This window comes from Pelophylax lessonae (genome assembly GCF_965119305.1).
Source record: "Pelophylax lessonae genome assembly, chromosome: 12".
Lineage (NCBI taxonomy): Eukaryota > Metazoa > Chordata > Amphibia > Anura > Ranidae > Pelophylax > Pelophylax lessonae.
In genome coordinates, this window is record NC_138779.1 from 223,485,018 (window position 1) to 223,557,106 (window position 72,089).

Consider the following 72,089-nt stretch of genomic DNA (forward strand, 5'->3'; position numbering starts at 1 on the left):
GTGTGTAATATCAGCCAGTATTTTAATTTCATATCTCGTCCACACCACTGGATTGTCATAGCTGTAGAAATGGGGAAGAGTTGGGTTTATCCATAGAGGAGTATGTGGAGTGGGGGGGGGGGGCGGCCCCCCAAAATCAACACCATGAGCTATTTGCCAGGCTTGAAGCACAGATCTCAGAGACCGTCTACGTGTGAGGGGATCTACTGCCTCTATGTACCAGATAGGCCAGGGCCTCATAAGAGCCCCCTACTGCAGCTTCTAGGGCAGGGGTGGGGAACCTTTTTTTTTCTGCCAAGGGCCATTTGGGTATTTATAAAATCATTTGGGGGCCGTACAAAATTATCAACTGAAAAATTTGCCTGTTGTTATATATGGTCAAACATTTAATTAACTCACCCCCAATGTGATGGCTGCAACTGCTTCTCTTTGGTGAGGTGTGTGATGTTAGCTGGTATTGATGATGTTACTACTCGCAACTGGTTTTCCAGGTTTGCTTCGGTCAGTCTGGAGCGCAGTCGACTTTTTCTGGTGGTAAGTTTTGAAAAGAACTGCTGGTGGGTACAGCTGGCTGGTACTGCTGTGGGTACTGCTGGCTCTGACTGGTACTGCTGGCTTGTACTGTGCTGTGGGTACTGCTGGTTCGGGCTGGTACTGCTGTGGGTATTACTGGCTATGGCTGGTACTGCTGTGGGTACTGCTGGTTCTTGCTGGTACTGCTGTGGGTACTGCTGGTTCTGGCTGCTACTGCTGTGTGTGCTGCTGGAGGGAAATGCTGGCTAGGAAAAGTGTAGCAGCGCAACGCTGGAGGAAGAGGCGATGTTTCTTGTATTGGTCACAGGCGGAGTGCATTTAATATCACTCCGCCTGTGACTCACTTAGACTGTCATAACGGAGCCAGAACTATACAGGAAGCATCGGCTCCGTTCTGACAGATCAGCTGAGAGAGACAGACTCAGCTGCACAGGGGGCTGGACCAAATGACTTTGCGGGCCGCATACGGCGCCCAAACCATAGGTTCCCCACCCCTGTTCTAGGGCTACCCCTGCATCATCTGATGGACCAGTTAGCCCCCTGTGTGCGAAAACGAGTTGGCCAGCTATACAATATTTATAAAAATTGGGGACTGTCAGGCCCCCTTCCTTCCAAGGCTATTGCAATATCATTAATTTAATCCTGGGGTTACCGCCCTGCCATAAAATATCTGACATTACACTATGTAAGGCAGGGGTATCAAACTATGGCCCTCCAGTTGTTCAGGAACTACAATTCCCATCATGCTTAGACTTGTCTGTGAATTTCAGAGTTTTACAATGCCTCATAAGGGATGTGTAGTTCCGCAACAGCTGGGAGGGTCGTAGTTTGAGGATCCCTGACGTAAGGAGTTAACCACTTGCCGACTGCGCACAGTATATTTACTGCGGCAGTCAGCCCCGGCCAGGCAGAGTGACGTAGGTCTACGTCGCTACTTACCGCCGGTCCTGTGCTCGCTCCCGCGAAAACCCCCCCCCCCCGCCGACACCGATGGCTCGATTGGGTTCAGAACCGATCAGTCATCAGGTCCAGGCCAATGATTTTTGGCCTGGACCTGTAGATCGGTCCTGCCCAATCAGATCCTGTTCTGAGTCTGTGAAATGTAAACACAGACTCAGAAAAGACGTGCCCTCCTCTCCCATGATCCTTTTTGGATTCATCTCGAGAGGACAGCACTTCTAACTGTAAGTACTGCACCAAACACAGTCACACACAGCTAGATAGGCACATTTACCCCCCGATCGCCCCCCCCCCCCGATTAATCCCTACATCCCCTGACACAACACACACTGTATACAGCATATAGCATTTACCTATATACCTGTATAAGTGTGATTTGTGGTCAGGTGTAGAGGTGTACCGAACTGTTCGCCGGCGGACAGTTCCCGGCGAACTTAGCATGTTCGCGTTCGCCGCTGCGGGCGAACATATGTTCGGTCCGCCCCCTATAATACATCATTGAGGCAAACTTTGACCCTGAACTTCACAGTCAGCAGGCACATTTCCAGCCAATCAGCATACCTCCCTCCCACACCCTCCCACCTCCTATAAATAAGCAAGGGCAGCATCCATCTTAGATCATTCTGAAGCAGTGTGCGTTAGTGAGAGCAGGGAGAGAGCTGCTGCTGCTGCTGCTGTTAAGCTAGGGACAGTTGTTAGTCATTGTTCCTGGTCTTGCTAGTCAGTGTTCTTGGTCCACTACTGCTGTAAGGACAGCATCCTGACAGCACCCCAAAAAGCCCTTCTAAGGGCTGGTATTTGTGATTTGTGTATTTTTTTATATATATATATATATATATATATATATATATATATATATATATATATATATCTAGTGTCCCCAAAAGCCCTTTTAAGGGCTGGTAATTGAGGCTTTTTTTTTTATATATATATCTAGTGTCCCCAAAAGCCCTTTTAAAGGCTGGTAATTGAGTTTTTTCTTCTTAGATATATATATATATATATCTATCTAGTGTCCCCAAAAGCCCTTTTAAGGGCTGGTAATTGAGTTTTTTCTTCTTAGATATATATATATATATCTATCTAGTGTCCCCAAAAGCCCTTTTAAGGGCTGGTAATTGAGGATTTTTTATATATATATATATCTATCTATCTATCTATCTAGTGTCCCCAAAAGCCCTTTTAAGGGCTGGTAATTGAGGATTTTTTTAAAATATATATATATATATATCTAGTGTCCCCAAAAGCCCTTTTAAGGGCTGGTAATTGAGTTTTTTCTTCTTAGATATATATATATATATATATATCTATCTATCTAGTGTCCCCAAAAGCCCTTTTAAGGGCTGGTAATTGAGGATTTTTTTTTTATATATCTATCTATCTATCTATCTATCTATCTATCTAGTGTCCCCAAAAGCCCTTTTAAGGGCTGGTAATTGAGGATTTTTTTTTTATAATATATATATATCTATCTAGTGTCCCCAAAAGCCCTTTTAAGGGCTGGTAATTGAGGATTTTTTTTTTATATATATATATATAGATCTATCTAGTGTCCCCAAAAGCCCTTTTAAGGGCTGGTAATTGAGGCTTTTTTTTTATATATATATATATCTAGTGTCCCCAAAAGCCCTTTTAAGGGCTGGTAATTGAGTTTTTTCTTCTTAGATAGATATATATATATATATCTATCTAGTGTCCCCAAAAGCCCTTTTAAGGGCTGGTAATTGAGGATTTTTTTTTTATATATATATCTATCTATCTATCTATCTAGTGTCCCCAAAAGCCCTTTTAAGGGCTGGTAATTGAGGATTTTTTTTTAATATATATATATCTAGTGTCCCCAAAAGCCCTTTTAAGGGCTGGTAATTGAGGCTTTTTTTTTATATATATATCTATCTAGTGTCCCCAAAAGCCCTTTTAAGGGCTGGTAATTGAGTTTTTTCTTCTTAGATATATATATATATATCTATCTAGTGTCCCCAAAAGCCCTTTTAAGGGCTGGTAATTGAGGATTTTTTTATATATATATATATATATATATATATATATATATATATATATATATCTAGTGTCCCCAAAAGCCCTTTTAAGGGCTGGTAATTGAGGATTTTTTTTTATAATATATATATATCTAGTGTCCCCAAAAGCCCTTTTAAGGGCTGGTAATTGAGGATTTTTTTTTATCTATCTATCTATCTATCTATCTATCTATCTATCTATCTATCTATCTATCTATCTATCTATCTATCTATCTATCTATCTATCTATCTATCTATCTATCTATCTATCTATCTTTCCTGTCTGTCTCCATGGCAGCCTACGTGTGGGTTAACCCCGCCTCCACTCCAAGGGTATAGGACCCCCCTCCCATAAATTTCAGCTCTCAGGTACAGCAGGTGTTCATTTTTTGTCCTCCTCCAAGGACCTACACTTCTGATGTCTTACTACGTCCAGCTTACCTTAGGATACTTTGGATGGTGTCTGCATGTCCAGAGCCCAGCCACGGGCGGGTGAGTGACATTTAAAATCCCCTGCTCTCTGCGGTCGACTGAAGCTTGATTGGCATTCTCTGACATGGGTCTGAAGATTCGCATTGCTTCCCTTCATGGCAGCGGTATTTGTTATTTATGTACACTTTGTTTGTCTCTTTTTCTATCACTGTACAATTTGTTTGTTTGGCCCAATGGCGCTGGAACGCTTCCTGCGTTCCAGCAAACCCTTCCTGCGTTCCAACAAACCCTTCCTCTTCCTCCTCTGCTTCTAGCGTCCAATCGGTAGACGCTTCGTGGTCCCGCGCATGCGCAGTGCGCCGCGAGCGAAGTCGAGGCTTGGTTCGCACATGCGCATTAGCGATCGCGGCCGCATCACCGCTGACGTCATTCCGGCGGGAGATTTAAACAGCTGACGATTCCCCTGTACTTTGGGAATGTACTGTGGGCGTTGCGGCAGCTTCCCAGTGTCTCTGGATTCCTTGCTACAGGTATGTGCAATGGAGACTTGACTGCAGAGGGGGGGGGGGGGGCGGAGGGTTGTCACCTCACAATGTATCACTGACATGGTGTCTGATATGTATTACCTTTCTTTATCAGTCTGGTTGTTTGGCCTGAAGTATGGATCCTGCGTCACCGCCCTCCTGTGGCCAGCCCTCTCACAACAGGTGGGTGCTGGCATTTTTTCAGAGGGGGGGGCGGGGAGGGCTTGCTGGTCCCTAGGTCATGGCTAAATCCAGTGTCTCCCCGATTTTCTCTTTTTTCCATCAGCTCTCCCAGGCCTGATTTACCACAAGAAAGAGACCCTGTCAGACCTCGTGGGAGTTCATCCTCCAGATCTAAACGCCGTGAATCTCCATCAGGGAGTAGGCAACAAGGGAGACGCTCCAATTCCTCCCCCAGACACCATACACGATACCAGAGTCACCGCACACACCAGAGAGCCTGTTGGGGTTGTGGGGCGCATGTCCCGGAGGACAAGTCCCTATGTGAGCCATGTTTTGCTCATGCAGCCGGTGAGAGGGGGCAAAAGGATCAAAGATTGGAATCTCTAGTGAAGAGAATAGTACAACAGTCCCTGAAAGAATGGGGTACAGTCCCACCACTTGGTCCCACCACATCCAGTTCTCCAGGGGAAGTGCAGGAAGATCAAGGCCCCTCTCAACCGAGTATTACTTCTGCAAAGTCATCTGACAGTGATTCGGAAGAAGAAGGGGCTGTAGGCGGCTTTGAGTTCGCCCTAGTTTCACCCCTGATCAGAGCCATTAAAGAAGCTCTCAGATGGGAGGATCCTGTGTCTCCTCAGAAAAAGCAGCGGAAGTTCTTCAAGCACCTTGGTAAGGAGCGTATCAACTTCCCTTCCCTCTCTGAATTACAAGAGGTGATTACTGAAGAATGGAGTAAAGGGGATAGTAAGTCTTCCTTATCCTTCAAACTTGGGAAATTATATCCCTTTAAACCTGAAGATGTCGCCCGTCTGGAATCTGCTCCTCTTGTGGATGCGGCAGTTACAAGATTAGCAAAGCATGTCACTTTGCCACTAGATGACGCGGTCTCTTTCAAAGACCCTTTGGATAGGAAGATAGATCTGGACCTAAAGAGGATCTTTGTGACGGCCGGCGCGGCCTGCAAACCTGTGATGGCATTAGCAACAATGTCTAAAGCCATGGAAGTCTGGGTTTCCGATATAGAATCCAAACTTGGAAGTCTCTCGGAAGAAGCCGTAGAAAGTTCCCCTATTCACGAACTCAAGCTGGCTTCAGTGTTTTTAGGAGAAGCATCTATTGATGTTCTGCGTCTTCTGTCCAGATCGATGCTATCCTCAGTAACAGCAAAGAGGGCCTTGTGGCTTCGCCCGTGGATTGCAGATCCAGCTTCTAAACAGGCATGGTGTAAGATCCCTTTTGAGGGTACTTCCCTTTTTGGAAACAAACTAGACAGCGCCATTGCCAAGGCTACTGGCGGAAAGTCAGGTTTCCTCCCGCAAGACAGACGACTATTTGGTCAGAAGAAGCCTCAACCTAGGAGGCAATACACGGAGAGATCAAGAGATGCACGCTCTTACAAGCCTAATAGAGATTTCCGAAGAAACTGGAGAGGTGGTCAATCCTCTACTCGGAGGTCATCAAAAAATCCAGCGCCTGCTGGACAAGATTCCACTAAATCTTTTTGAGATTGGGCCCGTCCAGGCATGTCAGGTGGGGGCACGTCTTCTCCATTTTCAGCATGTCTGGGCGGCCTCAATCACGGACTTTTGGACCGTCAGGACGGTCTCTACAGGCCGCAGATGGTCATTTCTGGCAGATCCAGTTCCAAGATTCATCTCAACTCATTTACCCTGTCTAGAAGAGAGAAGAGAAGTCTTGCTCGCCTATGTAGACGCCTTGGTGGCTCAAGGAGCGGTAGCTCCGGTTCCGGAACAAGAAAAATTTCAAGGGGTTTACTCACCCCTCTTCTTAGTCCAGAAGAAGAACGGGGCCTGGAGACCTGTTATAGATCTCACATACCTGAACAAGTTCATAAAGAACGAAAAATTCAAGATGGAAACACTCTCAACTATTCAAAGGGCAGTACTGCCGGGAGATTGGCTCGCCTCAATAGATTTAAAGGATGCGTATTTTCATGTACCTGTGGCAACCGACTTCCACAAATATCTTTGCTTCTGTGTTCGGAATCAGCATCTGCAATTCATTTGCCTACCCTTCGGCCTGTCTACCTCACCCAGAGTATTCACCAAAGTTCTTCTAGCAGTGGTAGCCTTCATAAGATTGAAAGGTATACGTCTACATCATTACTTAGACGATCTTCTGCTTCTGTCTCAAGAAAAGGATCAGTTATTGGCACACAGAGATCAGGTCATATCGACCCTCAAAGAGTTTGGCTGGCTGCTAAACCTACAAAAGAGTCAGCTGGAGCCTACTCAGCGCCTAGTCTATCTTGGGGCGCAATTCGACACCGTCGAGAATTCAATCTCTCTCCCATTAGAGAAGATACCGGTAGTGAGGGAGAGAATCCTTCCGGCTCTTTCCTCTCCTCGGCTGAAAGCCTCTCAGTGCCTCAAAATCATTGGCACCATGGTGTCCACGGCTCCAATGGTCAAATGGGCTCTCTGGCATATGAGGCCCTTCCAAAAAGGGTTCCTACAACAATGGAACACAGAAGAGAAAGATCAGTACATTCATATCTCCTCCAGCATGAGATACAGTCTTCTTTGGTGGCTGCAACGCAGGAATCTGCTCAACTGTCATTCTCTGGTTCCAGTCTCATGGACTATAATCACAACAGACGCCAGCAACTCAGGTTGGGGGGCTCATTGTCTGACAGAGATGACACAGGGGAGATGGTCTTTTCAGAGACACACTCCAGTCTCCAATATACTGGAACTCCGAGCAGCCTACCAGGGTCTTCGATCTTTCCAACACCTGCTAGAGGGGAAATCTGTAATGATTCGGATGGACAACACCACGGCAGTGTCTTATGTGAAGAGACAAGGTGGGACACGGAGTCTCTCTCTGCTACGAGAATTAGACCCGATCATGTCCTGGGCCCAGACTCACCTAGTAAACATCTCGGCAGTTTACATCCCAGGTTCACAGAATGTTCAAGCGGATTTTCTGTCCAGGGTCCAGTTGAACCACAACGAATGGTCGCTCCATGTGGAGTCGTTCAAATGGATTCTGTCGTTGGGAGTATCTCCCGAAGTCGATCTGTTCGCCTCCCCTTGCAACCACAAGTTGGAGAAGTATGTCACGAGGGGCAAGTGTCCTCAAGCTTACGGGACAGATGCACTAACCGACAGGTGGGAGTTCAGCAGGGCTTATGCCTTTCCTCCAGTACCCATCATTCTCAAATTCCTGCAAAGACTTCAAGCGGAAGGTGTGGAGATAGTGATGGTGGCGCCTTTCTGGCCGAACAGGCCATGGTTTCCGCTACTCCTACAACTGAGCTACCGGGACCCGGTCCCTCTTCCCCTCAGACCAGACTTGCTTCTTCAGGGAACATCAGTGCACCCCTGTCCTGCAATTCTCCGGTTGACGGTCTGGTTCTTGAGAGGGAAAGGTTGGAATCGCTCGGCTGCCCATCTACAGCCATTTCCACCTTGATGAATGCTAGACGACCAAGTACTAATAAAGTATACTGTAGAATCTGGGCAAGATTCATGGAGTCTGCATATCCTGAAGGTATGTCTTCCTCAGTCCCTGGGATTCAAGAAATACTAAGTTTTCTTCAGGCTGGTCTGGATATGCCCCTTTCAGTGGCAACTCTTAGAGTTCAAGTTTCGGCCTTATCAGCCTTCTCCGGGGTCATGTGGGCCCAACACCCACTAATCCAACAATTTTTCAAAGGAGCAATCAGGCTCAATCCTCAGAGAAGACCTAGGTTCCCGAAATGGGATCTACCTCTTGTCCTAAATGCCCTCTCCAAGTCGGGCATAGATTCCTCTTCTTCTATCAAGGACCTGACCATCCGAACTGTCTTCCTGGTAGCCATTACTTCGGCTAAAAGGGTCTCTGAATTAAGTTCTCTCGGATGTAAAGAACCATTCTTGACTTTTTTTCCGGATCGGGTAGTACTGATACCCAGGCTGAATTCAAATCCGAAAGTCACCTCAGTGTTTCACCAGAATCAGGAGATTGTCCTGCCTACTTTCCGTTCATCTAATGAGTCCAATCCTCATCCGTTGGATGTAGGAGAATCCTTAAAAGCCTATCTTCAAGCAACTGCACCATTCAGGCAGTCTGACAACCTCTTTGTCCTGTTCTGGGGAAAGAACAGAGGTAAACCTGCTTCATCTAGGACTATCGCTTCATGGATAGTGGCAGCTATCCAACAGGCCTATAGAGCTGAGGGGCTGGCTCCTCCGGAGGCGGTGACGGCGCACTCTACAAGGAGTATCTCTACTTCCTGGGCGGCTTCGCGGCACGTGGCTCCAGATGTGATTTGCAGAGCGGCTTCGTGGTCATCAGTCAATACTTTTATGACCCACTATTGTGTAGAGCCTGCTTCTCTGTCCTCAGTTAATTTTGGTTTGACTGTTTTGTCTGCAAATAGCATGAATTAAAATTTTCTTTGCTAAAGCATTCCCACCCGTGTGGAGTGAGCTAGTTATTTCCCACACGTAGGCTGCCATGGAGACAGACAGGAAAACGGAAAATTCCTATCATACTTACCGTAATTTTCCTTTCCTGATAGTCTCCATGGCAGCCGGAGTACCCACCCTCTCGTCTTGGATTCGGCTAAGATATGGAACACCTGCTGTACCTGAGAGCTGAAATTTATGGGAGGGGGGTCCTATACCCTTGGAGTGGAGGCGGGGTTAACCCACACGTAGGCTGCCATGGAGACTATCAGGAAAGGAAAATTACGGTAAGTATGATAGGAATTTTCCGTTATCTATCTATCTAGTGTCCCCAAAAGCCCTTTTAAGGGCTGGTAATTGAGGATTTTTTTTATAATATATATATATCTATCTAGTGTCCCCAAAAGCCCTTTTAAGGGCTGGTAATTACGGATTTTTTTTTATATATATATATATATCTATCTAGTGTCCCCAAAAGCCCTTTTAAGGGCTGGTAATTGAGGATTTTTTTTATAATATATATATATATCTAGTGTCCCCAAAAGCCCTTTTAAGGGCTGGTGATTGAGTTTTTTCTTCTTAGAGAGATATATATATATATATATATCTAGTGTCCCCAAAAGCCCTTTTAAGGGCTGGTAATTAAGTTTTTTCTTCATAGATAGATAGATAGATAGATAGATAGATAGATAGATAGATAGATAGATAGATAGATAGATAGATAGATATCTATCTAGTGTCCCCAAAAGCCCTTTTAAGGGCTGGTAATTGAGTTTTTTCTTCTTAGATAGATAGATATATATATCTATCTATCTAGTGTCCCCAAAAGCCCTTTTAAGGAGTGGTAATTGAGGATTTTTTTTTTTTATAATATATATCTATCTAGTGTCCCCAAAAGCCCTTTTAAGGGCTGGTAATTGAGGATTTTTTTTTATAATATATATATATATATCTAGTGTCCCCAAAAGCCCTTTTAAGGGCTGGTAATTGAGTTTTTTCTTTTATATATATATATATATATATATATATATATATATATATATATATATATATATATATATATATATATATTGTACACTGCAGTTGCCTGCCCGCTGTGTGTGAGAGGCCACAGACCCACCACAGACTGTACTGTGTGCACACCACACTCATTTCGGGTGGCACAGGCACAGTACCTTGCATTTTAAAAAATATTTTTTTTTTTCCTCTGTCATAATTGCAGTGAGTGCTGTGTCAGGTCCACAGAGTGCACTGTACCCACTGCAGTGCACTGCCCACCACTGATATATATACGGTGGCACAGCATCTTGTTGCAAATTGAAAAAAAATATATATTTTTTATTATTGCAGTTGCCTGGGCTGCCAGTGACTGTCAGGTCCACAGAGTGTACTGTGCCCACTGTAGTGCCACTGCGTGCCCACCCACCACTGAGATATATATATATATATACGGTGGCACAGCAGCTTGCAAAGTAAAAATATATATATTTTTTTTATAATTGCAGTTGCCTGGGTGCCAGTGACTGTCAGGTCCACAGAGTGTACTGTGCCCATGTAATGTTCTGGTACCTTTGGGTACCCTAATTACTCTTTCATAAGTGTATGCGCCCCACCATTCTCTTTTGGTAAGGTGCGCATACACCTTTAAGACTGATGCTGTCATCACTGAGCGCCGGACTGGATGGCTATTTAGATCGCCGGCTCTCACTCACATGTGTTCGTTCAAACTGCTTTGTGCCTTGATGCTAACCTGTCTTGAAGCTCTCATGCTTGCAAGCATACCTCGCTGTCGGAACCACGCTGCGCTGATCCCTGTATCCCGCTACCGGATCATCCGCTCTTGCCGAACCTCTCCTCTGCTACATTGCTATTAGTGATAAGTACCCCACAGGGGAAACCTCTATAACCTTTATACTAAAGCTTACACTATCTAGCTCTGCATACTAAGGACTATTACTACATCTGCATTATCTAAGATTGCTAGCTCTTGAGCCTACTACCACCTGTTCTTGCACTGGGTTGATCTCTCTTGTATGTCCACCTGCTACTCTGTCATCTACTACCATACATGATTGCTAAACCTATCTGCATCCCATCTGCTACTATCTTACTTTCAAGAACATTTCCTTTCAAGTGTCTGTCATCTACCATCTCTACCCAACCTGTCTCTTCAGCCTATCATCACTGTGTTACTATATACATAAGTCACTCTAGGAAACATCTTATTGAGTGTGTGTATTTACTTGCTGAATTGAGATCATCCACACATGATGAGTCATTGAGAGTTGGGAATGGTGTCTCAGCGTTTCTCTACATGACTACTGAAGTGGAATATTTCTGCAGCTGAAAATCCACATCATACGTAAAACGCAGGAGCGTTACAGTAACACACAGAGTGCAGGGGTCAGGAGTAAGTAACACACAGAGGGCAGGGGTCAGGAGTAGGTAACACACAGAGTGCAGGGGTCGGGAGTATGTAACACACAGAGTGCAAGGGTCGGGAGTATGTAACACACAGAGTGCAGGGGTCGGGAGTAAGTAACACAGAGTGCAGGGGTGGGGAGTATGTAACACACAGAGTGCAGGGTCGGGAGTAAGTAACACACAGAGTGCAGGGGTCGGCAGTAGGTAACACACACAGTGCAGGGGTCGGGAGTAGGTAACACACAGAGTGCAGGGGTCGGGAGTATGTAACACACAGAGTGCAGGGGTCAGGAGTAGGTAACACACAGAGTGCAGGGTCGGGAGTAACACACAGCTGAACCCCCAGAATGAATGAATCGTATTTTGCTGAATGTTGGGGTTCAGGCTGACCTGTAGCACTTGTCACATATCACCCCCGCTGCGTGGAGTGATGCTCTTAATGTATTTATTTTGATCCTCCATATTTTCTTCTTCAGGATTATGGGATTAAAGTAACCAATTCTAAAATGGCCCCGGGCCCCAGAGACCACAGGTGACCCCTGAAGACAGAAGCCCACCTGGAGGAGAGAGACTGACCCCACGTGCTCGGGGACGGCTGTTACATGGACGTGGCAGATGTTCCTCCTATAGCGAGGATCGCTCGCACATACTGTGGCGCGGTATGAGGGGAGGAGACTCGTACATGAACTTGTGATAAGTGGGATACATTTGTATGGCGGAATCTTTGCTCCCCTCGTCATGGAGGATCGTCCGCCCCGTCTACATCCGGGAACAAGGACTCCGTACTGTCACCTCATTTCATTTCTGATATCATAATAAAAGTGTGTGTTATAAATGTGGAACTCATTGCGGATCTACTCCCATCATTTTATCAGAATACCCATCACCCCCATCATCTTATCAGAATACCCATCACTCCCATCATCTTATCAGAATACCCATCACTCCCATCATCTTATCAGAATACCCATCGCTCCCATCATCTTATCAGAATACCCATCGCTCCCATCATCTTATCAGAATACCCATCACTCCCATCATCTTATCAGAATACCCATCACCCCCATCATCTTATCAGAATACCCATCACCCCCATCATCTTATCAGAATACCCATCACTCCCATCATCTTATCAGAATACCCATCACCCCCATCATCTTATCAGAATACCCATCACCCCCATCATCTTATCAGAATACCCATCACTCCCATCATCTTATCAGAATACCCATCACTCCCATCATCTTATCAGAATACCCATCACCCCCATCATCTTATCAGAATACCCATCACTCCCATCATCTTATCAGAATACCCATCACCCCCATCATCTTATCAGAATACCCATCACCCCCATCATCTTATCAGAATACCCATCACCCCAATCATCTTATCAGAATACCCATCACTCCCATCATCTTATCAGAATACCCATCACCCCCATCATCTTATCAGAATACCAATCAGCCCCACCATCTTATCAGAATACCCATCACCCCCACCATCTTATCAGAATACCCATCACCCCATCATCTTATCAGAATACCCATCACCCCATCATCTTATCAGAATACCCATCACTCCCATCATCTTATCAGAATACCCATCACTCCCATCATCTTATCAGAATACCCATCACCCCCATCATCTTATCAGAATACCCATCACTCCCATCATCTTATCAGAATACCCATCACTCCCATCATCTTATCAGAATACCCATCGCTCTCATCATCTTATCAGAATATCCATCACTCTCATCATCCTATCAGAATACCCATCACCCCCATCATCTTATCAGAATACCCATCACTCCCATCATCTTATCAGAATACCCATCACTCCCATCATCTTATCAGTATACCCATCACCCCCATCATCTTATCAGAATACCCATCACCCCCATCATCTTATCAGAATACCCATCACCCCCATCATCTTATCAGAATACCCATCACTCCCATCATCTTATCAGAATACCCATCACTCCCATCATCTTATCAGAATACCCATCGCTCCCATCATCTTATCAGAATACCCATCACTCTCATCATCTTATCAGAATACCCATCGCTCCCATCATCTTATCAGAATACCCATCACTCTCATCATCTTATCAGAATATCCATCACTCTCATCATCCTATCAGAATACCCATCACCCCTCACCCCCATCATCTTATCAGAATACCCATCACCCCCATCACCTTTGGGACAGGGGTCAAGTCCTGGGAACTCAACCAAGATTCCACCCCCCCCCCCACCTCAAAAAAAAAAAGTGTGTGTGTATATATATATATATACAGTATATCACCCCTCACATGTTTGTAAATATTTTATTCTGTCTTTTCATGTGACAACACTGAAGAAATGAGACTTTGCTACAATGTAAAGTAGTGAGTGTACAGCTTGTATAACAGTGTAGATTTACTGTCCCCTCAAAATAACTCAACACACAGCCATTAATGTCTAAACCACTGGCAACAAAAGTCAGTACACCCCTAAGTGACAATCTCCAAATTGGGCCCAAAGTGTCAATATTTTGTGTGGCCGCCATTATTTTCCAGCACTGCCTTAACCCTCTTGGGCATGGAGTTCACCAGAGCTTCACAGGTTGTCACTGGAGTCCTCTTCCCCTCCTCCATGATGACATCACAGAGCTGGTGGATATTAGAGACCTTCCCCTCCTCCACCTTCTGTTTGAGGATCCCCACAGATGCTCAATAGGGTTTAGGTCTGGAGACATGCTTGGCCAGACCATCACCTTTACCCTCAGCTTCTTTAGCAAGGCAGTGGTCATCTTGGAGGTGTTTGGGGTCGTTATGTTGGAATATTGCCCTGCCCCCCAGTCTCTGAAGGGAGGGGATCATGCTCTGCTTCAGTATGTCACAGTACATGTTGGCATTCATGGTTCCCTCAATGATCTGTAGCTCCCCAGTGCCGGCAGCACTCATGCAGCCCCAGACCATGACACTCCCACCACCATGCATGACTGTAGGAAGACACACTTGTCTTTGTACTCCTCACCTGGTTGCCCCCACACACGCCTGACACCATCTGACACCAAATAAGTTTATCTTGGTCTCATCAGAGCACAGGAGATGGTTCCAGTAATCCATGTCCTTAGTCTGCTTGTCTTCAGAAAACTGTCCTGTTAACCACTTCCGGACCGCCCGCCGCAGTTTTACGTTGGTATTTTGACGTATAAAGGACAGGAGAAGTTGTACTGTGCAGAGTCCATACATACAGAATAAGATGATTATAGATGTGCATATGCTGCCCTCTGGTGATGTCTTTCAGTACTACATGTGCACTTTCTTGGGATATCAGGCAGTCATATAGAAGTGATCAGCATTCCTCATATTCCTGTTCCTGGGTCAGAGATCAGAGAAATGACCGGCCGGGTATTACTGAGCTCCATATGTAATGTTACCACCCTCATAATGGGCACAGCGGGGGTACAGACCCAGGAACTCAGCACAGGGATGGTGGGAACCCCTCATAATGGGCACAGCGGGTGTACAGACCCGGGAACTCAGCACAGGGATGGGGGAACCCCTCATAATGGGCACAGCGGGGGTACAGACCCGGGAACTCAGCACAGGGATGGAGGGAACCCCTCATAATGGGCACAGCGGGGGTACAGACCCGGGAACTCAGCACAGGGATGGAGGGAACCCCTCATAATGGGCACAGCGGGTGTACAGACCCGGGAACTCAGCACAGGGATGGGGGAACCCCTCATAATGGGCACAGCGGGGGTACAGACCCGGGAACTCAGCACAGGGATGGTGGGAACCCCTCATAATGGGCACAGCGGGTGTACAGACCCGGGAACTCAGCACAGGGATGGGGGAACCCCTCATAATGGGCACAGCAGGTGTACAGACCCGGGAACTCAGCACAGGGATGGTGGGAACCCCTCATAATGGGCACAGCGGGGGTACAGACCCAGGAACTCAGCACAGGGATGGTGGGAACCCCTCATAATGGGCACAGCGGGTGTACAGACCCAGGAACTCAGCACAGGGATGGTGGAACCCCTCATAATGGGCACAGCGAGGGTACAGACCCAGGAACTCAGCACAGGGATGGAGGGAACCCCTCATAATGGGCACAGCGGGGGTACAGACCCGGGAACTCAGCACAGGGATGGAGGGAACCCCTCATAATGGGCACAGCGGGTGTACAGACCCGGGAACTCAGCACAGGGATGGGGGAACCCCTCATAATGGGCACAGCGGGGGTACAGACCCGGGAACTCAGCACAGGGATGGTGGGAACCCCTCATAATGGGCACAGCGGTAGTACAGACCCGGGAACTCAGCACAGGGATGGGGGAACCCCTCATAATGGGCACAGCAGGTGTACAGACCCGGGAACTCAGCACAGGGATGGTGGGAACCCCTCATAATGGGCACAGCGGGGGTACAGACCCAGGAACACAGCACAGGGATGGGGGGAACCCCTCATAATGGGCACAGCGGGGGTACAGACCCGGGAACTCAGAACAGGGATGGTGGGAAACTGCCATTCCACTCCCTGACAGCGAGGTGTGAGGTTGCTGATTCCTTAGCTCGTGTGCTTCCAGAAGCCAGGGGCTAGAGTTGTTTCTCTGCCCCAGGAGGGATGCTGGATCCTGGGGAGGACCCCGGCGGGGGCCCCCTGGATAGGCCTGAGACTAGGCCTCAGCCTATGGAAGACATGGAGCTCGGCCCAAGGAGGGGTGAATCCCTATCTACCTTTAGACGGAGGATTGTGGACAAGCTGACAAGGATTGAGAAAGAGGAGGAGAAATTGGCAGCTTTAAAAACTGAATTTAAAAAGAAAAAGTTGTATTGTGCCAAACTGTACAGTAAGAAGAGACCGGCTCTGAGGCCTGAATTAAAGGACTTGGAGCAAGCTTTGAGGAAGCAGAAAGAGTTGGTGAGCTCTCTGAAGGAAAGTAGCGGAGCTTTTAAGGAGAAATACAGGAATGAGGAACGTTTCAGCCGTATGAGGAGAGGAGCCGTTTCCAGCATGGAGAGTGACCCAGCCAGTGAAGAGATGCAGGTACCGACAGAGTCAGCAGAGAGTGAGAAAGTGGGCCCGGAGGATGAGCCCAGTTCTTCAACACCTCAGACATCTGCTGAGCCCCCAATGGCGGAGGCCTCTGTCTCCCTCCCTCTGCAGCAGCAATGTGGAACATCTGAGCAGGAGGTTGAGGGGGGTACTGGCATGTTGGAGTTCATCGCTGAGCTGGAAACCCCTCTGGATGGAAGAAAGTTACATTTTTCTGCAGATTCCTCAGATGAGGAGATGGATACCGTTCCTCGCCCTATGAAAGAGAGACCTGTGGAGAGAGGAAAATTCACCATGAAGCCTGCAACAACCAGGAGGAAGTTTGATCCCACCATCAACCATGACACTGCAGAGGTAACAACACAGCAAGCAGGTACAGTGTGTGTGCAAGGTGGTGATGTGAACTTTAATGACAATGTGCTTGCTGAGGGTTGTAGTGCTATGGGCTGTCAGCCCACACCCATAGACAATGTGCAGCATGCAGTGCAACCTGATGCACCTGCTAAAAAAACTTTAAATGCGATTGGTGGGAAAACTGAAAATAACTTTGAGCTTTTGGTTGAAGTGTCTGCAGAGAGGAGCACCATGGACATTGCAAAGGCTTTTCCTGACCCAAATAAAGCTGTTGTTCCTGAAAATGGTGCAGGAGATGCTGGGAGCAGTAGTGCTACAACTGTTGGGGATTCTGCAGTAAAAAAAACTGTGATTGAACCCAGGAAAGCAGCTGAGTGCTTAGAGAAGGGGGAGGGGGTGGGTCTTGTCTCTGCTGCTCCAAAGACTGCAAGGGATGTTTCAGGCTCCTTGTCAGCAGGTGTGGCTGTGTCTAAGGACAATGCTGTAATTACTGGTATGTCTGGGAGGAAAACCTATGCTGGTGCTGCTACAGGATCTGGTAGGGGGGAGCATGGAAATGGTTTATCTTCCTCACTATTTAAAAGGAGGAATGTGGTTCAGCTCAGATGGGAAGGCGAAGGTATTCCCCCATATAGGAGAGCTGTGGTTGATAAGATTCTGCAGATGGGGTTTAGACCCGAAGATATCTTCGCCCTGATCAGTCCGACCGGCTCCTATGAGTATGATTTGTCCTTTATCCGTCCGGAGTCTTTGGACATATTTTGGGAGAAATATGAGCATGTGTGTAGGAGCCTGCCGGACTGGAGAGGGCTCATCCCCAAAGTTGTGTCACGTCAGCCACTTATTAAAATGGTGACGATTCTTGTGCGCAATGAGTCCATACCACAAGGGGATTTATCTGTATGGCTGAGGAGATATGGAGACATCCTGAGCCCCTTACACAAAATTATGGATGACCGAGGAATATGGACGGGGGGATGGTCTGTGCAGCTAAAACTGAGGGTTATTGATAATGTCATCCAGCATCTGCCATCCTCAGCTTTCCTGGGAAGGGACAGGCTGACCATCTTTTATCCAGGCCAGCCAAAACTGTGTAATAAATGTGGGGATAAAGGGCACTTTGCATCCTCCTGTCCAGTGATGAAATGCTCTCTGTGTCAGGATTTAGGGCATTTGGCAAAGGATTGCAACATTATAAGGTGCAACTTGTGCAATTCGGTTGGGCATCCTTATAGCCAGTGTCCCGAGGCAATGCATAACCAGCCTGAGCTCATGAGAGAGTTCTTCCGCCTGGACATGGAGGATGCTCAGAGCTCAGCAGCTAGGGTGCCTGCGATTCCCTCTGAGTCTGTGCCAATGCCCAGTGTGCCTGTGTCTTCCCAGTCTGTGCGTTTGCCTAGTGTGCCTGTGTCTTCCCAGTCTGTGCGTTTGCCCAGTGTGCCTGTGTCTTCCCAGTCTGTGCGTTTGCCCAGTGTGCCTGTGTCTTCCCAGTCTGTGCGTTTGCCCAGTGTGCCTGTGTCTTCCCAGTCTGTGCGTTTGCCTAGTGTGCCTGTGTCTTCCCAGTCTGTGATTTCCCAGTCTGTGCCAATTCCCAGTGTGTCAGTGTCTTCCAAATCTGTGGCGCCCCAGTCTGTGCGTTTGCATGTATCAGTTACCGAGAATGTGTCCAATCCTTCTGTGTCTATGTCCTCCAAAATTGCAGAGGCCGCAAGAGGTGCTGATGCAGGGGCATCAAGTGCAGTGCCAGTCCCACCCCCTCGACATTTCAGGGCTTCTATTGGGGACCAGGGGATGCAGAGGAGTGGGGAAAATGGTGAAGAGGCTGGCCTGGTGGCAGATAAGGTAAGGGAGAGTGGGGGTGAAGGGGAGGCTAAGAGTGGGGAGACTGTAATTTGCAGTTTGTCCAAGGATGATGTGGAATGGTTGGAGGAGAAAAGGAAGAAGGGCAAAAGAAAAAAAAAAAGGTGTTCAGTTGCCCAAAGTCCTAAGGTTTTGCCCTTGAAAAATAAGTTTGGGGTCCTGTCAGATGATGACGATGAATGGGACTCGTTGAGTACAGCGTCTTCTATGGATGATGAGTCCCAGGGTGCATTGAAGCGCACTGGTTCTCCAGGGAGAGAGAGTAGTCAGGCTAAGAAACGGCTGCCTCAATTATCCTAATGGCAGTTCCCACTCCGTTAAAAGTGGCAACCATTAATGTTGCCAGCTTAAAATCAGTGAGTGCTCGTCATATGGCCTTATTTTTGCTCAGCGAGAACTTTCTCAGTCCCTCACTGTCACATGTCGGCATCATACCTTTCCCTTGGATCTTGTATAACCAAGACCAAAAAACTGCAATTAAAATACCATGTAAAATAAATAAAGGAACTCAGCAGCACATTTGGAGAGATCTTCATTTTCAAAAACTGTGTCTTTACATCAATGTGTTATTCATTACCTGGCCCGAGGTTACGATAAGGAGTTAAGGACGCCAGAAAGCTTAACACCCCAAAAGCTGAAAGGACAGGACAGGAAAATACCCGGAGGTCGAAACAGGAGATTGGAATTAGCAAAAGCCTACATGTTACCCGGAGGCTAAGCTTTATATACAGGCGCAATATACACCTTATTGAGGTGAGAATATAGAACACCTAGATGTGACACCTGGTGGAGGCAGCAAGTCACAACACCCTTATTTTTTGCATGAGAGCACATTTACTATTCTTTGAAGCTATTGAAGGGAATTGCACCTGACTTTTGGATTTTTATGAATGGACACCTTGAACAGTGCACTTTATTTATTTATTTCAGAAAGCACAAAGCACCTTTAATTGTTTTTGAAGTTCCATCTATATATTTATACTTTGTTAACGGATTATTTATTCACTGAGTTTTTTATGAAATTGAAGTACTCAGCACTTTTTCGTATAGAAGATATATTGTAATGGTTTATTTACATTTTAATTTATTTGATCACCACGGCATAATTTAACGATAACACAATTTTATCACAGGAACACGTCTTTATTTTATATATTCACAATTTTAAGCCATGTTTTAAGCCACACCCTTATAAGTTACATTTCCACTTCTGAAGCGCACCACCCACCCAAATTGCACACATTGTATTGACTGGTTCCTGGTACCAGTATTGTGGTGCAGCAGCAGGAAGGGAAACATATACGACCTCGGATAGCGCAGGAACCACTCATACATATAACATGGGAGAGAGGAGTTTGTTTCTATGCAGGACAGCCCAGGTTATGTTTTAAATGCGGTAAATCTGGCCATGTGGTGAGCGTCTGTACAATCCAAAAGTGTAATCTTTGTGGAGAGGTCGGCCATCTCAGCTCTACCTGTGAGAATGTTAAGTGCAATCTATGTGGAAGGCTTGGCCATTTCCACAGAGATTGCCCGGAGGCCTTCCATAACATGGGTGGGGAATCTGCAGACGATGAACTTTTGGCTGCAGCAGAATGTCTGGAGGAGGAGGCCTTAATGAATGGGGCTATATTGGTTGGGAAGGAGGTGGACCCAGTGGTCCAGGAAACTACCCCTGAGCGGACGGATAGTGTTCAGCGGGTTGAGGATCGGCGGCCAGCTGTGCACTCTTCGTCTGTTTCGGTTCCTGTCCCTGTGAAGGACATTCCGAGTCATAAGAGAAGGAAGAAGAAAGATAGGTCTACCCGTAAACCTGAAAGTGACTGGACCTTAGTGCAGAAGCCAGCTAAGAAAGTGAAGGGGGCACCAGAAGTGGGGAAGGTGGTTTTCACCAATAGGTATGAGGTCTTATCAGAGTCGGATGCCGACTCCTGTTTTCTAGAGTCCCAGGAACTGGAGCAGGAATTAAAAAGAGTGGAAAGAGAATGTGCGACTGGCTCAGAGGATGATCCGCCCAGTAAAAAGCGTTCACCCCCTGTTCCTGTGACTGCGGAATCTGATATGGAAACTGGTAGTCGGCCGAGTGACTCTGATTCTGACTTATAATGATGGGAGCCTTATTTTTACTCCTCCTTGCTGTGATGGCAGGATTTTCTCTGACCATTGTCTCCAGCAATGTGAACAGCATAAAAAACAGGAGGACAAGACATGCAGCTTTTGAACATCTCAGGTATCTAGACGCTGATGTCTATTTTTTACAAGAAACACATCTAACATCTGTTGGACTATTACAGGAGGCAGAGAGGGAGTGGCACACGGGACCCTCATTTTGGTCTTTGGCTGTGGAGTCCTATGCGGGTGTTGCCATCCTCTTTAATACTAAGAATGTGACGGTACACAGACTGACTGAGGTGTCAATGGGAAGATGTCTTATGTTGGAGGTAACAGTTCATGGCAGGAGACTCAGATTAATTAACATATATGGGCCCCAAACAATATCAGGAAGAATTCGGTTATTTAATGATGTGAAACCATACCTTTTTACATCAGTCCCTGTAATTATGGTAGGAGACTTTAATGTCGCTAGAACATTAAGTGACCGTTCTTCTGGTAGAGTGGTGGGTAGTGACTCCAAAGTTCTTAATCGCATTATTTTGCAAACCGGGTTGAGTGATGTATTTGCACAACATGGCAGGAAGCCGGGCTTCACCTTTGCCCGTGGTAATATCAGGAGTAGACTCGATATGGCATTTGTAAGTCCTACGGAATTGGTTACCAATATGAGTGAGAAGCTGGTACCTTACTCAGATCATGTGGCTCTCTACTTTTGCCTGGGAAACTGTAAGCGTCCTGATATGGGTAGGGGGCTATGGAGGCTCAACTCCAGTCTTCTAGAGGATGAGTCAGTTCAGCAACAAGTACAGATGCTCTTGCAACACCAGGCAGAGAGACTGGACTTCTATGATTGTACGGCCGATTGGTGGGAGGATGCTAAGAAGGATATCTCTTCTCTCTTGAAGAGGTTGTCAGCTAAAATGGGGAAAAATAAATATAGCCATTATTGCAGGCTGCGGAAAGAGCTGGAGTTGCTTTATTCAGGTGGTTTGGAGGCAGGGAAGAAAATTGATCAAATAAAATCTGAGATAAGCCAGTATCAGTATAGCACAGTGGTTCTTAACCTTGTTGGAGGTACTGAACCCCACCAGTTTCATATGCGCATTCACCGAACCCTTCTTAATTGAAAAAATAAAATATGATTTTTTCAAATTCAAAACATAGGTATATATTTATACATATTTATACATTTAAACAAAACCATAAAAAAAAAAAAAAGAAGGCTCCATAGCTCAGGGGTTAGAGCACTGGTCTTGTAAACCAGGGGTCGCGAGTTCAAATCTCGCTGGGGCCTCCCTGCAAGTGTTGGCAACTGTATCTCAAAAAACAAAACCATTAAGAACAAAGAACAAAACCATTAAAACATGGGGTGTCAGGAGAGAACACACTGAGGGATGAGGTGTTGGGAGGGCACACACTGGGGGGGCTGGGAGGACATACCATGGGGTGTCAGGAGGGAACACACTGGGGGATGAGGTGTTGGGAGGGCACACACTGGGGGGGCTGGGAGGACATACCATGGGGTGTCAGGAGGGAACACACTGGGGGGAGGTGTTGGGAGGGCATTCCATGGGGTATCAGGAGGGCACACACTGGGGGGGTTGGGAGGACATAGCATGGGGTGTCAAGAGGGAACACACTTTGGGGAGGTGTTTGGAGGGCATACCATGGGGTGTTAGGAGGGCACACATTGGGGGGAGGTGTTGGGAGAGCATTCCATGGGGTATCAGGAGGGCACACACCAGGGGGTATTCACAATGCTTTATTGAGCTAAATGTAAAGGACATGCATTTCCATCTGTCAGCTAACAGCACCTCTATGCTAAGCTGCAGTAACTCAGCAGACGTAGCATAGAGGTCCTTGTAAACGAATCCACCATGTACAGCTAGCTGAGCCGACCTCCAGGAACATTCACTCGGCTCCCTCTGCTCAGCTGCTCACACTTCCCTCTTCCAGGCGGGCGCGATCTCCGTGGTCAGGTACATCCCGCCCACTCACGCAGCAAGCACCTGCAGGAGATAGGCTGGAAACCTGCTGGGGGAGGTACAGGGGGCGGAGTGTCAAGTGTCTATGTGTAATGGCTGTGAGTCGTCCCGACCGCAGCTCTGATTTCCCAGGGTGCGCTCGGCCTCACAATCAGTAATATTTTCTCAGGGGGAGCAATTGCCCCTTTGCCCCCCCCCGCCGAACCCCGGAGACTGACTCACCGAACCCCTGGGGTTCGATCGAACCCAGGTTAAGAACCACTGGTATAGCAGGTACAACTCCCTAGTATTTGAACGAGATTATGGATCCCCAGGGGCACCTGATCCCTTTGAGAATTGTCGGGATAAGGTGACCAGAAAGTTAATAACAGGCCTGAAAGATTCTCGTGGGGATATGCAGGTGTCTCGGGAGGGTATTCTGGGGGTGGTAAAATCATATTACGCTGACTTGTTTCGGGAGAAGGGTTTGGATAAGAAGAAGATGGCACAATTCTTAGAGGCAGTTCCAGGTCCTGATGTTGATAATTTGGATTTTTCCACTTTGACAGCAGACATAACGGTGGAGGAGGTTATGGAGGCTATTGATAAATTACATCAAAAGAAAGCACCAGGACCCGATGGCATTAAAGCTGAGTTTTATAGGAAATTTAAAGAACTCCTAGCTCCCATTCTGGTAGATGTGTTTAAAAGTTGCTTAGAGAAACGCCTGATGCCTCCGTCCATGAGGGTTTCGTCCTTAGTTCTGCTGTTTAAGGGTAAAGAGCCTGATGACATCAAGAACTGGAGGCCCATTGCCCTTTTGAATGTAGATCGGAAGATTCTGGCAAAAATATTATTCTCTAGATTAAATTGTTTTTCTACAACATTATTGACAGACTGTCAGTATGGCACAGTAAAAGGGCGGAATATTTCTGGTGCTGTCATTTCCTTAAGGGAAGCTTTTGAGAGATGTAAGTTTCTTGGGCGAGGGAAATATATTGTGAGTTTAGACCAAGCTAAAGCTTTCGACAGGGTTGACCATGGGTATCTGTGGGCGACTTTGTTGAAGTACGGTATCCCAAGATTATTTGTTGATTGGCTAATTACTTTATATTCTAAGGCTGAGAGCTTCCCTCTCATCAATGGGTGGCAGGGTGGTACTTTTGGGGTTGAGGCTGGAGTGAGGCAGGGTTGCCCCTTGAGTCCCCTCTTATATGTGTTTGCCATTGATCCTTTGTTGAGATCGCTGCAGGAGTGTGGATTTCAGGGGGTGCCTGTCCCCCAAGCCTCGGCCCTTTCTGTAGTTGCCTATGCGGATGATGTAACTGTAGTGGTGTCTGCTTCTCATGAGGCCCAGCTGTTAGAATCTGCCATTGGAACTTACTCTGAGGCCTCGGGGTCTCTTGTTAACCTTGAGAAGAGTGAAGCTCTCTGGACACTGCAGGGTGATCCAGATTTTGATCTGCCCCAGTTTGCAAAAGCTGCAAACTATCTTAAGATCTTAGGGGTTAAGTTTGGAAGGGAGGATAATGCCAGGCTAAACTGGGAGGAGAAATTGGATGCTGGAAATGCAAAGGTTCAGCGGTGGAGGAATTGCAAGCTGACCTATAGAGAAAGAGTCACCATGTTGAAGACTTATCTAGTTCCCATCTTTCTATATGTCTCTATGGTATTTCCATTGCCAGAATCTTTCTCTGCTAGGCTCTTTAGTCTGTTTTTTCAGCTTTTATGGGGTAATAGGCTAAACCCAATAAAAAGGGGAGTCACTTACCTGCAGAAGAAAGAGGGTGGGTTGAATATGATAAACCCTAAGGTGTTTTTTGATTCTTTGTTTCTTAAACTTAATTTTGGGTGTTTAGACTCCAGCGTTGGCTTACCGTGGGTAAGTAGTGTTAGGGCCTGGATATTGCCTCATGCAGAGTCCTGGATGCAGGGGGGTTCACTCAAGAGGAAGAGATGTACTCGGGGCTATCTCCCGCCATATCTGGATTCCCCTCTGAAGTCTCTGAGGAGGTGGGGGATTGAGAAGTCCTACCTTGAAAATAGCCCAAGGAAATTGTTATATCAGAGGATCTGTAGGACCTTTTTCTGTTCTCCACTTGTACTCAGAGACTGCAGTACAGCTGTTTTAGAGGAAAGCCTAAAGTTGCTGAATAGTCCAAGATTACCTTTAAAGTTTTATGACATTGCCTGGCTGTCTCTCCATAGGAAGATGTATGTGAGAGGGAACATGAAAGGTCTGTCTGCATCTGATAGAAACTGTCCTTTGGGCTGTAATCAGGAGGAGTCCATGGAGCATTTCTTGGTGGATTGTTGGGGAAGCCATGAAGTCTGGGAGGAAGTAGCGGCCAGAGTTGGGATCCAAGGATTGGGAAGCCTAGGTTACTCAGACAGGCTTTATGGTGTTCCCCCAACAATGCACGGTGTAGACAGAGGGACGATGTATGTGATCATTGCTGTAGTCAAATACTACCATTGGCACGCAAGGACTAAGGCTGCCATGCATAACGAACAGTTTATCCCCGGTAACATTGCAGGTTTGGTGTTATCTGACCTAAGGTGGATAAAGTGTTTGGAAATTAGGAAATGTAAAAGAAGTCTAGAATTATGGGAAGGAGTTTCATTGTAACATGAAATTTACATTTATTTACCTTTTTTTTTTTCTCGTAAACTGCTAAGTTTTTGACCGAGACAATTTGTCAGGAATTGTTGTGTTTTGTTGTTATTTTCAGACAGTTACAGTTTGTTATTATGTATTCTGTTTGTTTTTACAAATAAAAATATCCATACATACAGAATAAGAACAGATACCGAGAATTACACCCGGCATACAGGACAGGAGAAGTAGTACTGTGCAGAGTCCATACATACAGAATAAGAACAGATACTGAGAATTACACCCGGCATACAGGACAGGAGAAGTAGTACTGTGCAGAGTCCATACATACAGAATAAGAACAGATACCGAGAATTACACCCGGCATACAGGACAGGAGAAGTGGTACTGTGCAGAGTCCATACATACAGAATAAGAACAGATACTGAGAATTACACCCGGCATACAGGACAGGAGAAGTGGTACTGTGCAGAGTCCATACATACAGAATAAGAACAGATACCGAGAATTACACCCGGCATACAGGACAGGAGAAGTGGTACTGTGCAGAGTCCATACATACAGAATAAGAACAGATACTGAGAATTACACCCGGCATACAGGACAGGAGAAGTAGTACTGTGCAGAGTCCATACATACAGAATAAGAACAGATACCGAGAATTACACCCGGCATACAGGACAGGAGAAGTGGTACTGTGCAGAGTCCATACATACAGAATAAGAACAGATACTGAGAATTACACCCGGCATACAGGACAGGAGAAGTGGTACTGTGCAGAGTCCATACATACAGAATAAGAACAGATACTGAGAATTACACCCGGCATACAGGACAGGAGAAGTGGTACTGTGCAGAGTCCATACATACAGAATAAGAACAGATACCGAGAATTACACCCGGCATACAGGACAGGAGAAGTAGTACCGTGCAGAGTCCATACATACAGAATAAGAACAGATACTGAGAATTACACCCGGCATACAGGACAGGAGAAGTGGTACTGTGCAGAGTCCATACATACAGAATAAGAACAGATACCGAGAATTACACCCGGCATACAGGACAGGAGAAGTGGTACTGTGCAGAGTCCATACATACAGAATAGGAACAGATACCGAGAATTACACCCGGCATACAGGACAGGAGAAGTGGTACTGTGCAGAGTCCATACATACAGAATAAGAACAGATACCGAGAATTACACCCGGCATACAGGACAAGAGAAGTGGTACTGTGCAGAGTCCATACATACAGAATAAGAACAGATACCGAGAATTACACCCGGCATACAGGACAAGAGAAGTGGTACTGTGCAGAGTCCATACATACAGAATAGGAACAGATACCGAGAATTACACCCGGCATACAGGACAGGAGAAGTGGTACTGTGCAGAGTCCATACATACAGAATAAGAACAGATACCGAGAATTACACCCGGCATACAGGACAGGAGAAGTGGTACTGTGCAGAGTCCATACATACAGAATAAGAACAGATACTGAGAATTACACCCGGCATACAGGACAGGAGAAGTAGTACTGTGCAGAGTCCATACATACAGAATAAGAACAGATACCGAGAATTACACCCGGCATACAGGACAGGAGAAGTGGTACTGTGCAGAGTCCATACATACAGAATAAGAACAGATACTGAGAATTACACCCGGCATACAGGACAGGAGAAGTGGTACTGTGCAGAGTCCATACATACAGAATAAGAACAGATACCGAGAATTACACCCGGTATACAGGACAGGAGAAGTGGTACTGTGCAGAGTCCATACATACAGAATAAGAACAGATACCGAGAATTACACCCGGCATACAGGACAGGAGAAGTGGTACTGTGCAGAGTCCATACATACAGAATAAGAACAGATACCGAGAATTACACCCGGCATACAGGACAGGAGAAGTGGTACTGTGCAGAGTCCATACATACAGAATAAGGACAGATACTGAGAATTACACCCTGCATACAGGACAGGAGAAGTGGTACTGTGCAGAGTCCATACATACAGAATAAGAACAGATACCGAGAATTACACCCGGCATACAGGACAGGAGAAGTGGTACTGTGCAGAGTCCATGCATACAGAATAAGAACAGATACCGAGAATCACACCCGGCATACAGGACAGGAGAAGTGGTACTGTGCAGAGTCCATACATACAGAATAAGAACAGATACCGAGAATTACACCCGGCATACAGGACAGGAGAAGTAGTACTGTGCAGAGTCCATGCATACAGAATAAGAACAGATACAGAGAATCACACCCGGCATACAGGACAGGAGAAGTGGTACTGTGCAGAGTCCATACATACAGAATAAGAACAGATACCGAGATTTACACCCGGCATACAGGACAGGAGAAGTGGTACTGTGCAGAGTCCATACATACAGAATAAGAACAGATACCGAGAATTACACCTGGCATACAGGACAGGAGAAGTGGTACTGTGCAGAGTCCATACATACAGAATAAGAACAGATACCGAGAATTACACCCGGTATACAGGACAGGAGAAGTGGTACTGTGCAGAGTCCATACATACAGAATAAGAACAGATACCGAGAATTACACCCGGCATACAGGACAGGAGAAGTGGTACTGTGCAGAGTCCATACATACAGAATAGGAACAGATACCGAGAATTACACCCGGCATACAGGACAGGAGAAGTGGTACTGTGCAGAGTCCATACATACAGAATAGGAACAGATACCGAGAATTACACCCGGCATACAGGACAGGAGAAGTGGTACTGTGCAGAGTCCATACATACAGAATAAGAACAGATACCGAGAATTACACCCAGCATACAGGACAGGAGAAGTAGTACTGTGCAGAGTCCATACATACAGAATAAGAACAGATACTGAGAATTACACCCAGCATACAGGACAGGAGAAGTGGTACTGTGCAGAGTCCATACATACAGAATAAGGACAGATACCGAGAATTACACCCGGTATACAGGACAGGAGAAGTGGTACTGTGCAGAGTCCATACATACAGAATAAGAACAGATACCGAGAATTACACCCGGTATACAGGACAGGAGAAGTGGTACTGTGCAGAGTCCATACATACAGAATAAGAACAGATACTGAGATTAGCTGTGTGTTGCTCTGGGGGGGGGGGGGGGGGGTAAACAATGGGTGTAATAATGATTTGTCCCTGACCTGTGATCTCGGTAAATATTGTGAGAGGTGATGGACCCGGTGAAGAGGACCTGTCCTGTGTGCTGTGTCCTCATCCTCCCCCTCCCCCTCTATGAGCGTCCCATTGATCCGCATTCCTTCATATATCAGAATTTGGTGATCAATAAATATTGGTGGATAAATTGATGGATTTCCGGGATGAGATTTAAATTTGTTGTTGTGGGCGGAGTCTCCTTCCCTCTTTCGGGATCTGAAATCCTAAGAATAAAGAAACTTTCTGCCCCTTCCCCATTGTTAGTATTTCCATCCATCTTCAGGGGGCGTAGTTCCTGCACACAGGATGGACTCCGCCTCTGATGGGAAAGGAGAAGCCTTTGCTGCCATTGCTGAGCGCCCTCTGAAGATGCTTTTTGCCTGGCTGTCATACTGATGGAAGGCGGAGATGGCGGAGGGCTTGGGATTCACCTCTTTGGATTCAGTCGCTGACGCTTGCGATAATTATAGACGCTGGATTTACACCGATTTCTATTTCTGGTGATTTCTTCCACTTATCATTTTTATTTAGATATAATATTGTGTAAAATTTCCCACAATCCCTGGAAATGGCGCTGAAGATGGAGAAACGCGTTAGACTTCTGTTGTCGGATTTCTGGTTTGTTTTATTTATTTGCTTTATTTTATTTAATTTAATTTATTTATTTTAATTAATTTATTTATTTTATTTATTTTATTTAATTTTATTTATTTAATTTATTTATTTTATTTATTTATTTTAATTAATTAATTTATTTTATTTAATTTTATTTATTTAATTAATTTATTTATTTTATTTATTTATTTTAATTAATTTATTTATTTTATTTATGTTATTTGTTTTATTTATTCATTTATTTGTTTTTATTTATTTTATTTATTTATTAAAATAATAAATATTTTTATTTATTTATATTATATAAATACAACATTGGACAGATAATTTCCAGCAGACCGGTTATGTTTTGTACATTGTTGTGTATATTGTATAGAATGTAGCCGAGCGACACGCAGACATCCGCCCGCCATATAAATCCTGTATAATAATAATATTATCAATGAACACAGACAGTAGGGTGATATTTGGGGTCCCTTTCCTGGGATGCTCCCAAGGTGATATTTGGGGTCCCTTTTCTGGGGTGCTCCCAGGGTGATTTTTGGGGTCCCTTTCCTGGGGTGCTCCCAGGGTGATATTTGGGGTCCCTTTTCTGGGGTGCTCCCAGGGTGATATTTGGGGTCCCTTTTCTGGGGTGCTCCCAGGGTGATATTTGGGGTTCCTTTTTCTGGGGTGCTCCCAGGGTGATATTTGGGGTCCCTTTTCTGGGATGCTCCCAAGGTGATATTTGGGGTCCCTTTTCTGGGGTGCTCCCAGGGTGATTTTTGGGGTCCCTTTCCTGGGGTGCTCCCAGGGTCATATTTGGGGTCCCTTTCCTTGGGTGCTCCCAAGGTGATATTTGGGGTCCCTTTTCTGGGGTGCTCCCAGGGTCATATTTGGGGTCCCTTTTCTGGGGTGCTCCCAGGGTGATATTTGGGGTCCCTTTTCTGGGATGCTCCCAAGGTGATATTTGGGGTCCCTTTTCTGGGGTGCTCCCAGGGTGATTTTTGGGGTCCCTTTCCTGGGGTGCTCCCAGGGTCATATTTGGGGTCCCTTTCCTTGGGTGCTCCCAAGGTGATATTTGGGGTCCCTTTTCTGGGGTGCTCCCAGGGTGATATTTGGGGTCCCTTTCCTTGGGTGCTCCCAGGGTGATATTTGGGGTTCCTTTTCTGGGGTGCTCCCAGGGTGATATTTGGGGTCCCTTTCCTGGGGTGCTCCCAGGGTGATATTTGGGGTCCCTTTTCTGGGGTGCTCCCAGGGTGATATTTGGGGTCCCTTTTCTGGGGTGCTCCCAGGGTGATATTTGGGGTCCCTTTTCTGGGATGCTCCCAAGGTGATATTTGGGGTCCCTTTTCTGGGGTGCTCCCAGGGTGATATTTGGGGTCCCTTTTCTGGGATGCTCCCAAGGTGATATTTGGGGTCCCTTTTCTGGGGTGCTCCCAGGGTGATATTTGGGGTCCCTTTTCTGGGATGCTCCCAGGGTGATATTTGGGGTCCCTTTCCTGGGGTGCTCCCAGGGTGATATTCGGGGTCCCTTTTCTGGGATGCTCCCAAGGTGATATTTGGGGTCCCTTTTCTGGGATGCTCCCAGGGTGATATTTGGGGTCCCTTTCCTGGGGTGCTCCCAGGGTGATATTCGGGGTCCCTTTTCTGGGATGCTCCCAGGGTGATATTTGGGGTCCCTTTCCTGGGGTGCTCCCAGGGTGATATTCGGGGTCCCTTTTCTGGGATGCTCCCAAGGTGATATTTGGGGTCCCTTTCCTGGGGTGCTCCCAGGGTGATATTTGGGGTCCCTTTTCTGGGGTGCTCCCCCCATCTTGTATTACACGTTGCGTCCGGTATAGCGAGCGCGCGGAACGCTGGGTGACCTATGGAGGGCCTCCGCCCTGATATTAGATGTAACCGCATGCAGGAGGTATAAAGTCCATCCCTGTAATGGCGGGGATCCCTTTATTCTGTAGATGTAGGGGTCCCTCTATAAGGGCCACACAGGGTGTAATTAGGGCCCCCGGAGAGGCGGCGATGGGTTAATGTCTGTGTGTGCTCAGTGACATCACAATGACCTTTACTCTGTAATAACAGACAGGAGGGAGCTGAGTGCAGCCAGAGGAGGCAGAGTCTCCATACAGAGCCAGGCCATGGGGCTCTTCTCCTACCCGGCCTCCTTCATCCCCGGGGTGCCCTGGGGCAGCGTGGACTCTCTTCTACAAGGTAAGATGACCCGATAACTAACCCACCCAGAACTAGTCCTCACCACCCAGAACTAGTCCTTACTGACAAAGACCTAGTCCTCACTGACCAAGACCTAGTCCTCACTGACCCATAACTAGTCCTCACTGACCCATAACTAGTCCTCACTGACCCATAACTAGTCCTCACTGACCCATAATTAGTCCTCACTGACCCATAACCAGTCCTCACTGACCCATAACCAGTCCTCACTGACCCATAACTAGTCCTCACTGACCCATAACTAGTCCTCACTGACCCATAACTAGTCCTCACTGACCCATAATTAGTCCTCACTGACCCATAACTCGTCCTCACTGACCCATAACCAGTCCTCACTGACCCATAACTAGTCCTCACTGACCCATAATTAGTCCTCACCGACCCAGACCTTGTCCTCACTGACCCAGACCTAGTCCTCACTGACTTATAACTAGTCCTCACTGACCCATAACTAGTCCTCACTGACCCATAATTAGTCCTCACTGACCCATAACTAGTCCTCACTGACCCATAATTAGTCCTCACTGACCCATAACTTGTCCTCACTGACCCATAACTAGTCCTCACTGACCCATAACTAGTCCTCACTGACCCATAATTAGTCCTCACTGACCCATAACTAGTCCTCACTGACCCATAATTAGTCCTCACCGACCCAGACCTAGTCCTCACCGACCCAGACCTAGTCCTCACTGACCCAGACCTAGTCCTCACTGACCCATAACTAGTCCTCACTGACCCAGAACTAGTCCTCACCGACCCAGACCTAGTCCTTACTGACAAAGACCTAGTCCTCACTGACCAAGAACTAGTCCTCACTGACCCATAACTAGTCCTCACTGACCCATAACTAGTCCTCACTGACCCATAACTAGTCCTCACTGACCCATAATTAGTCCTCACCGACCCAGACCTTGTCCTCACTGACCCAGACCTAGTCCTCACTGACCCATAACTAGTCCTCACTGACCCAGAACTAGTCCTCACTGACCCAGAACTAGTCCTTACTGACCCATAACTAGTCCTCACTGACCCATAACTAGTCCTTACTGACCCATAACTAGTCCTCACTACCCAGACCTAGTCCTCACTGACCCAGAACTAGTCCTCACTACCCAGACCTAGTCCTTACTGACCCATAACTAGTCCTCACTGACCCATAACTAGTCCTCACTACCCAGACCTAGTCCTTACTGACCCATAACTAGTCCTCACTACCCAGACCTAGTCCTCACTGACCCATAACTAGTCCTCACTACCCAGACCTAGTCCTCACTGACCCATAACTAGTCCTCACTACCCAAACCTAGTCCTCACTGACCCATAATTAGTCCTCACTGACCAAGAACTAGTCCTCACTGACCCAAAACTAGTCCTCACTGACCCATAACTAGTCCTCACCTACCCAGAACTAGTCCTCACCGACCCAGACCTAGTCCTCACTGACCCATAACTAGTCCTCACTGACCCAGAACTAGTCCTTACTGACCCAGAACTAGTCCTCACCGACCCAGACCTAGTCTTCACTGACCCAGAACTAGTCCTCACCGACCCAGACCTAGTCTTCACTAACCCAGAACTAGTCCTCACTGACCCAGAACTAGTCCTCACCGACCCAGACCTAGTCTTCACTGACCCAGAACTAGTCCTTACTGACCCAGAACTAGTCCTCACCGACCCAGACCTAGTCCTCACTGACCCAGACCTAGTCCTCACTGACCCATAACTAGTCCTCACTACCCAGACCTAGTCCTTACTGACCCATAACTAGTCCTCACTACCCAGACCTAGTCCTCACTGACCCATAATTAGTCCTCACTGACCAAGAACTAGTCCTCACTGACCCAGACCTAGTCTTTACTAACCCAGACCTAGTCTTTACTAACCCAGACCTAGTCCTTACTGACCCAGAATTATTCCTTACTGACCCATAACTAGTCCTCACTACCCAGAACTAGTCCTAACATACCAAGAACTAGTCTTTACTGACCTAGAACTAGTCCTCACTGACCCAGAACTAGTCCTCACATCACTTTTCCCTATGGGTGAAGTCCCTGTATATGGATGTGGTCCCTGTATATGGATGTGGTCCCTGTATATGGGTGTGGTCTATGTATATGGGTGTGGTCCCTGTATATGGGTGTAGTCCCGGTATATGGATGTGGTCCATGTATATGGGTGTGGTCCATGTATATGGGTGTGGTCCCTGTATATGGATGTGGTCCCTGTATATGGATGGGGTTATTGTTGGGTTGGGGTAATGCTAGCAATATGGTTATGCTAGGATTAGGTTAGGGTTATGGTTAGGGATATGCTAAGGTTTGGATAAGGTAAGGGTTATGCTAGGGTTATTGCTAAGGTTAGACTACGTTTGTGGTTAAGGTTATGCTAGGGTTAGGGTAATGCTAGGGTTATTGTTATGCTATTGTTAGGTTAGAGTTATTATTGGGTTAGGGTAATGCTAGCATTATGGTTATGCTAGGGTTAGGTTAGGGTTATTGTTGGGTTAGGATTATTGCTAGGGTTATGGCTAGGGTTAGGGTTATTGCTAAGGTTAGGGTAATGTTAGGGTTATGGTTATACTAGAGTTACGGTTATTGCTAGGGTTAGTATAATGCTAGGGTTAGTATAATGCTAGGGTTATAGCTAGGGGTACTTTAGGGTTATTGGTAGGGTTAGGTTATGGTTATGCCAGGGTTAGGGTAATTCTAGGGTAGGCTAGGGTTTGGTTATGCTAGGTTTAGGGTATGCTAGGGTTAGGATAATGCTAAGGTAATGGGTATTGCCAGGGTGAGGGTAATGCTAGGGTTAGGGCAAGTGTTAGGTTATCGTTAGGGTTATGCTATGGTTATGCTATGGTTAGGCTAGGATTAGGGTTAGGATTAGGGTTAAGATTAGGGTTAGGATTAGGGTTAGGATTAGGGTTAGGATTAGGATTAGGATTAGGGTTAGGATTAGGATTAGGGTTAGGGTTAGGATTAGGGTTAGGATTAGAGTTAGGATTAGAGTTAGGATTAGAGTTAGGATTAGAGTTAGGATTAGAGTTAGGATTAGAGTTAGGATTAGGGTTAGGATTAGGGTTAGGATTAGGGTTAGGATTAGAGTTAGGATTAGAGTTAGGGTTAGGATTAGAGTTAGGATTAGGGTTAGGATTAGGGTTAGGATTAGAGTTAGGATTAGAGTTAGGATTAGGATTAGGGTTAGGATTAGAGTTAGGATTAGAGTTAGGATTAGGGTTAGGATTAGGGTTAGGGTTAGGATTAGAGTTAGGATTAGGGTTAGGATTAGGGTTAGGATTAGGGTTAGGATTAGGGTTAGGATTAGAGTTAGGATTAGAGTTAGGATTAGAGTTAGGATTAGGGTTAGGATTAGAGTTAGGATTAGAGTTAGGATTAGGGTTAGGATTAGGATTAGGGTTAGGATTAGGGTTAGGATTAGGGTTAGGATTAGGATTAGGGTTAGGATTAGGATTAGGATTAGGATTAGAGTTAGGATTAGGATTAGGGTTAGGATTAGGGTTAGGATTAGGGTTAGGATTAGAGTTAGGGTTAGGATTAGGGTTAGGATTAGAGTTAGGGTTAGGATTAGGGTTAGGATTAGGGTTAGGGTTAGGATTAGGGTTAGGATTAGGATTAGGGTTAGGATTAGGGTCAGAGCTCATTTCTCTAGCAGAAGGGACACCAGGAACAGAGATGGATGGACAGTTTGCCAGGGAGGGGCTTCTATGCATAAGGAATGGGCTGGGGTCAATAAGTAGATGAAATTCGCACACAAGTCACATGTGTATCACGCTGGTGCAACTTTCATATGACTTTTGAGGGTTTACTTTGAAGTCTTTGGCCCTCAAGTCGCATGAAAGTCGGACCAAAGTACTGCAGGAACTGCCTTAAAGTTGCTGCAAATATATGAATGGTACTCATTGGGAAACATGGGGTGCAACTTGTCATGCAACTTTGGGGTCCAAAGTGTGAATGGGGCCTAAATCACTATGACAGCCAGGCAACTAGCATTTACATAAGGAAGGATCAGCAGCAGCCTCCATTTTTCAATCAGTAGTGGTTTCCCCTAAATAACTCATTTTTGAAAAGTGCGGCAATGAACTCTTCACTCAGCATGTGCTGTCCCTGTGTCCCTCTGCCATCAAATATACCCAGGCCAGTGCAAACATTGCATTGTGTACATTCGACCTGTCTGTGGTCTGCACTGTGACTGCAGACCGGGAATGACACCGGGAAGTCACCTGCTCCTGCGTAGTGATTGCTGCGAGTCCCAATGATGGTTGTCACCGCTCTCAGAGATGGTTTTCTGTCTTCCAGGTGTGGTCGGGGCGTGCGCCGTCTCCGTCCTCTACAATCTGATGCGGGTTTATCTCTACATCAAATGTCTCAAGTAAGTCGCATTCATCAGCGGTGTGAGATCCTGCTAACTGCCATTCCTACTGCTAACTGCCATTCCTACTGCTAACTGCCATTCCTACTGCTAACTTCCATTCCTACTGCTAACCCTCATTCCTAATGTTAACTGCCATTCCTAATGCTAACTGCCATTTCTACTGCTAACTTCCAATCCTACTGCTATCTTCCATTCCTAATGCTAACTGCCATTCCTACTGCTAACTGCCATTCCTACTGCTAACTGCCATTCCTAATGCTAACTGCCATTTCTACTGCTAACTGCCATTTCTACTGCTAACTGCCATTTCTACTGCTAACTGCCATTCCTACTGCTAACTGCCATTCCTAATGCTAACTGCCATTCATACTGCTAACTGCAACCCAGTGACTGGTACATACAACCCTGGACTGCCAACCAATGCACAGATATCTTAGGAAACATTGTATATACATTGTATATGTCTGATCTCCACTTCACTCCAGTCTTCTAGTTCTCTGTATTGGTGGAAGAATTGATTTGATATCTTTGTTTGTTGTTTAGTAGAAGACCCTAATTGGTGGAATAAGCCACAGAGAAAAAAGGTCCCAATTAAAGTGGGTGTAAACCTCAGACATATGAACAAAGCACATCCCTCTATTGTGTGTATACTTGTCTCAGTCCAGATAGTGCGCTAAGTGTAATTTCTGCCTGCTTCCTCTGCTATCCGCATGAGATACTTCTGACAAGTTTTCCTGACACTAAGAGAAAAAAGGTGACAGAGGAGGGACCTCCAGCACACAGCCTGTGATTGACAGCCTCAGCTTTCTTCCTGTGTGCAAGGCGGGCGGGGGGGGGGTTCAGCCGTCCAATTAGCTCTCAGAGCTCTCCTCACTGAGCTCTGCAGAGTGTAACTTCAGCTCTCCGCCCAATTTTTCTGAACTCTCAGACAAGCTTTATAAATTCTGGACTTTAAACTGCAGATAAACAGGTACAACTTATGTAGGAGGGTTTGTTTAATCTCTGTGTATCACCTGAGGTCAGTCACCTCACTGGGGATATGGAGGGTTTACAACCACTTTATATGGGTCCAATGTGAAGAGTATTTCAATTTCTCTACATTTTTAATCTGAAGGAACCCTTGAAATACATTTTCGGGTTCAGGGAACCCCTGATAATTTTACAGCTCACAGTACAATAATATGGTGGTCATTGAGAAGACCGTCCCTTACCGATAGCTTCAGTAAAAGGATAATTGGCGTCAGTGGGAACTCGGTCAATGGTCTCAGTGGGAACTCGGTCAATGGTGTCAGTGGGAACTCGGTCAATGGTGTCAGTGGGAACTCGGTCAATGGTGTCAGTGGGAACTCGGTCAATGGTGTCAGTGGGAACTCGGTCAATGGTGTCAGTGGGAACTCGGTCAATGGTGTCAGTGGGAACTCGGTCAATGGTGTCAGTGGGAACTAGGTCAATGGTCTCAGTGGGAACTAGGTCAATGGTCTCAGTGGGAACTCGGTCAATGGTCTCAGTGGGAACTCGGTCAATGGTCTCAGTGGGAACTCGGTCAATGGTCTCAGTGGGAACTCGGTCAATGGTCTCAGTGGGAACTCGGTCAATGGTCTCAGTGGGAACTCGGTCAATGGTCTCAGTGGGAACTCGGTCAATGGTCTCAGTGGGAACTCGGTCAATGGTCTCAGTGGGAACTCGGTCAATGGTCTCAGTGGGAACTCGGTCAATGGTCTCAGTGGGAACTCGGTCAATGGTCTCAGTGGGAACTCGGTCAATGGTCTCAGTGGGAACTCGGTCAATGGTCTCAGTGGGAACTCGGTCAATGGTCTCAGTGGGAACTCGGTCAATGGTCTCAGTGGGAACTCGGTCAATGGTCTCAGTGGGAACTCAGTCAATGGTCTCAGTGGGAACTCAGTCAATGGTCTCAGTGGGAACTCAGTCAATGGTCTCAGTGGGAACTCGGTCAATGGTCTCAGTGGGAACTCGGTCAATGGTCTCAGTGGGAACTCGGTCAATGGTCTCAGTGGGAACTCGGTCAATGGTCTCAGTGGGAACTCGGTCAATGGTCTCAGTGGGAACTCGGTCAATGGTCTCAGTGGGAACTCGGTCAATGGTCTCAGTGGGAACTCGGTCAATGGTCTCAGTGGGAACTCGGTCAATGGTCTCAGTGGGAACTCGGTCAATGGTCTCAGTGGGAACTCGGTCAATGGTCTCAGTGGGAACTCAGTCAATGGTCTCAGTGGGAACTCGGTCAATGGTCTCAGTGGGAACTCGGTCAATGGTCTCAGTGGGAACTCGGTCAATGGTCTCAGTGGGAACTCGGTCAATGGTCTCAGTGGGAACTCGGTCAATGGTCTTAGTGGGAACTCGGTCAATGGTGTCAGTGGGAACTCGGTCAATGGTGTCAGTGGGAACTCGGTCAATGGTGTCAGTGGGAACTCGGTCAATGGTCTCAGTGGGAACTCGGTCAATGGTGTCAGTGGGAACTCGGTCAATGGTGTCAGTGGGAACTCGGTCAATGGTGTCAGCAGGAACTCGGTCAATGGTGTCAGCGGGAACTCGGTCAATGGTCTCAGTGGGAACTCAGTCAATGGTCTCAGTGGGAACTCGGTCAATGGTCTCAGTGGGAACTCGGTCAATGGTCTCAGTGGGAACTCTGTCAATGGTCTCAGTGGGAACTCGGTCAATGGTCTCAGTGGGAACTCGGTCAATGGCGTCAATGGGAACTCTGTCAATGGCGTCAATGGGAACTCGGTCAATGGTCTCAGTGGGAACTCAGTCAATGATGTCAGTGGAAACTCGGTCAATGGTCTCAGTGGGAACTTGATCAGTGGTGTCATCACCCCCCCATACATGGAGGATGAGCCCCATGGGAGCAGATAGAGTCCATTGTGTATGACTGGGGCTGGAAACAGGAGAGCTACAATCTAATTGGCTGCTGTGATAAATAATGATGATTTCTCTCCCACAGTGACCCGGACAGAGAGAAGAAAGCGCTGCGGCTCGGATCTCAGTCCCGCCTCCGCGGTCTGCTCCACCTGGTGCTGCTCAGCGCCATCTATGCCCTGCTGGGGCCCCGGGTGGGAGCTCTGGTGGTCCTGGAGTTCTCCCTGCGTGCCATCTCTATGATCCTGTCCATGCAGAAGGTCCATATTACTATAGAGGGCCATGAATGTGTGTGTGTGTGTGGGGGGGGGGGGGGTGTGTGTATATATATATATATATATATATATATATAATATCAGTATCTCACAAAAGTAAGTACACCCCTCACATTCTAGCTTTTCATGTGACAACACTGAAGAAATGAGACTTTGCTACAATGTAAAGTAGTGAGTGTACAGCTTGTATAACAGTGTAAATTTACTGTCCTCTCAAAATAACTCAACACACAGCCATTAATGTCTAAACCACTGGCAACAAAAGTGAGTACACCCCTAAGTGACAATGTCCAAATTGGGCCCAATTAGCCATTTTCCCTCCCCGGTGTCATGTGACTCGTTAGTGTTACAAGGTCTCGGGTGTGAATGGGGAGCAGGAGGGTTAAATTTGGTGTTATCGCTCTCACTCTCTCATACTGGTCACTGGAAGTTCAACATGGCACCTCATAGCAAAGAACTCTCTTGAGGATCTGAAAAAAAGAATTGTTGCTCTACATAAAGATGGCCTAGGCTATAAGAAGATTGCCAAGACCCTGAAACTGAGCTGCAGCACGGTGGCCAAGACCATACAGCGGTTTAACAGGACAGGTTCCACTCAGAACAGGCCTCACCATGGTCCACCAAAGAAGTTGAGTGCCGTGCTCAGCGTCATATCCAGAGGTTGTCTTTGGGAAATAGACGTATGAGTGCTGCCAGCATTGCTGCAGAGGTTGAAGGGGTGGGGGAGGGGTCAGCCTGTCAGTGCTCAGACCATACGCCGCACACTGCATCAAATTGGTCTGCATGGCTGTCATCCCAGAAGGAGGCCTCTTCTAAAGATGATGGACAAGAAAGCCCACAAACAATTTGCTGAAGACAAGCAGACTAAGGACATGGATTACTGGAACCATCTCCTGTGCTCTGATGAGACCAAGATAAACTTATTTGGTGTCAGATTGTGTCAGGCGTGTGTGGGGGCAACCAGGTGAGGAGTACAAAGACAAGTGTGTCTTCCTACAGTCAGGCATGGTGGTGGGAGTGTCATGGTCTGGGGCTGCATGAGTGCTGCCGGCACTGGGGAGCTACAGATCATTGAGGGAACCATGAATGCCAACATGTACTGTGACATACTGAAGCAGAGCATGATCCCCTCCCTTCAGAGACTGGGGGGCAGGGCAGTATTCCAACATAACGACCCCAAACACCTCCAAGACCGACCACTGCCTTGCTAAAGAAGCTGAGGGTAAAGGTGATGGACTGGCCAAGCATGTCTCCAGACCTAAACCCTATTGAGCATCTGTGGGGATCCTCAAACAGAAGGGGGAGGAGCGCAAGGTCTCTAACATCCACCAGCCCTGTGATGTCATCATGGAGGAGGGGAAGAGGACTCCAGTGACAACCTGTGAAGCTCTAGTGAACTCCATGCCCAAGAGGGTTAAGGCAGTGCTGGAAAATAATGGCAGCCACACAAAATATTCACACTTTGGGCCCAATTTGGACATTGTCACTTAGGGGTGTACTGACTTTTGTTGCCAGCGGTTTAGACATTAATGGCTGTGTGTTGAGTTATTTTGAGGGGACAGTAAATTTACACTGTTATACAAGCTGTACACTCACTACTTTACATTGTAGCAAAGTCTCATTTCTTCAGTGTTGTCACATGAAAAGATAAAATAAAATATTTACAAAAATGTGAGGGGTGTACTTACTTTTGTCAGATACTGTATATGTAGGGGGTGAATATTTATGTGTATGTGGGTGGGGTAGATATAAGTAAGGGGTGAATATTTATGTGTATGTGGGTGGGGTAGATATAAGTAGGGGGTGAATATTTATGTGTATGTGGGCGGGGTAGATATAAGTAAGGGGTGAATATTTATGTGTATATGGGTGGGGTAGATATAAGTAAGGGGTGAATATTTATGTGTATATGGGTGGGATAGATAGAAGTAAGGGGTGAATATTTATGTGTATGTGGGCGGGGTAGATATAAGTAAGGGGTGAATATTTATGTGTATATGGGTGGGATAGATATAAGTAAGGGGTGAATATTTATGTTTATGTGGGTTTGGGTAGATATATGTAGGTGGTGAATATTTATGTGTATGTGGGTGGGGTAGATATAAGTAGGGGGGGTGAATATTTATGTGTATGTGGGCGGGGTAGATATAAGTAGGGGGGGTGAATATTTATGTGTATGTGGGCGGGGTAGATATAAGTAGGGGGGTGAATATTTATGTGTATGTGGATGGGGTAGATATACAAAGGGGGGGGTAAATATTTATGTGTATGTGGGTGGGGTAGATATATGTAGGGGGTGAATATTTATATGTATGTAGGCGTGGTAGATAGAAGTAAGGGGTGAATATTTATGTGTATGTGGGCGGGGTAGATATATGTAGGGGGTGAATATTTATGTGTATGTGGGCGGGGTAGATATAAGTAGGGGGTGAATATTTATGTGTATGTGGGCGGGGTAGATATATGTAGGGGGTGAATATTTATGTGTATGTGGGCGGTGTAGATATACGTAGGGGGTGAATATTTATGTGTATGTGGGCGGAGTGATATGTATAGGGGGTGAATATTTATGTGTATGTGGGTGGGGTAGATATAAGTAGGGGGTGAATATTTATGTGTATGTGGGCGGGGTAGATATACATAGGGGGTGAATATTTATGTGTATGTGGGCGGGGTAGATATACGTAGGAGGAGAATATTTATGTGTATGTGGGTGGGATAGATATATGTAGGGGGTGAATATTTATGTGTATGTGGGCGGGGTGGATATATGTAGGGGGTGAATATTTATGTGTATGTGGGCGGGGTGGATATATGTAGGGGGTGAATATTTATGTGTATGTGGGTGGGGTAGATATACGTAGGGGGTGAATATTTATGTGTATGTGGGCGGGGTAGATATACGTAGGAGGAGAATATTTATGTGTATGTGGGCGGGGTAGATATACGTAGGAGGAGAATATTTATGTGTATGTGGGCGGATAGATATATGTAGGGGGTGAATATTTATGTGTATGTGGGCGGTGTAGATATACGTAGGGGGTGAATATTTATGTGTATGTGGGCGGAGTGATATGTATAGGGGGTGAATATTTATGTGTATGTGGGTGGGGTAGATATAAGTAGGGGGTGAATATTTATGTGTATGTGGGTGGGGTAGATATACGTAGGGGGTGAATATTTATGTGTATGTGGGCGGGATAGATATATGTAGGGGGTGAATATTTATGTGTATGTGGGCGGGGTAGATATACGTAGGAGGAGAATATTTATGTGTATGTGGGCGGGGTAGATATACGTAGGGGGTGAATATTTATGTGTATGTGGGCGGAGTGATATGTATAGGGGGGTGAATATTTATGTAGGTGGTGACTTTCCTGTGTGCTTCCCCCGCAGGGCTCCCAAAGCTCGCAGCTCTTCCTACTCTGCCAGTTCTCGCTGGGTTGTGGCATTGCCTGCAGCCTGGACTACCTGCATGAAGGGGCCCCGCACCGCACCTGGAGCCTGCTGCTGGCCGCCGGCTTCTCCGCCCTGATCGTGTGGCAGACACGGCGGATGTGCCGCCACGTTGGGGAGATGTACCAGCTGCACAGCAGCGAGCGCTACTGCGGGGTGTGCCTGACTCTCCTGGCATGCTGGCACGACGTGCCGACGTTCCTGTGCCGGGCGCTGAAGGTGGCCTTCCTGGTGTCGGATTTGGCGGCGGTCGCCGTGATCAACCGAGATTTCCTGACGACGTCAGAGGCCGTCCGGTTCTGGACCCCACTCACCATCTGCTACACCCTGCTGGTCATCTATATGCAAGGTGAGCCCCAACAGGGGGAGGTGAGGACCAGCACAGGGGCCTCCGGTGGGAGGGGTGCAGATATAATGAACTGCACCAAGGACACGGGGGCCACAGCTTTATCCACCGACTCAGGACATGTGAAATCTGCCAGCATGCTGGAAAGCTGTTGTAAATTCTGTATATAGTAAAGGGCAACAGTCAACATGGGCTTTGCTGCTTAACTGCAGACAGGAAACAGGAAAGTTAATTCAGGGAAAAGACAAAGAGCATACTATAGATACAGCTATAAATGTATAAACACCGCCATCTACTGGTTGAGAAATGTAACTCTACCAAATACTGATGTGCAGTAGTTGTTGCACAAAATACAATCCTGTATGTCAACAAAAACTAAAGCCTGAACCACCCATCCTGATTGGTAGACACCAACCAACAACCCAGGCTCCGCCTACTCACCCTACCCTGTATGTGAGTATATGAGGATTTATACTTGTACTGTGAAAGAGCATATACTGTACATCAGCACTATGCGTGTATATACTGTATACAGAGCTTCCGGAAAGTTCTCACAGCGCTTCACTTCTTCCACGTGGGAGTTTTTTTTTTCCCTTTTTAATAAATTTGCAAAGATTTCAAACGAATTTCTCTCACGTTGTCATTATGGGGGAGGGGTTTGTAGAATTTGGAGGAAAATAATGAATGGAATCCATGTTGGAATGCGGCTGTAACATAAAATGTGGAAGAAGTGAAGCTCTGTGAATACTTCCCGCATGCTCTGTATATTATTGATCTGTATATCTGCTCTGTATATTATTGATCTGTATATTATTGATCTGTATATTATTGATCTGTATATTATTGATCTGTATATCTGCTCTGTATATTATTGATCTGTATATCTGCTCTGTATATTATTGATCTGTATATTATTGATCTGTATATTATTGATCTGTATATCTGCTCTGTATATTATTGGCTCAGACTTTGTGTTTTGCAGAGGAGCAGCACCAGCACCCCACAGAACAGATGGCTTTCCAGACGGTCCTTGTCCGGATGGGGGGGCTCCTGATCCTGATGATGACGGTGGGGCGATGGGCGGATATTCTGCACATTCTATTGTCTCTGATTGGAGAGATTTGGTGTCTGATGTACGCCGGGATGATGCTGAAGATTTGCAGAGAGGAGGTGAGATGATCATTGCACCCCAATGATGGCTGAGCCATGTGTCATGTGATCAGAGTAGGGGAGTACATAGGATTATGGGGGTGTACATAGGATTTGGGGGTGTACATAGGATTATAGGGGAGTACATAGGATTATGGGGGTGTACATAGGATTGTAGGGGTGTACATAGCATTGTAGGGGTGTACTTAGGATTGTAGGGGTGTACATAGGATTGTAGGGGTGTACATAGCATTGTAGGGGTGTACATAGCATTGTAGGGGTGTACATAGGATTGTAGGGGTGTACATAGCATTGTAGGGGTGTACATAGGATTGTAGGGGTGTACATAGCATTGTAGGGGTGTACATAGCATTGTAGGGGTGTACATAGGATTGTAGGGGTGTACATAGGATTGTAGGGGTGTACATAGCATTGTAGGGGTGTACATAGGATTATATGGGTGTACATAGGATAGGATTATAGGGGTGTACATAGGATAGGATTATAGGGGTGTTTTTAGGATTGTAGGGGTGTACATAGGATTTGGGGGTGTACATAGGATTATAGGGGTGTACATAGGATTGTAGGGGTGTAGATAGGATTGTAGGGGTGTAGATAGGATTATAGGGGTGTACATAGGATTATAGGGGTGTACATAGGATTGTAGGTGTGTACATAGGATTTGGGGGTGTACATAGGATTATAGGGGTGTACATAGGACTGTAGGGGTGTACATAGGACTGTAAGGGTGTGCATAGGATTGTAGGGATGTACATAGGATTTGGGGGTGTACATAGGATTATAGGGGTGTACATAGGATTATAGGGGTGTACATGGGATTTGGGGGTGTACATAGGACTGTATGGGTGTACATAGGATTATAGGGGTGTACATAGGATTATAGAGGTGTACATAGGACTGTAGGGGTGTACATAGGATTGTAGGGGTGTACATAGGATTTGGGGGTGTACATAGGATTATAGGGGTGTACATAGGATTATAGGGGTGTACATAGGATTTGGGGGTGTACATAGGATTATAGGGGTGTACATAGGATTGTAGGGATGTACATAGGACTGTAGGGGTGTGCATAGGACTGTAGGGGTGTACATAGGACTGTAGGGGTGTGCATAGGACTGTAGGGGTGTACATAGGATTGTAGGGGTGTACATAGGACTGTAGGGGTGTACATAGGATTGTAGGGGTGTACATAGGATTGTAGGGGTGTACATAGGACTGTATGGGTGTACATAGGATTGTAGGGGTGTACATAGGATTATAGGGATGTACATAGGATTGTAGGGGTGTACATAGGACTGTAGGGGTGTACATAGGATTGTAGGGGTGTACATAGGATTTGGGGGTGTACATAGGATTATAGGGGTGTACATAGGATTTGGGGGTGTACATAGGATTATAGGGGTGTACATAGGATTATAGGGGTGTACATAGGATTATAGGGGTGTACATAGGATTGTAGGGGTGTACATAGGATTATAGGGGTGTACATAGGACTGTAGGGATGTACATAGGACTGTAGGGGTGTGCATAGGACTGTAGGGGTGTACATAGGATAGTAGGGTTGTACATAGGATTGTAGGGGTGTACATAGGACTGTAGGGGTGTACATAGGATTGTAGGGTTGTACATAGGATTGTAGGGGTGTACATAGGACTGTAGGGGTGTACATAGGACTGTAGGGAAGTACATAGGATTATAGGGGTTTACATTGGATTGTAGGGGTGTGATGGTTATGGTGGATGTGGCATTACTGTGCTAAGTGGGAGTGGCTTAAAAGGGTTAAATAAAATCTGCACATACTGTTCTCTGGGTCAGGAGCAAGTAACACACAGAGTGCAGGGGTCAGGAGTAAAACAGAGTACAGGGGTCAGGAGTAAGTAACACACAGATTGCAGGGATCAGGAGCAAGTAACACACAGAGTACAGGGGTCAGGAGTAAGTAACACACAGAGTGTAGGGGTCAGGAGTAATTAATGTAAAGAGTGCAGGGGTCAGGAGTAGGTAACACACAGTGTGCAGGGGTCAGGAGTAGGTAACACACAGTGTGCAGGGGTCAGGAGTAGGTAACACACAGTGTGCAGGGGTCAGGAGTAGGTAACACACAGGGTACAGGGGTCAGGAGTAAGTAACACACAGAGTGCAGGGGTCAGGAGCAAGTAACACACAGAGTACAGGGATCAGGAGTAAGGAACAACACAGAGTGTAGGGGTCAGGAGTAATTAATGTAAAGAGTGCAGGGGTCAGGAGTAGGTAACACACAGTGTGCAGGGGTCAGGAGTAGGTAACACACAGTGTGCAGGGGTCAGGAGTAGGTAACACATAGTGTGCAGGGGTCAGGAGTAAGTAACAGAGTGCAGGGGTGGGGAGTAAGTAACACACAGTGTGCAGGGGTCAGGAGTAATTAATGTACAGAGCGCAGGGGTCAGGAATAGGTAACACACAGAGTGCAGGGGTCAGGAGTAGGTAACACACAGAGTGCAGAGGTCAGGAGTAGGTAACACACAGAGTGCAGAGGTCAGGAGTAGGTAACACTCAGAGTGCAGGGGTAAGGAGTAAGTAACACACAGAGTGCAGGGGTCGGAAGTAAGTAACACACAGAGTGCAGGGGTCAGGAGTAGGTAACACACAGAGTGCAGGGGTCAGTAGTAGGTAACACACAGAGTGCAGGGGTCGGGAGTAAGTAACACACAGAGTGCAGGGGTCAGGAGGAACACACAGAGTGCAGGAGTCAGGAGTAAGTAACACACAGAGTGCAGGGGTCGGGAGTAGGTAACACACACAGTGCAGGGGTCAGGAGTTAGTAACACAGAGTGCAGGGGTCAGGAGTAGGTAACAAACATAGTGCAGGGGTCGGGAGTAAGTAACACACAGAGTGCAGGGGTCAGGAGTATGTAACACACAGAGTGCAGGGGTTGGGAGTAGATAATACACAGAGTGCAGGGGTCAGGAGTAAGTAACACACAGAGTGCAGGGGTCGGGAGTATGTAACACACAGAGTGCAGGGGTCAGGAGTAGGTAACACACAGAGTACAGGGGTCAGGAGTAGGTAACACACAGGGTACAGGGGTCAGGAGTAAGTAACACACAGAGTGCAGGGGTCGGGAGTAAGTAACACAGAGTGCAGGGGTGGGGAGTATGTAACACACAGAGTGCAGGGGTCGGGAGTAAGTAACACACAGAGTGCAGGGGTCGGCAGTAGGTAACACACAGAGTGCAGGGGTCGGGAGTAGGTAACACACAGAGTGCAGGGGTCGGGAGTATGTAACACACAGAGTGCAGGGGTCAGGAGTAGGTAACACACAGAGTGCAGGGGTCGGGAGTAACACACAGCTGAACCCCCAGAATGATGGGAGGACCCGCTCCCTGATTGGCCAGGAGGAGGATCATGTGACAATAGCGAATTCTCATTCGCTATTGTCACAGAATGGGCGGGCCGTGGCGCCACGTCTGCCCGAGCGCGGGACATTCAATTGTCCTGCGCGTCCTCAGACGCGCAGAGGGATTCAGCCGGTTCTGCGAACTTGCAGAAAGTTAGCAACCGGTTCTATGGAACCGGTGCGAACCGGCTGAATCCCACCACTGGGTGTTCCTTTATCCTCTGGTCCGATCACTGATCAGACACAGGCACTCCTAGTCACTACTAACGGGTCTCATATGGAGACCACTACCTTCGATCTAATACCTTCACCCCACTTTCCCATTGTTTTGGTACTTCCCTGGTTGCACACACATCAACCAACCATAGATTGGAAGGAACGGACCCTGACCTTCCTCTCTTGCTATTGCGAGGGTACGTGTAACCTCCCGTCTTTCGGGAAGATCCTGTCTGTGGTGACAGATGAGATTGCACCACTATGTTATCAGGATCTCTCTGAGGTTTTTCTTGAGAAAAATGCTCAAGCACTACCTCCCCATCGAGACTATGATTGTAGCATTGATCTACTCCCAAATAGCAAATTGCCGTTCGGTCATGTTTATCCTCTTTCACAGGATGAACTTTCCCATCTCAAAGAATATTTGGATGAGAATTTGGAAAAAGGTTTTATTAGACCTTCCACTTCTTCCACAGCAGCAGGACTCTTTTTTGTCCGCAATAAGGACTCAAGTCTCAGGCCTATCATCGACTATAGGCAATTGAATGCTATTACAATAAAAGATCGCTATCCTCTACCGCTTATCCCTGAGCTCATTGAGCAGGTGCGTGGAGCTACCTATTTTTCAAAATTGGACCTGAAAGGAGCATACAATCTCATTCGAATCCGTGATGGACACGAGTGGAAGACTGCATTCAGAACCAGATACGGATTGTTCGAATATCTTGTAATGCCATTCGGGCTATGCAACGCCCCTGCAGTTTTTCAACGATTTATAAACGATATTTTCAGAGACTTACTAGATGTCTGTGTTGTGGTATATCTGGACGATATACTTATATATCCACGATCCCTGTCTGAACACATAAGACATGTAAGACTTGTATTATCGAGATTGCTTGCACACAACCTTTATGTGAAACTGAAAAAATGCTTGTTCCATAAAGAAGAGGTACTGTTTCTAGGCTACATCATATCCAAAACAGGAATCGAGATGGACATGAGTAAGATATCCTGCATTCAGGATTGGCCTACACCAACCACACGCAAGGCGCTACAGCGATTCCTTGGATTTTCGAATTTCTACAGGAAGTTCATTAGAAACTTCTCTGCCATTGTGAGACCCCTCACACAGCTCACTAGCATTAAAAAACCATTCAAATGGTCAGATGAAGCAAATAAAGCTTTTCACCTGTTAAAGACAAGGTTTACTTCTGCTCCCATACTACGCCATCCAGACCCATCCCTCCAATACATTCTGGAAGTAGATGCGTCAAACATGGCAGTAGGAGCAATACTCTCCCAACGACCAACTCACACTTCACCACTTCATCCAGTCGCCTTTTTTTCTAAATCCCTAAGCAGTCCCGAGATAAATTACCCCGTGGGTGAAAAGGAACTGCTTGCTATAAAATTGGCTCTGGAGAATTGGCGACATCTACTCGAAGGCACCCAATTACCAATACTTATATACACGGACCATAAAAATCTCCAATATCTTCAGACTAACAAAACTCTCTCTCACCGACAGGTACGATGGTCACTATTCTTTCTAAGGTTTAACTTCCTAGTGACCTACACACCTGCAGATAAGAACAAAAAGGCGGATGCACTATCACGACTAACTGAAGAAAACTACTTTGAAATCCCTTCCGTTCCTATAATACCTCACAAACGCATTATTGGAGTTGTCCGTTCCTTGAAGGAAGAGGTTTTGCATGGTATAAGTTTGGATTCACCCCCACCACAACTAAATACTGATGCAGAAGGCTTCCTCTACTACAACGACAAACTTTACATACCACCTACCATACGCACCAAGATCTTGGAATTATCGCATGATGTGCCTATGGCAGGACATATGGGTATGACAAAGACTCTTAATCTGATTACCAGGCAATTCTGGTGGCCTGACATGAAAACATCTATACAAAAATTCGTCTCTTCATGCAATGTCTGTGCCAGGTCCAAAATTGACACTACGAGACCATCCGGTCTACTATGCAGTCTACCAATACCCCAAACTCCATGGGAAGTTGTGTCCTTGGACTTTATAGTGGAATTGCCTCCTTCCAAAGGATTTAATACCATCTTAGTGTCAGTGGACCATCTGACAAAAATGGCACATTTCATTGCTATTCGCAGACTACCTTCGTCCAAACAAACATGAGAACTCCTGATGAAACATGTCTTTAAGTTACATGGTATCCCAAAAACTCTTCTGTCTGACCGTGGATCACAATTTATTTCCAAGTTCTGGCAAGAACTATGTCACATACTACGGATCGAGCGGAAGCTCACTTCTCCTTACCATCCGCAGACCAACGGACAGACTGAAAGAGTCAACCAATGCATCGAGCAATATTTACATTGTTACACTTCTTACCAACAGGGTGATTGGGTGGATCTTCTCCCTCTGGCAGAATTTGCCTACAACAACGCAACCCACAGTACGACCAAGCAGAGTCCGTTCTACTTGAACTATGGGTTTCATCCCTCTATTCTTCCACCACGCATCCTTCCTTCAAATAACCCAGTAGCTTCAGACTATCTTACCCAAATAAAGGACTCTCTGGGTTTGCTTAATACTACCATTGCACACGCTCATAGTCAACAAAAGAAGTACTATGATCTTCGCAGAAGACCTTCTCCTCAGTGTAGTATGGTAAGCAACGGGTTAAGTTGCTGTCTGCAAAATGTTACAATTATGTATATGTCTGGGAGCTGGGTGTGGCTGAAGTTAGTTGCATGCTGATGTGCAGTGAATAAAGAAGCAACCTGTACAGCTTGTCTGTGTTAATACACTACATTTTGGCGACGAGGATGGCTAGCTTTCTGGATTTACCGGCTATCGGACCGTTTGATGTGTCTGGAGACCACACTAGTCTCTCACAGCGCTGGGACAAGTGGAAGAAGGGATTTCAGCTCTATGTTATAGCCACAGGAGTGACTGCACCTGCTCAGAAGAGAGCCATGCTGCTGCATCTAGCTGGACCTCAGGTTCAGGACATTTTTGAAACCCTGGGAGCAACAGGGGAAGATTCAGACTATGAGACAGCCATGAATAGACTGAGTGAGTACTTTGAGCCAAAGAAAAATATTCCCTATGAAAGATATAAGTTTAGACAGGCTGTGCAAGAACTGGGAGAAACCACAGACAGTTATGTGACTAGGCTGAAATATCTGGCAAAGTCTTGTGATTTTGGGACTGTAACTGAGGAGATAATCAGAGATCAGGTCATAGAGAAATGCACATCTGTGCACCTCAGGAGGAGATTATTGAGAGAACCTAGTCTCACACTTACTAGTCTGCAGGAGATTGCAAGAGCCATTGAACTGTCTGAGCTTCAGGCTCTGCATATTGAAACCAAGAACACTGCATCTGTCAATACAGTCTCCAAACCTACCTATAATAATAGGAATATCTGGAGTAGGAAAGAGAGTTTTCCAAAGAGGACTTTACATATCACCTGCAATAAATGTGGCAGGGAGGGACACACAAGTCAGGACTGCACTGTGGTACAGAATAAAATGTGCTATGCTTGTGGAAAGACAGGTCATTTTGCAGCTGTGTGTAGAAGTACAACCAGAGATAACAAAACCAAAGGACAATCTGCACAAGTAAATGTTATAGCTGAGGATAAAGAGAGTGCTCCTGACTGTGAATTTATATTCTCCCTGTGTTCTCTGCAAGCCGGGACATTAACCATTAAGATTGGAAATACAGATGTGTCAGTGTTGATTGACTCTGGAGCTACATGCAATGTTATGGACTTGGCTTCTTGGCACAGTCTTAATGGCAGAGAAAATCACCTTAAATTGTGTAACACCACTAAACAGATTTATACTTATGGCTCCAGTACACCACTGCAACTTAAAGGCAAATTTTATACCTCTGTTCAAACACATGAGACTGGTCCTCCATTGCAGACCGAATTCTATGTTGTAGATGGCACAGGGTCGCCTCTGCTTGGTCGTCAAACCGCAATGGCACTAGGGGTGTTACAGATTGGCCGTGATGTAGGCAGCGCAAGAGTGAATATGGTGTCTCCTGCTATTTCTGCATTGAAAGAGGAATTTAAAGATTGCTTCTCTGGGTTTGGAAAATTAAAGGATTTTCAGTTGGAGCTTCACATTGATCCACATGTAAAGCCTATTGCACAGCCAGTACGCAGACTTCCTTATAGCCTGAGATCACCTGTTGAGCGCAAACTGGCAGAGCTGCTAGACCTTGACATTATTGAACCTGTGGAAGGGCCCACTCCGTGGGTATCGCCGTTAGTTGTTGTACCAAAGGGCACAGATATTCGGATTTGTGTGGACATGAGATGTGCTAACCAAGCTGTGCAGAGAGAGAGACATCCAATTCCCACTATTGAAGATGTTCTGCATGCAATGAATGGGGCAAGTGTCTTCAGTAAACTGGATTTGAAATGGGGTTATCATCAGATTGAATTGACCCCAGCATCTAGAGTCATCACTACATTTGCAAGCCATAAAGGTCTTTTTAGATACAAGAGGTTGATGTTTGGCGTATCGTCCGCACCGGAGGCCTATCAACATGTGATTCAGCAAGTGCTACATGGTTGTGAAGGCACGCATAACATTTCTGATGATATAATTGTGTGGGGAACAAACACACAGGAGCACGACGAACGTCTCCGTGCAGTGCTAAATCGCTTGAAGGAGAAAGGGTTAACATTAAATGAGAAGAAATGCACATTTCAAATGAATAAAATGACTTTTATGGGCCATGTGCTGTCTGACAGGGGCATTGGTCCGGAGGACTGTAAAATTAAAGCTGTGTCTGATGCCAGAAATCCTGAAAACCCTGCAGAAGTACGCAGTTTTCTTGGGCTAGTGAATTACTGTGCCAAGTTTATTCCAGATATGGCGACTGTCAGTGAACCTTTGAGAGTGTTGACTCGCAAAGCAGTCCCGTGGAAGTGGGGCTTTTTGGAACAAGGTGCATTTGATGAACTTAAGAGACGGCTGACTTGCGCCACAACTTTGGCTTATTTCAATCCTACTGCACACACCCAAGTTATTGTCGATGCTAGCCCTGTGGGGTTAGGCGCCATCTTGGTTCAGAGACAATGCACAGGCGAATACAGGCCTATTCAGTATGCAAGCAGATCCCTCACTGATGTAGAGAGACGTTATTCTCAGACCGAGAAAGAAGCTTTGGCTGTTGTTTGGGGATGTGAAAGGTTTCACACCTATCTCTACGGCCTTGATTTTGAAATCATCACAGACCACAAGCCTCTGGAAGTGATATATTCGCCACGCTCAAAACCATCCGCCAGAATTGAGAGATGGGTTCTCAGATTGTTACCATATCGCTTTACAGTGCGGTACAGACCTGGACCGACTAATGCGGCAGATGCACTTTCCAGATTGCCTCAGTCTTCTGCACCTGTTCATAACCTGGCAGAAGAGTACATTCGTTTTGTGGCTACTAACGCCATGCCTCAGGCATTGACACCGCGGGAGGTTGAAGAATTGTCATCTGTGGATCCGGAAATTGCTCGGTTGAGAAAATGTGTAAGACAAGGGGTTTGGGTGGATTGTGACCCAAGCTATCACAGAATCAAACAAGAGCTGAGTATTGCAGGACAACTAGTTCTACGTGGCAATCGTATTGTGATGCCTAAAGATTTACGGAAACGTACATTACATTTAGCCCATGAGGGCCATCAAGGCATTGTATGCACCAAACAAAGATTACGTGAGAAAGTCTGGTGGCCAGGAATTGACAAGGATGTGGAACGTTTGGTTTCTTCATGTCGAGCATGTCAGTTGGTGGGCAGCAAACCTAAACCAGAACCAGTAACTCACACTGTTCTACCTGAGGGACCATGGGAAGATTTAGCCATTGATCTGTGCGACATTCCATCTGGACACCATCTTTTAGTTGTTGTGGACTATTATTCAAGGTGGCAAGAGGTGGTAGTTCTCACTAAAGCTACATCATCAACTGTAATTGAGGGGTTGGAGAGCATTTTTGCATCTCATGGGTTGCCTAAACGGATTGTGAGTGATAATGGTGCCCAATTTACTTCTCAGGAATTTCAGGATTATCTGAAATCAAATGCTATTGAACATCATCGTACAACTCCATACTGGCCACAGGCTAACGGGGAAGTGGAACGCCAGAATCGAACCTTGCTGAAAGCTTTGCAGATTGCTCATTTAGAGAGAAGAGACTGGAAAAAGGAACTGTGGCGTTTTCTTTTGGCTTATCGCACAACTCCGCATACTGTCACTGGCGTTAGTCCTGCGGAACTTCTTTGTGGTCGCAAATTCAGGACAAAATTGCCAGACATTGGGGGTCCTCCTACAAGTCAGAAACCTTTTCGGCATATTGATGAGGAAAGGAAGATCCGGGCTGAACAGTATGCAAACCACCGCCGCCATTGTCAACCTAGTGGCCTTCAACAGGGTGATAAGGTGTTGCTTCAAAGTGATCGGTTTAACAAACTGGCTCCGTCCTTTGAACCTGAGCCTTATGTTGTAAAAGAGAAAAGAGGTACTCAAGTGGTTTTAGAGGATTTAGATGGACACACAAAAGTGCGTAATTCCTCATTTGTGAAGAAATTTATTGAGTCAGAAGGTCAAGTATCGGAAGATGGCGAACAGGCAAAGAGTAGTGATGATACTGCCAGTGATCCAGACTTCAATCCACAACCATCCACTTCGGAATGGCCAAGAGAAAAACGAGCAACAAATCCACCGGCCTACCTTAAGGACTATGTGTATAGTCAGGAGTTTATAGGTTAAATTTTCAGTTGTTCATCCATGCATTTTGTTAATCTTATTAATACGTTGTGCATGTTATATTTTATTCAAAGAGAGGAGGGAATGTAGTATGGTAAGCAACGGGTTAAGTTGCTGTCTGCAAAATGTTACAATTATGTATATGTCTGGGAGCTGGGTGTGGCTGAAGTTAGTTGCATGCTGATGTGCAGTGAATAAAGAAGCAACCTGTACAGCTTGTCTGTGTTAATACACTACACTCAGTACGCTATCGGGGACCTCGTTTGGCTCTCAACAAAAAATTTAAGACTGAAAATCCCTAGCAAAAAGCTTGGACCTCTGTTCTTGGGACCTTTCCCAATCAAGAAACTTATTGGAAAAGCTGCAGTACAGCTTACATTGCCAATAGACCTCAAAATACATCCCATTTTCCCTGTGTCGCTACTGAAGCCCCATGTTCCTGACCAAGGAATAAGGCCTACTATCCCACCTCCTCCTCCTGTACAAGTTGAAGGTGGAGAAGAATATGAGATAAAAGAGATTCTGGATTCTCGTATCCACAGAGGAAGACTTCAGTACTTGGTTCGATGGAAGAACTATGGGCCCCAAGACGACACCTGGCTAAACACCTCTGACATACATGCCTCTAGATTAATCTGCAATTTTCATGCGAAGTACCCAGACAAACCAGCTCCAGAGGCCTTCAGGAGCCGGCCTTAAGGGGGGGGGGGGTACTGTAATGTTCTGGTACCTTTGGGTACCCTAATTACTCTTTCATAAGTGTATGCGCCCCACCATTCTCTTTTGGTAAGGTGCGCATACACCTTTAAGACTGATGCTGTCATCACTGAGCGCCGGACTGGATGGCTATTTAGATCGCCGGCTCTCACTCACATGTGTTCGTTCAAACTGCTTTGTGCCTTGATGCTAACCTGTCTTGAAGCTCTCATGCTTGCAAGCATACCTCGCTGTCGGAACCACGCTGCGCTGATCCCTGTATCCCACTACCGGATCATCCGCTCTTGCCGAACCTCTCCTCTGCTACATTGCTATTAGTGATAAGTACCCCACAGGGGAAACCTCTATAACCTTTATACTAAAGCTTACACTATCTAGCAGTGGCGGCCCGTGCGTAGGGGGCGCCAGGGCGCCGCCCCCCCTACCCCTAAAAAAAAAAGAAAAAAAAAAAACGAAAAAAAAAAAAAAAAAAACAAAACGAACAAATAAAGTTGTTCAAAAAAAAAAATTGGGTTCGCCGGCCTGAACCCAAGGAACTGGTGGCTGGGAGGGGGGTGGGGTTACCTCCCAGAAGAGGCGCCGATTGGCTGCCTTCTGGGGAGGTAGGGGGGTATCCTGGGCGCAAGTCTTTGCGGTTGGACACCCCCACTTTCTGATATCCTGGCTGTGATTGGTCCAGTCTACAGCCTGGACCAATCATCATCCAGGATATCGCTGACGTCGCAATGGGGGCGGTGCCGGTGCGTGCGTCAATCACTCACCGTCACCGCCGCTCAGAGAAGAGGAGAGGCCGCCCGCCGGTTCCCGCCGCCGAGACGACGAGGGAGAAGGACCCGCCGCAGAAGAGGAGGAAGAAGCTGAGCCGCGCCGCCGCCAGGTAAGTTTGAACGGAGCACGCACGCTGACACTCTGCAATCATTGGGGGACAATGCTGGCACTCTGCAATCATTGGGGTACAATGCTGTGGGCACTCTGCAATCATTGGGGTACAATGCTGTGGCGCTCTGCAATCATTGGGGGACAATGCTGTGGCGCTCTGCAATCATTGAGGGACAATGCTGTGGCGCTCTGCAATCATTGGGGACAATGCTGTGGCGCTCTGCAGTGATTGGGGACAATGCTGTGGGCACTCTGCAATCATTGGGGTACAATGCTGTGGCGCTCTGCAATCATTGGGGGACAATGCTGTGGCGCTCTGCAATCATTGGGGACAATGCTGTGGCGCTCTGCAGTGATTGGGGACAATGCTGTGGGCACTCTGCAATCATTGGGGTACAATGCTGTGGCGCTCTGCAATCATTGGGGGACAATGCTGTGGCGCTCTGCAATCATTGGGGGACAATGCTGTGGCGCTCTGCAATCATTGGGGGACAATGCTGTGGCGCTCTGCAATCATTGGGGGACAATGCTGTGGCGCTCTGCAATCATTGGGGACAATGCTGTGGCGCTCTGCAGTGATTGGGGACAATGCTGTGGCACTCTGCATTGAAAGGGGCTCGCACGCTGAACTCTGCATTGATGGGGGCACGGAACAGTTGCATTGAAGGGGGCATGCACGCTGAACTCTGCATTGTGGGGGCACAGCACAGTGTTCATTGCATTGAAGGGGGCACAGCACAGTTGCATTGAAGGGGGCACAGCACAGTGTTTATTGCATTGAAGGGGGCACAGCACAGTGTTTATTGCATTGAAGGGGGCACAGCGCAGTGTTTATTGCATTGAAGGGGGCACAGCACAGTGTTTATTGCATTGAAGGGGGCACAGCACAGTGTTGCATTGAAGGGGGCATGCACGCTGAACTCTGCATTGTTGGGGCACAGCACAGTGTTCATTGCATTGAAGGGGGCATAGCACAGTGTTTATTGCATTGAAGGGGGCACAGCACATTGTTCATTGCATTAAAGGGGGCACAGCACAGTGTTCATTGCATTAAAGGGGGCACAGCACAGTTGTATTGAAGGGGGCATGCACGCTGAACTCTGCATTGTGGGGGCACAGCACAGTGTTTATTGCATTGAAGGGGGCATAGCACAGTGTTTATTGCATTGAAGGGGGCACAGCACAATGTTCATTGCATTGAAGGGGGCACAGCACAATGTTCATTGCATTGAAGGGGGCACGCACGCTGAACTCTGTATTGAAGGGGGCATGTACACTGGTCTCTGCATTGAAAGGGGGCATGTACGCTGGTCACTGCATTGAAAGGGGGCATATACCATCTCCTGTACCATGACCTGTGACATGCCTATACCATATCTGTGCCATGCCTATACCATATCTGTGCCATGCCTGTACCATCACCTGTGCCATGCCTGTACCATCACCTATGCCATGCCTGTACCATCACGTATGCCATGCCTGTACCATGACTTCAAAGTCACGCAATTTTTTACTGCGTTTTTTGACGCGAAGCAATACCTATTACATTTTTCTTTTTGCGCCCCCCCAAAAATTTTGAGCACCAGCCGCCACTGCTATCTAGCTCTGCATACTAAGGACTATTACTACATCTGCATTATCTAAGATTGCTAGCTCTTGAGCCTACTACCACCTGTTCTTGCACTGGGTTGATCTCTCTTGTATGTCCACCTGCTACTCTGTCATCTACTACCATACATGATTGCTAAACCTATCTGCATCCCATCTGCTACTATCTTACTTTCAAGAACATTTCCTTTCAAGTGTCTGTCATCTACCATCTCTACCCAACCTGTCTCTTCAGCCTATCATCACTGTGTTACTATATACATAAGTCACTCTAGGAAACATCTTATTGAGTGTGTGTATTTACTTGCTGAATTGAGATCATCCACACATGATGAGTCATTGAGAGTTGGGAATGGTGTCTCAGCGTTTCTCTACATGACTACTGAAGTGGAATATTTCTGCAGCTGAAAATCCACATCATACGTAAAACGCAGGAGCGTTACAGTAACACACAGAGTGCAGGGGTCAGGAGTAAGTAACACACAGAGGGCAGGGGTCAGGAGTAGGTAACACACAGAGTGCAGGGGTCGGGAGTATGTAACACACAGAGTGCGAGGGTCGGGAGTATGTAACACACAGAGTGCAGGGGTCGGGAGTAAGTAACACAGAGTGCAGGGGTGGGGAGTATGTAACACGCAGAGTGCAGGGGTCGGGAGTAAGTAACACACAGAGTGCAGGGGTCGGCAGTAGGTAACACACACAGTGCAGGGTCGGGAGTAGGTAACACACAGAGTGCAGGGGTCGGGAGTATGTAACACACAGAGTGCAGGGGTCAGGAGTAGGTAACACACAGAGTGCAGGGGTCGGGAGTAACACACAGCTGAACCCCCAGAATGAATGAATCGTATTTTGCTGAATGTTGGGGTTCAGGCTGACCTGTAGCACTTGTCACATATCACCCCCGCTGCGTGGAGTGATGCTCTTAATGTATTTATTTTGATCCTCCATATTTTCTTCTTCAGGATGATGGGATTAAAGTAACCAATTCTAAAATGGCCCCGGGCCCCAGAGACCACAGGCGACCCCTGAAGACAGAAGCCCACCTGGAGGAGAGAGACTGACCCCACGTGCTCGGGGACGGCTGTTACATGGACGTGGCAGATGTTCCTCCTATAGCGAGGATCGCTCGCACATACTGTGGCGCGGTATGAGGGGAGGAGACTCGTACATGAACTTGTGATAAGTGGGATACATTTGTATGGCGGAATCTTTGCTCCCCTCGTCATGGAGGATCGTCCGCCCCGTCTACATCCGGGAACAAGGACTCCGTACTGTCACCTCATTTCATTTCTGATATCATAATAAAAGTGTGTGTTATAAATGTGGAACTCATTGCGGATCTACTCCCATCATTTTATCAGAATACCCATCACCCCCATCATCTTATCAGAATACCCATCACTCCCATCATCTTATCAGAATACCCATCACCCCCATCATCTTATCAGAATACCAATCAGCCCCACCATCTTATCAGAATACCCATCAACCCCACCATCTTATCAGAATACCCATCACCCCCATCATCTTATCAGAATACCAATCAGCCCTACCATCTTATCAGAATACCCATCACCCCCACCATTTTATCAGAATACCCATCACCCCATCATCTTATCAGAATACCCATCACTCCCATCATCTTATCAGAATACCCATCACCCCATCATCTTATCAGAATACCCATCACTCCCATCATCTTATCAGAATACCCATCACCCCCACCATCTTATCAGAATACCCATCGCCCCCACCATCTTATCAGAATACCCATCGCTCCCATCATCTTATCAGAATACCCATCACTCCCATCATCTTATCAGAATACCCATCACCCCCATCATCTTATCAGAATACCCATCGCCCCCATCATCTTATCAGAATACCCATCGCCCCCATCATCTTATCAGAATACCCATCGCCCCCATCATCTTATCAGAATACCCATCGCCCCCATCATCTTATCAGAATACCCATCGCTCCCATCATCTTATCAGAATACCCATCACCCCCATCATCTTATCAGAATACCCATCGCTCCCATCATCTTATCAGAATACCCATCGCTCCCATCATCTTATCAGAATACCCATCACCCCCATCATCTTACAGCTGTGTACAAGAGTGTACAGCTTGTATAACAGTGTAAATTTACTGTCCCCTCAAAATAACTCAACACACAGCCATTAATGTCTAACCTGCTGGCAACAAAAGTCAGTACACCCCTAAGTGACAATCTCCAAATTGGGCCCAAAGTGTCAATATTTTGTGTGGCCGCCATTATTTTCCAGCACTGCCTTAACCCTCTTGGGCATGGAGTTCACTAGAGCTTCACAGGTTGTCACTGGAGTCCTCTTCCCCTCCTCCATGATGACATCACAGAGCTGGTGGATGTTAGAGACCTTCCCCTCCTCCACCTTCTGTTTGAGGATCCCCACAGATGCTCAATAGGGTTTAGGTCTGGAGACGCTTGGCCAGTCCATCACCTTTACCCTCAGCTTCTATAGCAAGGCAGTGGTTGTCTTGGAGGTAATGGGGTCGTTATGTTGGAATATTGCCCTGCCCCCCAGTCTCTGAAGGGAGGGGATCATGCTCTGCTTCAGTATGTCACAGTACATGTTGGCATTCATGGTTCCCTCAATGAACTGTAGCTCCCCAGACCATGACACTCCCACCACCATGCTGACTGTAGGAAGACACACTTGTCTTTGTACTCCTCACCTGGTTGCCCCCACACACGCCTGACACCATCTGACACCAAATAAGTTTATCTTGGTCTCATCAGACCACAGGAGATGGTTCCAGTAATCCATGTCCTTAGTCTGCTTGTCTTCAGAAAACTGTCCTGTTAACCACTTCCGGACCGCCCGCCGCAGTTTTACGTTGGTATTTTGACGTATAAAGGACAGGAGAAGTTGTACTGTGCAGAGTCCATACATACAGAATAAGATGATTATAGATGTGCATATGCTGCCCTCTGGTGATGTCTTTCAGTACTACATGTGCACTTTGTTTGGATATCAGGCAGTCATATAGAAGTGATCAGCATTCCTCATATTCCTGTTCCTGGGTCAGAGATCAGAGAAGTGACCGGCCGGGTATTACTGAGCTCCATATGTAATGTTACCACCCTCATAATGGGCACAGCGGGGGTACAGACCCAGGAACTCAGCACAGGGATGGTGGGAACCCCTCATAAAGGGCACAGCGGGGGTACAGACCCAGGAACTCAGCACAGGGATGGTGGGAACCCCTCATAAAGGGCACAGCGGGGGTACAGACCCAGGAACTCAGCACAGGGATGGTGGGAACCCCTCATAATGGGCACAGCGGGGGTACAGACCCAGGAACTCTGCACAGGGATGGGGGGAACCCCTCATAATGGGCACAGCGGGGGTACAGACCCAGGAACTCAGCACAGGGATGGTGGGAACCCCTCATAATGGGCACAGCGGGGGTACAGACCCAGGAACTCTGCACAGGGATTGGGGGAACCCCTCATAATGGGCACAGCGGGGGTACAGACCCAGGAACTCAGCACAGGGATGGAGGGAACCCCTCATAATGGGCACAGCAGGGGTACAGACCCGGGAACTCAGCACAGGGATGGTGGAACCCCTCACAATGGGCACAGCAGGTGTACAGACCCAGGAACTCAGCACAGGGATGGGGGGAACCCCTCATAATGGGCACAGTGGGGGTACAGACCCAGGAACTCAGCACAGGGATGGGGGGAACCCCTCATAATGGGCACAGTGGGGTACAGACCCAGGAACTCAGCACAGGGATGGTGGGAACCCCTCATAATGGGCACAGCGGGGGTACAGACCCAGGAACTCTGCACAGGGATGGGGGGAACCCCCCATAATGGGCACAGCGGGGGTACAGACCCAGGAACTCAGCACAGGGATGGTGGGAAACTGCCATTCCACTCCCTGACAGCGAGGTGTGAGGTTGCTGATTCCTTAGCTCGTGTGCTTCCAGAAGCCAGGGGCTAGAGTTGTTTCTCTGCCCCAGGAGGGATGCTGGATCCTGGGGAGGACCCCGGCGGGGGCCCCCTGGATAGGCCTGAGACTAGGCCTCAGCCTATGGAAGACATGGAGCTCGGCCCAAGGAGGGGTGAATCCCTATCTACCTTTAGACGGAGGATTGTGGACAAGCTGACAAGGATTGAGAAAGAGGAGGAGAAATTGGCAGCTTTAAAAACTGAATTTAAAAAGAAAAAGTTGTATTGTGCCAAACTGTACAGTAAGAAGAGACCGGCTCTGAGGCCTGAATTAAAGGACTTGGAGCAAGCTTTGAGGAAGCAGAAAGAGTTGGTGAGCTCTCTGAAGGAAAGTAGCGGAGCTTTTAAGGAAAAATACAGGAATGAGGAACGTTTCAGCCGTATGAGGAGAGGAACCGTTTCCAGCATGGAGAGTGACCCAGTCAGTGAGGTGATGCAGGTACCGACAGAGTCAGCAGAGAGTGAGAAAGTGGGCCCGGAGGATGAGCCCAGTTCTTCAACACCTCAAACATCTGCTGAGCCCCCAATGGTGGAGGCCTCTGTCTCCCTCCCTCTGCAGCAGCAATGTGGAACATCTGAGCAGGAGGTTGAGGGGGGTACTGGCATGTTGGAGTTCATCGCTGAGCTGGAAACCCCTCTGGATGGAAGAAAGTTACATTTTTCTGCGGATTCCTCAGATGAGGATATGGATACCGTTCCTCGCCCTATGAAAGAGAGACCTGTGGAGAGAGGAACATTCACCATGAAGCCTGCAACAACCAGGAGGAAGTTTGATCCCACCATCAGCCATGACACTGCAGAGGTAACAACACAGCAAGCAGGTACAGTGTGTGTGCAAGGTGGTGATGTGAACTTTAATGACAATGTGCTTGCTGAGGGTTGTAGTGCTATGGGCTGTCAGCCCACACCCATAGACAATGTGCAGCATGCAGTGCAACCTGATGCACCTGCTAAAAAAACTTTAAATGCGATTGGTGGGAAAACTGAAAATAACTTTGAGCTTTTGGTTGAAGTGTCTGCAGAGAGGAGCACCACGGACATTGCAAAGGCTTTTCCTGACCCAGATAAAGCTGTTGTTCCTGAAAATGGTGCAGGAGATGCTGGGAGCAGTAGTGCTACAACTGTTGGGGATTCTGCAGTAAAAAAAACTGTGATTGAACCCAGGAAAGCAGCTGAGTGCTTAGAGAAGGGGGAGGGGGTGGGTCTTGTCTCTGCTGCTCCAAAGACTGCAAGGGTTGATTCAGGCTCCTTGTCAGCAGGTGTGGTTGTGTCTAAGGACAATGCTGTAATTACTGGTATGTCTGGGAGGAAAACCTATGCTGGTGCTGCTACAGGATCTGGTAGGGGGGAGCATGGAAATGGTTTATCTTCCTCACTATTTAAAAGGAGGAATGTGGTTCAGCTCAGATGGGAAGGCGAAGGTATTCCCCCATATAGGAGAGCTGTGGTTGATAAGATTCTGCAGATGGGGTTTAGACCCGAAGATATCTTCGCCCTGATCAGTCCGACCGGCTCCTATGAGTATGATTTGTCCTTTATCCGTCCGGAGTCTTTGGACATATTTTGGGAGAAATATGAGCATGTGTGTAGGAGCCTGCCGGACTGGAGAGGGCTCATCCCCAAAGTTGTGTCACGTCAGCCACTTATTAAAATGGTGACGATTCTTGTGCGCAATGAGTCCATACCACAAGGGGATTTATCTGTATGGCTGAGGAGATATGGAGACATCCTGAGCCCCTTACACAAAATTATGGATGACCGAGGAATATGGACGGGGGGATGGTCTGTGCAGCTAAAACTGAGGGTTATTGATAATGTCATCCAGCATCTGCCATCCTCAGCTTTCCTGGGAAGGGACAGGCTGACCATCTTTTATCCAGGCCAGCCAAAACTGTGTAATAAATGTGGGGATAAAGGGCACTTTGCATCCTCCTGTCCAGTGATGAAATGCTCTCTGTGTCAGGATTTAGGGCATTTGGCAAAGGATTGCAACATTATAAGGTGCAACTTGTGCAATTCGGTTGGGCATCCTTATAGCCAGTGTCCCGAGGCAATGCATAACCAGCCTGAGCTCATGAGAGAGTTCTTCCGCCTGGACATGGAGGATGCTCAGAGCTCAGCAGCTAGGGTGCCTGCGATTCCCTCTGAGTCTGTGCCAATGCCCAGTGTGCATGTGTCTTCCCAGTCTGTGCGTTTGCCTAGTGTGCCTGTGTCTTCCCAGTCTGTGCGTTTGCCTAGTGTGCCTGTGTCTTCCCAGTCTGTGATTTCCCAGTCTGTGCCAATTCCCAGTGTGTCAGTGTCTTCCAAATCTGTGGTGCCCCAGTCTGTGCGTTTGCATGTATCAGTTACCGAGAATGTGTCCAATCCTTCTGTGTCTATGTCCTCCAAAATTGCAGAGGCCGCAAGAGGTGCTGATGCAGGGGCATCAAGTGCAGTGCCAGTCCCACCCCCTCGACATTTCAGGGCTTCTATTGGGGACCAGGGGATGCAGAGGAGTGGGGAAAATGGTGAAGAGGCTGGCCTGGTGGCAGATAAGGTAAGGGAGAGTGGGGGTGAAGGGGAGGCTAAGAGTGGGGAGACTGTAATTTGCAGTTTGTCCAAGGATGATGTGGAATGGTTGGAGGAGAAAAGGAAGAAGGGCAAAAGAAAAAAAAAAAGGTGTTCAGTTGCCCAAAGTCCTAAGGTTTTGCCCTTGAAAAATAAGTTTGGGGTCCTGTCAGATGATGACGATGAATGGGACTCGTTGAGTACGGCGTCTTCTATGGATGATGAGTCCCAGGGTGCATTGAAGCGCACTGGTTCTCCAGGAAGAGAGAGTAGTCAGGCTAAGAAACGGCTGCCTCAATTATCCTAATGGCAGTTCCCACTCCGTTAAAAGTGGCAACCATTAATGTTGCCAGCTTAAAATCAGTGAGTGCTCGTCATATGGCCTTATTTTTGCTCAGCGAGTTTGATGCTGACATTTTGTTTTTGCAAGAGACCCATCTCAGTAATCTGGCTGATATACATCTGGCAAAGAAGGAGTGGAAGCGTGGTCCCTCCTTTTGGTCTCTTGCGGCCGAGCCTTACAGCGGGGTTGCGGTCCTTTTTTCTGGTATGGTAACATGCCGACGGGTAATTGAGGTAGAGATTGGGAGATGCATGATTTTGGATGTCTCTGTGAGGGGGCAGGACCTGCGCCTGATTAACATCTATGGTCCCCAGACAAAATGGGACAGGAAATGCCTCTTTACAAAGATTAAGCCTTTTCTTTTTACGGCTCAGCAGGTTATCTTTGGAGGTGACTTCAACACCATTACTAGGCCTAAAGACAGGAGAGGTTTCAGAGATAAGCTGGGCTATGACAGCCTTTTCCTGAATGCAATGCTTAGGGAAGCAGGTCTGGTAGATGTGCACATTAAGCGCTGCCCAGACAGCACGGGGTTCACTTTTCAGCGAGGTAATAGTCAGAGTAGGATAGATAGGTTTTTTTTTAAAGGAGGACTCTGCTTTTTCGGCACCTGTTTGTCGGGCAGTGGAGTTTTCTGATCACTGTATTCTATATTTGACTCTGAATGCCTCAGGCGTGCCACCTAGGGGGAGGGGTATCTGGAGATTGAATTCGGCCCTCCTGGATGACGAGGAAGTAAGACAATCCTTTGAGGAATTTTTTCAGGCACAGGTAACTATCCTAGACTTTTGCAACAGTAAGTCAGAATGGTGGGAGCTTATAAAACAGCGGACTGTTAGGCTTTTCAAGGCCATAGGGAGAAAGAGACAGCAAGATAAGTATATCACCTACCAGCGTTTGCGGAGGAAACTTGACCGCCTTGTATCGAATGGAGGAGATTCTGGGGCGATCTCTGAGGTGAAGCTCCTCCTGAGGACCCATCAATATGACCGGCACGCCTCTTTGGTTCAGGAAAGGGACTATGGGAAATACCATTCGCCTGACCCTTACCAGAATTGTAAACAGAGCGTAGCAGTTAAGACGGTCAATGGCCTGAAGGACAGTACGGGCTCTCTGACGAAGTCTAGGTCAGGGATCCTGGAGGTCGTCAGGTCATACTATGCTGATCTCCTGGGAGGAAAGAACCTTGATCGGACAGGGATGTTGAGTTTTTTGGACTCTACGCCAGGTCTGGAAAATATTGTTCCTTTGATGAATTTGACAGATGAAATCACTGCAGATGAGGTGATCCAGGCTATTGATAAACTAGCCATCAGGAAAACGCCAGGGCCAGATGGTTTGACAGCCGAATTTTATAAATGTTTTAAGAAGATCCTGGCTTCACACCTTGCGGAGGTTTTTAATGGCTGTTTGCATGAGGGTTCTCTCCCTCCTTCCATGAGGCAATCTGCAGTGGTTCTTCTGTCAAAGGGCAAAGATCCTTCGATGATTGAGAATTGGCGCCCCATTAGCCTTCTTAATGTCGATAGAAAGATACTGGCAAAGATTTTTTTCTGGCGATTATCATCAGTGGCAGGCGATTTGTTATCCCATCACCAGCACTGCGCAATCCAGGGTAGAAGCACTTTCTCAGCTGTGTTAGCTGTCCGGGAGGCCTTGGAGCGTTGTAGGGCTGCTGGTTGGGGTAAATATCTGCTGACATTGGATCAGGCTAAGGCCTTTGATAGGGTTAATCATGAGTACCTATGGCTCCTTCTTGGCAAGTATGGCCTGGAGGGGGGTTTCATTGATTGGCTCAAGATTTTGTACAAAGGGGCTGAAAGCTTTCCTCTGGTTAATGGTTGGGTTGGGCAGCCCTTTGTGGTTGGCTCAGGTGTGCGTCAGGGGTGTCCTTTGAGTCCTCTGCTATATGCGTTTGCAATCGACCCCTTCATTAGAAGGCTAGAGAGTGGACCATTGTGTGGGGTACCTTTGGGCATCGCTGGTGAGCCTCCTTTGAAGGTTGTGGCTTATGCTGATGACGTTTCTGTTTTTGTCTCTGGGACTGGGGAAGCGCAGGAGGTGGTCTCAGTGACAAGGCAGTATGCGGAAGCATCAGGTTCAAAGGTCAACCAGGACAAGTGTGAAGCTTTCTGGATGGGCGTGGAAGGTGAGAGCTTTGTTCTCCCGGATGACTTCCCGGAGCCCCAACAAAAAATTAGAGTTCTAGGCATTGAATTTGGCCCAGGTGACTATGGTCATGCAAATTGGGTGAGCAGGCTGGAGAATGCCAATGCCAAGGTGGCGAGCTGGAAAAGTTGGCGGTTTTCCTTAAGGGAAAAGGTTGATCTGATCAAAGGTTACCTGATTCCAATTTTTCTGTATGTCAGTTTTGTCTGCATTTTGCCAGTGTCTCTCTATACCAGGATCTATAGTTGTTTCTTCCAGCTGTTATGGGGAAACAGAATAAACCTTGTCAAAAGGAGTGTGACTTATCTTCCTAGGCGGGAGGGTGGTCTAGGAATGATCAACCCTGTAGTCTTTTTCTCTCTGATGTTTGTAAAGTACAACCTTGGTAACATGTTGGCAGAGAGACCGCCTGGGTGGGTTGGTATTTTCCAGTCCTGGTTTAGGCCCTTTCTGCGAAACTGGGAAAATGGTGGGCCAGTGAAAAGCCTGAGGGTCAAGCATGATAAGCTCCCGACTTATGTTGCCCCGTGTTTGAAAATACTTCGGCAGTGGCAAGTAACGGCAGGGGAGATCAGATCTCTTCCAAGGAAACTTCTTGAGAAGCGGATCATGAGCTCTGTTTTTTGCGAACCACTGGCCTTAAGGGATTGCCCAAGCCTAGTTTTGGGGGAGGGTTTGCGTTTGATTAATTTGGAGAGAATCCCAATGAAGTTTAGGGATCAGGCTTGGCTCGCTTTCCATGGAAAACTATATGTGAAGGGCAACCTGAAGTTTCTCTCTGTGAGTGATCGTGGCTGCCCGAGAGTAGAGTGTGGAGGTGCGGTGGAGTCCATGGATCATTTTTTGCTTCAGTGCCCTTTTAATATAGAGGTGTACAAGAGGGTAGGGAGGGCTCTAAATGTACCCTTCCTCCCCCATATGAGTTATGCAGAGTGGGTGTATGGGGCATTCCAGACTCGCCGGGATTATGATTTGGAAACACTTTTTTTAGTTAGTGTAGTAGTCCGTTATTTCACGTGGAGTGCACGGTGCCAGGTATCCTTACGGAGTAAAATCCTCCCTGTTGAGGTGGTGGTGCAGAACATTCTGGGTGAGGTTGGGAAGATTCGGGGTCTTGAGAAAGACAGGTGGCGGCAGGAGGCCTGGATAAAGGCGTGGAGGAATATCAGGACTCTGTAGCTGCTGCCTGTTGATCTCGGGGTGTGCGGCTTTTCTTTCTGTCCTTGCTTCACTCCCCTAGATTTTCAGATAAAATATATTTTTGATAAAAGGCTACATGCATGGTGACGGTGATGTTCCTTAGTCTGGCTCTCTCGTAGGGTTTATGCTGTGCGCAATTTGGTTTATTTATTATGTTCTTGTTTTGTATAGTTATATTCAATTATTTTGTAAATATGTTATTTATTAATTTATTTATTATGGTTTTATTGTATATAAGTTGTTGTTTGTAAGATTTTTCAATAAACAAAATTAACCCCTCATAATGGGCACAGCGGGGGTACAGACCCAGGAACTCAGCACAGGGATGGGGGGAACCCCTCATAATGGGCACAGCGGGGGTACAGACCCAGGAACTCAGCACAGGGATGGTGGGAACCCCTCATAATGGGCACAGCGGGTGTACAGACCCAGGAACTCAGCACAGGGATGGGGGGAACCCCTCATAATGGGCACAGCGGGTGTACAGACCCAGGAACTCAGCACAGGGATGGGGGGAACCCCCAGATTTAATTTGGAAGTCTCAGTTCTGGGTGGAGGGACTTTGATGTCAGTACTGACAAGTAATTATTTTTGGTGTCTCGGCCATGGTTGGGTAATGGATTCCCAATGCTGGGACCACCATGGAAGGCCCTGATGGGGGTCATTACTACAAACCCCCCTCCCCCCATAATCCCCGGCACTGGAAATATGGGACAGCTCCGGCCCAGTTACCTCTCTCTGACGCCTCATCTGTTGGGAAAATGAAGTCACTTCATCTCAGCGCCTCTCTGTGGAGAAGATGAATTGGTGGCACCTGGACATCATACGGCTGCTAATCAGGAAGATCCGGCTGCTGGTGGACAGGGCAGGTTTTCAGGATTTCCTTTGGGCAGCTTCAGCCATTGGGAGGAGATCCTGGAAGTCTGACCTGCTGTGATCACACATCGTATGGAAGGGGAATACGGCGTCCGAGGATCTCTGACCGGGAGATTCGTATTCCACAATATCAATGTGACCGGAGCCGAGGGAGAAATGGGGAGCAGAGAACAGATTGTGCTGGGTGAGTGACCCCCACTGTGGAGATTTCCCTCACTTCCTGTCCCCATGACACCCCCACCTTTATATAGGGCTAATAATGGTGTAAGGTTTTTTGCAGGCAATAAGGAGGAGATACAACGGCTGCTCACCTCCTGTCAAATGCTCTCTGAAGAGCAATCTGAATGCTGGTTGCTTTTCATAGACCAAAGCACGTGTGAACAAGCCCTTAATTATTTATATTTTACAAATGTTTTACATTATTTATATCGTTTTGGGAATTTTTTATGTACAGTATATATATATATATACTTTTTACATTTCTAACTGCCCTGCTGGGGGGGCTTTGATGAAATATTAGGGCAATAAACAGACCCCCGATGTGTCACTTCTGAGCCCCCCATGTGGTTTGGTGGGTGTGATAATGCAGATATGTGGGGGGGAGGGGCATTACCAATCACTGGCGGTGTCGCACGTCTACTATTGGACGGCGTGTTTCTGTGTGTCAGGAAAGACACAATCTTATGAATGTCCGCATCCACTTATCGACCGTCGCTCCTTTCACACTAAATAGCGGGGTTATGGCGGCAGAGAGCAGCCATGATGGCGGGCGGGCGGTCGGCTTTTACATTAGGGTGGTCCCAGCGGTGGATTTGCCACAGGATCACCCTTACGGTGCGGCGGTGCTCCCCCCCCATCCCGCCGCCTCCCCGCCATTTTCCCCTCTTACCGGACACGCCGTCAACAATCCGGTCCCGGATCCTATGAGACAGGAAGTCGAGTGAGGGCAAGATGGCCCCCCCCCCCACTCTACTCTATGGTCTTGGAGGACCAGAGCAATGGCAAACGTTGTTGCCTAGCAACCAGTTTAACCACTTTAAGCCCCGGAGGATTTGGCTGCTCAATGACCAGTGCCCTGTTTTGTGATTCGGCACTGCGTGACTTTAACAGACAATTGAGCGGTCGTGCGACGCCGTACCCAAAGTAAATCGATGTCTTTTTTTTTCCCCACAAATAGAGATTTCTTTTTGTGGTATTTGATCACCTGTGCGATTTTTACTTTGTGCGCTATAAAGAAAAAAAGAGCGACAATTCTGAAAAAATAACAATATTTATCACATCCTTTTTATAGGAAATTCTCCAAAAAAAAAATAAAAAAAATGTAAAAATCAAAAACTTTTTAACATTTTAGGCCAATTTGTTTTCTGCTACATATTTATGGTAAAAAAAAAAATCCCAATACGTGTATTTTGATTGGTTTGCGCAAAAGGTATTGCGTTTACAAACTACGGGAAAGATTTTTCATTTTTATTTTATTTTTTTTATTTTTTTGCGGGACTGCGACATTGCGGCGGACAGATTGGACCCTTGACTGACATTTTTGACACTTTTGGGGGTACCAGTGACATTACTGCAGTAATCAGTGCTATACATATGCACTGTCACTGTACTAATGACACTGGCAGGGAAGGGGTTAACTGTACTGGTGATCAAGGGGTTAAATGTGAGCCTAGGGTGTGATTCTAACTGGGGGGGGCGTGGCTTGTGAAATAATCCTACCTACCTTCCCTATACCCCCTCCCCCAATATATACCTACCTTCCCTATACCCCCTCCCCCCAATATATACCTACCTTCCCTATACCCCCCTCCCCCCAATATATACCTACCTACCTTCCCTATACCCCCTCCCCCCAATATACACCTACCTACCTTCCCTATACCCCCTCCCCCCAATATACACCTACCTTCCCTATACCCCCTCCCCCAATATATACCTACCTACCTTCCCTATACCCCCTCCCCCCAATATACACCTACCTTCCCTATACCCCCTCCCCCCAATATATACCTACCTTCCCTATACCCCCCTCCCCCCAATATACACCTACCTTCCCTATACCCCCTCCCCCAATATATCCTACCTTCCCTATACCCCCTCCCCCAATGTATACCTACCTACCTTCCCTATACCCCCTCCCCCCAATATATACCTACCTTCCCTATACCCCCCACCCCCAATATATACCTACCTACCTTCCCTATACCCCCTCCCCCAATATATACCTACCTACCTTCCCTATACCCCCTCCCCCCAATATATACCAACCTACCTTCCCTATACCCCCCTCCCCCAATATATACCTACCTTCCCTATACCCCCCTCCCCCAATATATACCTACCTTCACTATACCCCCTCCCCCCAATATATACCTACCTATCTTCCCTATACCCCCTCCCCCCAATATATACCTACCTACCTTCCCTATACCCCCCTCCCCCAATATATACCTACCTTCCCTATACCCCCTCCCCCAATATATACCTACCTTCACTATACCCCCTCCCCCCAATATATACCTACCTATCTTCCCTATACCCCCTCCCCCCAATATATACCTACCTACCTTCCCTATACCCCCCTCCCCCAATATATACCTACCTTCCCTATACCCCCCTCCCCCAATATATACCTACCTTCACTATACCCCCTCCCCCCAATATATACCTACCTATCTTCCCTATACCCCCTCCCCCCAATATATACCTACCTATCTTCCCTATACCCCCCTCCCCCAATATATACCTACCTTCCCTATACCCCCCTCCCCCCAATATATACCTACCTTCCCTATACCCCCTCCCCCCAATATACACCTACCTAACTTCCCTATACCCCCTCCCCCCAATATATACCTACCTTCCCTATACCCCCTCCCCCCAATATATACCTACCTACCTTCCTTATACCCCCTCCCCCCAATATATACCTACCTACCTTCCCTATACCCCCTCCCCCCAATATATACCTACCTTCACTATACCCCCTCCCCCCAATATATACCTACCTATCTTCCCTATACCCCCTCCCCCCAATATATACCTACCTACCTTCCCTATACCCCCTCCGTCCAATATATACCTACCTTCCCTATACCCCATCCTCCAATATATACCTACCTACCTTCCCTATACCCCCCTCCCCCAATATATACCTACCTTTCCTATACCCCCTCCCCCCAATATATACCTACCTACCTTCCCTATACCCCCTCCCCCCAATATATACCTACCTTCCCTATACCCCCTCCCCCCAATATATACCTACCTACCTTCCCTATACCCCCTCCCCCCAATATATACCTACCTTCCCTATACCCCCTCCCCCAATATATACCTACCTACCTTCCCTATACCCCCTCCCCCCAAT

General features: G+C 47.0%; 1 protein-coding gene across 1 annotated transcript; it reads left to right on the forward strand.

The window, feature by feature from the left end:
* The first annotated feature begins 31,317 nt into the window (after nucleotides 1–31,317).
* LOC309567972 (transmembrane protein 82-like) lies at nucleotides 31,318–58,768 on the forward strand. Its single transcript, XM_082273525.1, has 6 exons — nucleotides 31,318–31,470; nucleotides 35,808–35,880; nucleotides 38,843–39,017; nucleotides 42,429–42,837; nucleotides 43,817–44,004; nucleotides 58,541–58,768. The coding sequence occupies exons 1-6, from the start codon at nucleotides 31,398–31,400 to the stop codon at nucleotides 58,637–58,639; spliced, it is 1,017 nt and encodes a 338-aa protein (XP_082129651.1). The 5' UTR covers nucleotides 31,318–31,397; the 3' UTR covers nucleotides 58,640–58,768.
* Nucleotides 58,769–72,089: the final 13,321 nt, after the last annotated feature.

What these genes read in the sequence shown, in the direction of transcription:
- LOC309567972 (XM_082273525.1), top strand. Translation starts at nt 31,398, where the DNA reads ATGGGGCTCTTCTCCTACCCGGCCTCCTTCATCCCCGGGGTGCCCTGG. An exon ending in CGTGGACTCTCTTCTACAAG is followed by an intron (nt 31,471 to 35,807) that starts GTAAGATGACCC and finishes TCTGTCTTCCAG; the next exon opens with GTGTGGTCGGGGCGTGCGCC. An exon ending in TGATCCTGTCCATGCAGAAG is followed by an intron (nt 39,018 to 42,428) that starts GTCCATATTACT and finishes CTTCCCCCGCAG; the next exon opens with GGCTCCCAAAGCTCGCAGCT.